This window comes from Dipteris shenzhenensis, chromosome 3 (genome assembly GCF_047967505.1).
Source record: "Dipteris shenzhenensis isolate YYH24624 ecotype China chromosome 3, Dip_SZ_1.0, whole genome shotgun sequence".
In the NCBI taxonomy this organism is placed as follows: Eukaryota; Viridiplantae; Streptophyta; class Polypodiopsida; order Gleicheniales; family Dipteridaceae; genus Dipteris; species Dipteris shenzhenensis.
The window spans coordinates 34,181,679-34,253,767 of NC_141598.1; the positions used below are offsets into that span (position 1 = coordinate 34,181,679).

The 72,089-nt window shown below is 42.0% G+C and overlaps 1 protein-coding gene across 1 annotated transcript; it reads right to left on the bottom strand.

The window, feature by feature from the left end:
* Nucleotides 1–4,034: 4,034 nt before the first annotated feature.
* On the bottom strand, nt 4,035–30,496 carry LOC147903697 (WD repeat-containing protein PCN-like). Its single transcript, XM_087400647.1, has 11 exons — nt 30,106–30,496; nt 27,851–27,988; nt 27,270–27,570; nt 26,630–26,693; nt 26,009–26,122; nt 20,566–20,728; nt 18,889–19,057; nt 17,983–18,791; nt 17,573–17,748; nt 5,606–5,866; nt 4,035–4,718 (listed from the first exon to the last, which is right to left on the bottom strand). The coding sequence occupies exons 1-11, from the start codon at nt 30,280–30,282 to the stop codon at nt 4,412–4,414; spliced, it is 2,679 nt and encodes an 892-aa protein (XP_087256773.1). The 5' UTR covers nt 30,283–30,496; the 3' UTR covers nt 4,035–4,411.
* Nucleotides 30,497–72,089: the final 41,593 nt, after the last annotated feature.

Sequence of the window (72,089 nt, forward strand, 5' to 3'; positions counted from 1 at the left end):
GGGGGAGACGGGTGGGCGGAGTGGAGCGGGTGGGTCGAGGCGGGTGGGCGGAGTGGAGCGGGGGGGTGGGTCGAGGCGGGTGGGCAGAGTGGAGCGAGGAGGTGAGCGGAGCGAAGGGGGAGGTGGGTGGGCGGAGTGGAGCGGGGGGGGTAGTGACGGCAGGAGGCGAGGCTGAGAGAGGGGGAGAGTGGCGGAGAGGGGGAGCGTAGCGGAGAGGGGGATGGCTGTCTGCACAGCAACAGCCAACGGAGGGAGAGAGAGGGCCGCGCAGATAGCGAGGGGGGGTAGACGGGGAGCGAAGGGGGAGGGAGCTCGCTGGAGCAAATCAGGGTCTTACCAAATCATCATCTTAATCTTTGATCTTCAAGCAGTCTTACACCCTAAACATCAATTGTCTCAAATTAATGTTGCATGTGCTATTCTTTTGCTGATTAGAAACTTTAACCAATTACCTTGTTCTCATTCCTTGATTGACACAAGTTGTGTCCCTAGTGGAATAAGTTGATAGTCTACATCATAGCATGTATGTTTGTACAAATGCATTAAGCATCAATGGTTTTCCTTTGTGGACGTGTTACTTCATTTTCTTTGTTCTTTTTTATTAGACCTATTTACCATCTAATTCATTCATGATATTTTATAAGCATCAAATATTCAATGAAAATAGATTCTTCCTAAAGTTAAGCACCTTCAAAATATCATCATAAATCTCCTTGTACTTGTGTCCATATTCATTGGTGCCTTCTCCTTTATTGAATTGTAGTAAAAGTTACATACTTTCATTTACATGTCTAGATATCTTGAACATTCACTATAAGATGTCATGTGGAAAGGTGGCCAAGAATCAATCAGTCATGGATTCTAGATTCGTTTTTACCATGTTCTAATTTAGTAACCTAAAAGAAACAGCTATTCTCTTTTCATGGTCATTCAATTTAGATAATGTTCATGAGGGGCATGGCCTCTTATTCACTCACATTATATGTATTTCTTGTACTAATTACATTGTACATTCGGTAACGAACTTGCCAAAATTTGAATAACCTCTCGATTCATATCCTCAGTTATCATATAGACTTGGATTGCATTAATGATTAGAAGTTTGTCAAAATCGGTTGGACGAATTGTGTCATCCACCTCTTAATTGTGTAGTTATGATGTGCTCATGATTGAGGTATAACGATTGTAGGCTTTCAAGTAACAATCTCACCTAACCCATTCAACATCACTAGGATGAACTATTGTGTTTTCAACACTCTAATTGAGCAAGGTTATTATTAATGCCTTTCACCTTGCTAACAAACACATGGCATTGTTCTTTAACTCTGACAAATTTGAGTAATGTTGTGTCAATGACCTATTAGTACCTTTTCTCATAAAGAGACAAACATGACCCAAATTCTTGAGGTACCTTTAAACCAATAAAGTGATGCATACCCCAAGTTATTTGAATGCTTTGACATCTTTTAAATGTCCTAATAGGACTCTTTAGCCTAATCAATGATATGGAAACGTCTTTTTTCCACCATGCAACTCGACATATGGGTTTTTTGACCACTAGCGACCTTTGTAATCCTTCCATTTTATACTCCCAATAATCTTGTTTGTTTTAGTTATTAATACCATTCTACTAATTTAAAAAGTCTTGCCCAAGTAGTTCAAGGAGTCCTGAACAATGATGCCTTCAACTGAACTTTTAAATCTTAATGATACAATTATTTTGACAAAAGGACTAGTTCATTTACAAAAGTTTGGGATGGAAAATATATGTTTAGTTGAAGGCAACGAGCATGCCATATCTCTAGATGAATTGAAGAACATGCCCGAACTCATCCTCTAAAAACACAACACAGTGTTCATTTTTAATCTTATGATAGTCATTCATAAGGTTGAAAACCATAAACTCTATCATGCATAGCAAGGACTAACTACTATGACATCCCCATTGACATCCTCGACGTGCAACAATGTGTGTAGACCATAGCATAAACATATGCTCTCACAAATCCAATTTCCCACCCGTACTTGAACATACATATATACAAAGGTCTTCATATTGATTATCTATTAAAGGACAAATTCAGTCATAACAAATGCTAATTTCACCTTGTGAAGTTTTCGTCCATATTGTGACTTGCTCATATTGCAATAAATTCATTCCATCCTAAGTGGTGCGTTGCCATATCAACTAGCTTGTCTAGGCACCTTTTGCTTAGATGCTTACCTAGGAGAGACTACAATGTAGTAGTATGGGCTTCACGAGCAGTTTGAATGAAGAGAATGTACACCATTATTTGATTTGCCTTCTCCTTTAATATGACAAAAGCATATATCTAGATGAAACCAAAAACATGCCCAAACTCAATCCGCTAAAAACACAACACATAATGTTCGATCTCCCTCATAATGTTTAAAACCATAAACTCCATCACGCATAGCAAGGACTACCTACTACGACATCACCACTGTCATCATCAGCACCCAACAATGGGTGTAGACCACATCATAAACCAATGCTCTCAAGCATACAAATCCACAACCCCCACCAGATACTTGAGCATCCATTTATACAAAGGTCTTTGTACTGAGTTTCTATCAAGAGGTGAAGGGCAGGCAGACTCAGCAGTGACAAAGGCTAGCACTACAGGAGAGGACTAAAGGAGAAGACAAACACGCCATGCTTGCAACAAAAGGATGAACTTTGTTATGAAGAGCATCTTTTAGGTGCAGGTACTATTTTGTTGTGTTGAATATCCAATGTTTAGTGAAAAGGCCCAACAATACATTCCAGCAGAAATGAGTGAAACAATAATGCAAACATCCAGCCCACAGCACATAAAAGAACAGTATGGGTGCACAATCACACCCTAAGTGTAGTGCACAGAAAACTTGTGTGAAGTAGCTAGCCTGTTTTATCTTACAGGCTTGGTTGAAATGAAGCAAAGTTGCATTATTATTTCCAATAGAAATAAGACCGGCTTGCATATTGCCATCTCAATCTCCAGGCTAGAAGACCCAGGCTTTCCTTGAACTGCGAAATATGAAACTTGTGTATAAGCCCAAACTTTCAAGAGCCAAAAGGTCTCATGCTTGATACTTTCATAGATCAGTAACTCATTTTTACTAGCGTCTTCAGCTACTGATAGCTTGAAAGCCATGTGATCAGAGGGCAGGAATAGTCTTCTCTTCGAACCATTCTCCATGATCATGCTATTTAAACAAACTATTTTTTAATTTACTGCCTTTGAAATGCAGGAATACAGATTCATTTGTCCTTGTCTTCAGGTACTCAACCGCTCAAAGACTGTAGATATTGAAGTATGAACTTGAACTGCACCTTGTGAGGGTTTTAATGCAGGTATGCTGCCTCAACAGCAAGATTTTAGCATTAAAGGACTAGCGACACAATCCAACTACTCTGGTGCCACCCGGATGACCAGAATAATAAGTCTCTAGATAGGATAGCACATGAAAAGGCAGATTAATTCAGATATTGTTATTATTATCTGTCAAGTCCTAGAATCATCTGGAAAACCCAAGCCCAGTTGAGCGACAGAATCACCATTTAACACAGGTTAATCAGACATTATTGTTGACATCTCTGACATCACAGAATCATCCAGCTAACCCAATCATCCAGCTAACCCATGCTCCACTTGAGAAAGAATAGTTACTCACAGACCACGCCTGGTCAAAAGAAAAGGCTTTCAAAAATCAACCTGCATAGCAGTGACTGAAAAGCACTCCCACAAAATAAGAATTGGAGAAAAACTATGTTTTAAGACCCGCACAGCACAAAAGGTATCCATCCTTCAAGTCGTAGACCTAAAGATGGTCCTTGAAGAATGAATGAACACTAACGAGAAAAAATTTCATCCCAAAACCATACACACTGGCATCATTGCTGCTTTGCAGCGTAACAAGTCCAAAATATTAACGGTGGGGATCCTTCTCAAAGTGATCAGCTGTGCTAGCTCTGCCCAATCTTAATTCCATTGCTTAATTAAGCATGCACCTTGTGTACAAGAATACAATTGGCCACTTGCAAATAATTTAAGTCCTCAAAGAGTACATCTGTCTGAATGTACCATGTAACTTTTGGAGGATCCACTTGGAAACCCATATTCACTATAGCAGACAGAAAATATAGCTGCCAGAACTTAAGGCCTTCACATGTTACATGACTCTTGTGCAGCCTTCTAGCTGCTTCACGTGGCACTTTCCCATTGCAGAAACTGAACCATCGACAGAGGAAGTACCCATTGGGAAATCTTAGCAGCCTGCTGTGACATGTCTCCAGCAATTTGAAGCCTCTCCAGCCCTTGGGATCGCTTGGCAGGATGTCTAACAGTACTCCAGCTACTAATGTGTCTTGAGCAGAACATGATGGAACTTGTCTCATAGTCTATTATCATGTTCCATATAGATGCCTGTACACAGGAGGTGGCAGCTGATGGAGGGCATCTAGCCAAGGCTTTTCTATTAACAAAATAGATCCCTCAGCTACATGTCCAAGAAACAAAACTGGATCCTTAAAAGGCACGAGAACAAAATTTTTATGAGAACCCGCAGAACCTCCATTCGGTAGACTGCCATGCTGTTTAGAAGATATGCCTCCATTAGGAACAAAGATATTATGTTCAGAGTTAACCCCCGATACCATTGATCCTGTTTCTTCTTGAGGCACAGGCTTCTTAAAATCGATCAGACACATCGCCCTACAGAAAAAAACAAATCTTCTTAGAACATGCAAGTTAAAAGTTTCCAGTTGCAAGCCAGTCCTGCAAAAACTGGAGTATAAAACTATCATTCTGTACAGTATCGCAAACTTCTTGCAAGCAAAAAAAAAAAACCTGCAAGGCAGTAAAGTTTACTTCACAAAACACGCGTGCCCACTCTGCAGCTTGTTTTGACCAGTTGAATATAAATACAAGACCAGGTTGTGTTGGAAGGAAAAAAATGCACCGACAAAATCACCAGTTACAAAACGCTCATATGCAGCTCATAAAGAGGCAAGCCAGTCCAACTTAGGGAGGGCATAGAATTAGCCAGATGCAAATGTAGACCTCAAGGCGCATTATGCCTATAGATAAGCAGTCAACCATGCACACTGCAAGGACACTTAAGCCCTTCATTCTAAGATTAGGAAGTGTTCTAGTGAGCAGGTGTTGTCGCATGTAAGCCTGGATTTGCTATTCATTCTGTGTTCTGTCTGATGATATCGTGAAGTACTTATGCCTACGTGATGCCTACCATGCCCATGACATATGAACTGCATGATATGGCAATTGCTGGACAGTTGTGCAAGCACGTCTCTTACAAAACATGGCAGATCATTGGCAAGGTTCTTTCTGCCATGTCAAGCACAACGAATTACACCTCAAAGGCAGGTGGGATGAATCTTCCAAGGTGACCAAAAAAGGACAGCTGAGGTATATCTGAGGAAACCTAACCATAGAAAATCCTGCTTAACAGATTTCTGAAAACAGACCTGTTCTGGGAGACATGCCAAAAGGATAAAAGCCATAATGAAAAAAACATTGAACATTACTAACAAGTCAGAGTAGGAGGCACAGTCTGTAGATGGAAGAGGGCAGCCACTTACAGAGGACTGTAAACAATGATTGAAGTTGTCTTTGATGAAGGAGACATAGATAATCCCTGAATTCCTCCAGGAAACTCCAAAAAAGATTGGGGAAGCCTTGAACCATTTTGCCTTGACCATTCTCCTAATCGCCTTGCCTCCACATCGAGCACATGTAACAAATTTGCAGACGTAGCAACAATCAAAATACCATTGCTTCCCGGATGGAACATTGCAGCTGTAACTGAGCTACCATCAAGAGGAGGGACACACCAGTGGTGCCTGATAGTACAAGGGAATGAATCTTCTCTCTCTCTCTCTCTCTCTCTCTCTCTCTCTATTATATATGTGTGTGTGTGTGTGTGTGTGTGTGTGTGTGTGTGAGCTATTAATGTACATTCTTCTTGATCAAAGGCTCTTTTAAATATATATACCTTTGTAATACTAGAATTAGTCCAATCATATAAATTTAGATTTTTATTTTATTTTATTTATTTTTTTTCTACACAGACAAGAAAAGAGAAAATGAAAGAGAAGAAAAAAGAGGTAATATGAAAAACAAAAGAGAGGCATACTTAGCAAGCAAAGCAGCACTTATGTCGTCATTAGTGTCCAAGCATAAGCAGCTATACTAGGTTTCTAAAGACCCACGGAGTCTCTTGGGCAAACCCAGTGCTTACTAAAATACATCAAATAAACAAAAGAGAAAGAAAACAAGAAATAAAGAAGAAAGGAAGAAGGTGGCTAAGCAAAAATAAACAAGCAAGTCAAGCAAAATCTTCCCAAAAACAGGAATACTCTCTCTCTCTCTCTCTCTCTCTCTCTCTCTCTCTCTCTCTCTCAATTAAAACATAATCCTAAAAGAGGCAAAATTACATTGCTAACTCAGAAAGCACAAGCATACTCGATCAAACTCTCTTTTGAAACTAAAACAAAAACGGGCTATTCAGCTCCTTGCTTTTTGTTTTCAGCTTATGTTCAATCATTCTAAACATACCTAAGGCCGATACACCATAGATAAAAGACTTCATATCTAAGATTGTGCTTACTTTTTTCATTATTTTCCTTGGATTATACATCTTGTGTAATACTAAAGTGATCAAATTACTACATTGAGTGATAAAAATCTATGGAATTGGAAAGAAATGACTCCATATTTCACCAAATCAGAAATGTTTGAGTCAATGTGAGGCATTTTTATAATGTGTAAAACACTATATTCAGGTTGTTCACGTTTATCGTATATATCAACCTCCAATCCTATGGTAAATTGTTCTTTTACCCCCAAAAAAGGAAGAGTGTTCCCTCTCTCTCTCTCTCTCTCTCTCTCTCTCTCTCTCTCTCTCTCTCTCTCTCTCTCGCGACAGCTATGAATGTACATTCTTCTTAATGAAAGGTCCTTTTATCCCAAAAAATGCTTGCGTGTGTGTGTGTGTGTGTGCACGTTTGCATGCAAGTGTGTGTGCTTCTAGCTTATGAGTAGCAGTCGTCTCACTTTGGGACAGCAATGAATGTACATTCTTCTTAATGAACGGTTCTTTACCCCCCCAAAAAAAAATGTGTGTGTGTGTGTGTGTGTGTGTGTGTGTGTGTGTGTGTGTGTGTGTGTGTGTGTGATTTGTTTTTTCTTTGGGTTAGATATTGGGCGCTTTAGACTCTGGTGATCCAATTTTCTCACCTTACTCTTTCTTTAGGCACTCTTTGCAGCACTCTTTTTATGATTGCCTGCAAATAGGGTCTATAGGTCAAGATGTATATTTGTCCTATATTGAGATCTTCTCTTGATGTATTTGTGCACATCAAAAGGATGCTGACTCTGTAATATAAAGGCACTAATTCTCCAAAAAAATGTGTGTGTGTGTGTGTGTGTGTGTGTGTGTGTGTGTGATGCGCACAAAGAGAGAGATTCATACTTTGGAAAGAGTTTTCATATATATATATATATATAAACTCTTTCCAAAGCAAGAATCTCTCTCTCTCTCTCTCTCTCTCTCTCTCTCCAGCTTCACACATCTCACACTTGGGGGGGGACCATGAGTTCCCCACCAAGCCCCAACTCTACTATGTCCACTGGGGCGGCCGAGACAGAGGAGCACTTTCTGTGTGTCTGCCCAGCCTACTATGAGATCCGAGGACGCTACCACTACCTTTTTTAGAAGGGATACGGCTTTGGCGCACTCTCACGACTGATCCACTTCCAGGAACAGGTCTGCATTGGGCTCTACCTGATGGAGATGCGACGACACAGGGAGATACTACTACGACATATCACAGAGCAAGAGGAAGGGACCACCGCACCACAGGGTACCGAGGTAGACCGAGCGCAGAGACAGGTCACGGATTTCTATGCATTTGACTCGGCCGCAGGGCACTCTAGGATAGAGGAGGAGGAGCTAGTCGACATGAGAGATATATGGATCAGTGGAGGTAGCCAACACAACACTGCCAGACAAGCGGCATAGAGACCGTACACGGCACGACAGGCGACCACAGCACACACGATCGAGGTTCAACCTATTTCAGCTCTCCTTAGGGGAGACCGACCGAGGCGAGGCATCACTCTTGACATATCCCATCGGATCCAAAGATCGAGGAGACCATGTCCTCCACCACCACGGGAGACATCCCGACACATGCAGATACGTGAGCTCTTTGCATCTCATCAGAGAGCCATCATGGAGCCTCGATACGTAGAGCCGATCCACGCACTTGGGACTCTAGCTCTAAGCACTTGATATCTTCATATCACTCTCATTTTGCATTTTGCTACTTCGCTATTTTGCACTAGTATAGTATTTTAGTACTCAGCAAGGGCCTTAGTGACCCTTTGCCTCGGCCCACAGTGGTCTGTATGAGTTACTTCTCTCTCTCTCTCTCTCTCTCTCTCTCTCTCTCTCTCTCTCTCTCTCTCTCTCTCTCTCTCTCTCCCCCCCCCCTCTCCTTCACGGTCTCCCGAAGACTTTAATAAACTTTCTCTCTCTCTCTCTCTCTCTCTCTCTCTCTCTCTCTCTCGTCTGCTCCTTGCTCTCCCGTCTATCTGCCCTAGCCCTCCATCGCTGCTCCTGCTCTGCTCTCTCTCCTCACGCTCCCTACACTCACACTCTCTCTCCTCACGCTCAATCTCTCCCTCTCCCTATGCCCCCTACGCTCGACCTCCCTAGCCACCCCCTCCCTACGCTCAGCTACGCTCATACCCCGCTCAGCCTACGCTCTACGCACCCCTTCGCTCGACCTACCCCTACGCCTACGCCCTATGCTCATCGTATGCCTACGCCCCCTACCTCCCTCCCTACGCTTAGCCTACCTAGCCACCCCCCTCTCTGCTCCTCCCGCTCCCGCTTTAGCCCCTCGCCACCTTCGCCAACTCCCCCCCCCCTTTTTTTTTACATTTTATTTTTTTTATTTTTTTCAAAACTCCTTGCCATCTTAGCCTCTCCTTCTCCACCTCCTAGCTGCCTCTCCACCTCAAGCTTCCACCCCGCCTTACCACCACCTCACACTAGACGTGCCTCCCATTATGGAGGGGGAGCCGGTGCTCTCGCCCCTGGTCGGACACTAAGACCTGCACCCACACCCACAAAAAAAAAAGATCCAAGAGAAATGGGAGACAAAGCCAAGAAAGACAACAACAACAAAAAAAAAAAAAAGCAAACGACACAACTGAAATTGGAGGATGTGAACACACGTTACTATCGAAGTGGACTCGGGGTAGACAGCAAGGCAAAGGCAAGACCCGCCTAAGCTTCTTCAGCCTCTGTCTCTACCTCAACCCTAGCTCCCGCTACAATTTCAGTTTCGGTTTCAGCTCCAGCCTCAGCTCCCTCTATCTCTATCTCTACTTCGACTTAAGCCCCCGCTTCAGGCTCAGCTCCAATTCCAGTCTCAACTCCCTCGACATCTACGATCAGTGGCATACTCATGCCCATGGCGCCGGTTGTCGTTCCCTTCCCCTCCTGTCCTATTACAGCTCTTGCACCGCTTATGACCCCTACTTCGGAGGTGTCATACACTGTTCCACATTAAACTTCAATCTCCCCTCTCCCTCTCAGTCAGCCCACGCTCCCACAGCCCATTGGGACTGCCTCATCCATTTAACTGTCATCTCCGTTCCTCACCCAGTTCACCCAGTTTCCGGACTCAATCCCACACTTTCATGCCACAGTCACCACAGTTTCAGCATGGACATGGGTGGGCTGATACGCCAGAGGCCCGTGAGACCTTGGTCATGGAGATACATGGTTACCGTGAGCGTGAGATGGAGCTGACTCACTTCGCACAGAGGCAAGTCCGCTTCAACCATGAGCAGAGCCGCATCATACATGAGCACGCTAGGGCCACTCGGGAGCACGCGGGTCTTATTCAGGGACTCAGACAAGATATCATGCAGCTCCAACAGGAGGTCACAGCCATACACACTGTCCCAGGGAGTACCCCAGTGATCGAGGCACAAATTGTGAGCATGCAATCTGCTATTGAGGAGACTTCTAGATGGGTTGATGTGGCCAAACGAGAACCCGCAAGGGTAACCGTTTCGGCTACCCTCATGGAGCAGCAACAGAGAGCCAGTAAGGCTCTCAACATCAGAGTACGCGAGATCCCACGCACTGAGGCTACACCGATGGTAGATGCCATTGCATTCGAGGCCACTACCCTGGATGTGACTAAGCACAGTATATAAGAAGAAGAAGAAGAAGAAGAATATATTATCGTCCTCTGAAGACCAAAAATCGGCCTATGGGACCTGAAACAATACAAAACCTTACATACATTAAGACTCCTCCCTCAAAGGGGAGGGTAATAAGAGAAACTACCTTTATGTCTAGGTGAGTTTCTGTGCTTGAAAAGCTTAGATACAAATGTTCCTAAAGCTGAGGGTGACGCCTTATGTAGCAAATCAGCCAGTCTGTTATGTCCCTCAAGAAGAGAGCTGAACTTTTTCCTAATGTGTGCGTAGTAAGGGCATATCATTACCATGTGTTCTTCTGTTTCTGGCATACCCTGGTCACATAATTGGCATATTCTGCACTCTCTTGGCATGTCTTTCCATCATCCTATTTCGATTTGCAGCTGGTGTGATCGGGTGCGAAGTGAAGCCAAAGCCCTCCACTTATGCATTTCCATAGGTGTGCAAATGTACTTCTGCGTGGCTGACTCCTCTACCGTATAAGTGGGCCAATATTGGGGGTTGATAAATGTGCAGTAGTACTCGAACTTATCTCTATTTTTAGCTGTTTGCCATTTCCTGTGTAGTGCATTCAGCAGGTCACAATGAAAAGCATCTTCATCTACCTCCTCTAGTGAGTAGTTCAAGTACTCCTCTACCTCCCACTTCCTGAACCAATTTCTCAGATCTAGTGCCCAGCCCATCCAGATGCCAAAATCTTGCTCTTGTTTGTCTTTTGGGGCTTTTGACTTTCTCCCCATGCCCTCTTTGGCAGCCTTTCAGCATCCATGCCTTTGACCTTTGTAATGTATCTAAGTACCTTCTTTAAAGCATGTAACTCTATGGGTAAGCATCCTGTCGAGGATGATACACTCCCACCCCACACCTCTACTCCATAGAGCACTGTATGTATCACATATGCCCCAAAAATCATGTTTCGTACATGCCATCTTCTTGTATTGCTATTACTGCAGTCATTTTCAAATTGGTAATACTTTCCCCATCCTGCATCAAGTCTCCGTTGCACACAGCTGCTCCATTTATTATTGGCTGGAATTTCAATGCCTAGGTATTTGAATGAGAGGGCATGGCGGGTGGGGAGAGATTCCAACCGAGAGCAACCCTTGATCATACGGTTCCATGACACTCAGGCACGACTTTGAGCTCTACGACACAAGTTAGTCCTTCGAGATCAGCCAGCGATCTATATGGATGAGAACCTCACACCTCCACACCTCTACAGGTTGAGGAGAGGCGCTCTTTGCTGCAGCAGCTAAATCAGGCCCAGAAGGAGGGGAAGTGGACAGCAGTACAAGAGGGACGACTTCTTACAGGCCCCCGTAGGGCACCTGCCCCCTCCCCTACATAGGGAAGCAGGGTCTATGAGACTCAGATATCCGAGACCCTGTCCTGCATCATTTGGAACTGTAATGGTACCTTATGGTCAAAACCAAGGAACTTCTCGAAATCCTATACAGGTCACGACATAGTCTTTTATACAAAGACACATCAGAGTCAGCGGATATACAATAGTCAGTCTTTTATTCCAATAGTCAGCGGATATACAATAGTCTGTCTTTTATTCCAATAGTCAGCGGATATACATGGAAGTCTGCCTACAGAGATGAGACGAGGGGTACAGGAGGAGTTCAAGGTTCACGTGGAGTTGCAATCCTTTTTAGATCCACACTTCGAGGAACCATTTCAGTAGAGCAGAGAGATGCACATTCCAAATTTCTTTGGATCCCGATTCGACACATGGACAGCAGGGATTTGTTTGTCGCAGTTTGATACTTCCTCCCCTGAGACCTCCTACTTTGCCAGAGATATCCGAGGTGATGATGAGACATCCCCATTTGCTGCCCTTTATCAGTCCATCGTTCACTTCTCTAGCCGCGGAGAAGTCCTCCTAGTGGGGGACTTCAACGCGAGGACAAGGGCCCGTCAGGTACCACTTATTGACTTCAGAGATGATTCCACTCTATTGCCAGATATTGACCTTGAGGAGGCAAGTATACTACGGGTTTCCGCTGACAAGCGAGGTCCATTCTCATTTTATGGGAAGGCCCTGTTAGACCTCGACAGGATACATGATCTCATTATCTATAATGGTCTTAACAAATGGCCCGCTTCAGATGGTTTCACATGCTTTCCACATGGGGGGGGCTCCAGTGTTGTTGATTACATCATGGGATCCCATGTCTTCACATCTCGCATTACTGACTTCACTGTAGCACCTCTCTCCCCAGGGGCTAATCATACATATCTTTTCTTTAGCATCTCCACCTCCCTTCACACAACACCTTCCACCCCACTCAATGCTTACTCCACCTACCACGACATACGCTTTGATCGGGATCACTCATCTTCTTACTCCAACCGTCTGTGCATACTTCTCACTTATATTGACTTCATACCCCTTTTAGAGGATCGTGCTGTCCTTGTCACCCGCTCACTACACGAGGCTACCATTCACACTTTCCCTCACACCACTCGCCCACCACCTCTTGAAACCGTACCCTGTAATAGTTGGTACGATGATGAGTGAGGCTTTACGCCATCAACTCTAATTCGAAACCAAAAACAATCTTCCGAGCGCACTAGATACGCTACGCGAATACCGTAGACTGATACGGAGAAAGAAACTAGACTTCGTTCGTCGGAACGAGAAGGAGCTACTGAACATTTTGTTAAGTAACAACTCTAAGGACTTCTGGCGGAGATTTCTAGAAGGACGGTCCCTTCCGCCACTCACTGACACTCAGATATGGTTTGATTATGCACGCACACTTTATGACATCCCAAATCAGCCAGTCCCTAACCTCTCACACATGCCTCGTCCCACATCCTGCACCCTCTTCACTAGAGGAGGGGTAAAGGATACCGTAATGAAACTTCATAATGGCCGAGCAAAGGATCATGAGGGGCTATGCATTGAGTTCATTGCATATGGGATTAACCTCCTAGCCCCGATCTTAGCAAAGGTTTTAAATGAAGCTGTTTGTTTGGGATTTCCGAACACTTGGACCATTAACACTATCTCACTCATCCACAAGGCAGGGAATCCCATGAGCCCGGAGAACTACAGGACCATTATGATTGGACATGTCATGTCCAAGATTTATGCATCAATACTTGACTCCGAGGTTAGTAGACTTGCAAAGTGCCGAGGACTTAGAGCTACACACATTTCGCACCTAGTTGAGACCGAGTGAACTCCCAATGAAGCTTAGCTTCTATAGAGATCACTTCTTATATATCACAACGGACGGTTTCATTGACCCACCAAGATACACGTAGATTCACCTACCCCACTCGCTGAGGATCTCTCTTGGGCAAATCCGGGTCTCTTCACACAGACTTCACATCGAGAGCGGCAGAGCAGAGCAACTACCCAAGGAGAGGCGCATATGCACATTGTGTGACATGCAGGAGGGTTTCATTGACCCACCAAGATACACGTAGATTCACCTACCCCACTCGCTGAGGATCTCTCTTGGACAGTTCCAAGTCTCTTCACACAGACTTCGCATCAAGAGCGGCAGAGCAGAGCGACTACCCAGAGAGAGGCGCATATGCACATTGTGTGACATGCAGGAGGCTGAGACAGAGGAGCATTTCATCTTCAAGTGTCATGTGTACTATGGGATCCAAGGGCGTTTCCACTGCCTCTTCAGGGATAGATATGGGATTTTGGCATGTTTCCTCTCCTACCCAGACCAGTGGTGTTTGGCAGGTTTCATTCATGAGACACTTAGACACCGTGAGAGGATACTCTGAGCACAGAGACAAGAGCAGACTTCTTCCTCGGCTGATCCCTCTCAGAGCTCTATCACGGAGTTCTTTCAGCTATATCACATGGACCCCCACGAGACGAGGCCTCGACATGACCGTGACCCAGAGCCTATGACCCGACACCTGAGACAGAGGGTCAACACACAGATCACACTTGGGAACATCCCCTCCTTGTTTATAGTCAGAGCCCGACCGACGGGGGTCACAGTAGTCTTGGTCAGACGCATAGCTACGACCAGAAGACGTGCCAAGACCGCACCTTTGAGTGGCCGACAGCACTCTATTGCCGACTTCATGCCTCCACTGCCTCATCCATCCTGATATCTTGCTACTGCCGATGATGATGATGATATTGATGACGATGCTGAGATTGATATATAGTCAACCATCGACATGACTATGTTGTACTTAGGACTTAGTACTGCCATTCTGCATTTTTGCATTTTGCATTGGTATGAACGCTCGTTTAGTAGCTCCACTACCGCAGCTTGTTGTATCAAGATTTTCACGGTCTCATAGACCCATCGGTCTTCCGAAGACTTTAATAAACTTTCTTTCTTTCTTTCTTTCCTCCGGCCTGTCTACCCTAACCGCCTAGCACGTAGCTCCATACAGTTGTACAGCTCAAGTCCATACAGCCACGTCCGCACAGCAGGCGTCATCCAGGTCCGTACAGCCATACAGCAAGACAGGCAGTACAGCCGTACCATACACCAGCGAGACACACCTAGCTCCAGGGTTTGGGCTGAGCCCCTAAACCAACCCTAGGGGTTAGTCACAGCAAGGGGTTGCCAAATACATGCAGGCCACCATGGATGGGGATGCCAAGATGCCCGGTTTTTCCCAAGATCGATACTTTTACCTCGACTCCGACCAAAGCTTCATACTCTTCCATCACGGCCCTCCCTTCGTGACACACCCCATACAAGTTTGCAAAGACGCCACTACTTACAGCAGGAAATCCATGAGCTCAAGCTCAAACTTGCAGCTCTAGAGAGGAAAACAAATGCTTGGGAAGGATAAGGAAAGCAGGAGATCATTCACGAAGTATTGCAAATACACAATACAGTAGCACCCACACAAAACATAGTAACTACAGTCCAGGACTTGGTTCCAACTCAGCTCAAGTCAGTGAAAAAGGAAATTACAGCAACCCCGGACACTAAGATCAACACATCGGACATGTATGTATAAGTAAAGAAACAGGAAAAAAGGGTGGAAAATACAAGAATCATACGCATAGGGGGGCTATCAGAGGGCTGGTTTGAAGTAAGTCACAAGGAAAATCAGGACAATATCATGGAAAGAATCCCACAGATAGAGTGTGAAGCTGAAGACGTACTTGATGTCGTCCAAGAGGGGACACAAGCCAAAGTATGCTTCCAAGACAAGATGAAAGAAGCAAGATTCTCAAGAAAACTAATAAATTGAGAGGTACTAAAATATGGATAGCAGAGGATCTCCGATTCAGCTCAAAATGAAGGCCATTAAATTGGCTAAAAAGAAGGATGCTCAAAAGGAAGGAAAATGGGCTGTTTATAAAGATGGAAAAGCATTAATCAGAGATTTCAAATCCAGATCTAAAGACTCAGTCTCAAACTGATGTTATTCAGGCCACCTTTAAGATAGTATTTCAATGTAATTATGATATAATAATTTGGGGCTGAGCTGCTTTTGGCACTCCCCAGAGTACACTCTATTGAGGTCCAACCTATCACAGCTTTCCTCAGGGGAGACCAACAGAGACGAGGGGTCACTCTAGACATAGCCCAGAGAGTCCAAAGGGCGAGGAGACCGCGCCCCCCACCGCAGCGCGAGACAGCTCGACAGACACAGATACAAGATATTTTCGCGGCTCACCAAAGAGCCATCACTGTACCAGGCTTCGGTTTCGTCCCAGCGCCTGGATAGATTGATTGATATGATTATGATTATGATTATGATTCTGTTAGCATAGATTAGTACTCAGCAAGGGTCCTAGTGTGCCCTTTGCTTCAGCCCACTGAGGCTTGTATGAGTGCGCTTTTCTGTGCACTTTGTCGGCTCTTAGAACTTGAGGCCACCATCTAGAAGAGCTCGAGAAGATGAACATATGAGCACTGGAAGGTACGATTTCTAGAAAGTAATTTATGAGATCAAAGATTGAAGAGCCAGGCTCCTTTAAAGCACTAAAGCAACCTCACAAAGAAGAGGGCATGCAAGTGGGACAAGAGGCTGAGCATTACCTGCCCCTCACCTCCCTGCCTCTCCTATGAAAGACCCCTAGGGCCCTCATTCCAGCAACAACAAACTCCCACGCTGAAGTCTGAGCTCCCTGCTGCAAATATGCTCCCTAGTATGCCTTGTCACCCTGCCAAGTCCTCCTCACCATCCTCTCTTGTAGATTGCGATTCTCCCATGAAGGACACAACCCTGACTTTCAGGATGCCGACTGCCCAACGATCTGCCACTCCAGCAGTCCTCATCACCTAGGCGTCTTGGCTTGTTGCCATAGCTTGCTGTACTTCTGCCTTCATTCACTTCTGCCAGACCCCCTCTCTGCTGCCCAAAGTGCCTTTTTCCAGCATTTCCCTCTGCCCTTGTGGACAATTCAAACCAGGCCATATAGGCTGATCAGACCACACTGCCAGTTCAGCTTCCCTGCTCTTCGAAGGCCATTCAGCCTCGTTCCCCACTGTGAATTGTGCACTACATCTGCAACGACCATGTGCACACAATCTGTAATGTCAAAACGAACTTCTACTCAAGCAGGCCTCCACAGCAAGTACATTCCCAATCTTACAACCTCTCCTGCAGGTTCAATTCATGAGCTCTCTAGCAACTTCCTTCTTCTGCCTGAAGTGCCCTTACACTTGCTACGTGCAATCTAATCTTCTGCTCTCATGTCCACTGAATAATCACTCCAACCTGCTGGCTACTGAAGTACCTCAGAACTGCTTCCAGTTGCAGTGATCAAAGCTATCCTCTGAAACAGATGAATGACTATTAATTGCAGTGATAAACCAAGCTACTTACATTTCGCCTAGGCCATAGCTGGGTACGGATGATCAGTCAGATGCTGTTCTCTTCTCTCAATCTAGGCCTGCAATGGGCAAGATTGGCATTCCTCAAATTTAATATACAGGACAGTGCAAAACAAAAATCTATCTTAAGTCTCTCTTGGAGTTGGTAAAGCTGGTCATATCTATATGGGCATGGCTCACCCATGTTAAGCCCAGTCAGAAGTCTTGTGCACTCACTCTGTCAGACTGTGCCCTGCAGGTGAGTTGAGATGAATAAAATTAGCCTACCGGCGGGGGTTCCCCACTGCCATGCTTGGCACCTTCATTTGTGCCTCTTCTTTGTGTGGCAATCAAATACTGAAAAAGGGACTAGAAATCGTGACACTCAACCCACATCACCAGCACCAGGCATTCACACAAATGCTGATACATCAAACCTGCCCCTCACAGGAACAAATCATTTGAGCATGGAACGATGTGCAATAAGGAATAAAACATTCAACATAATATTAACTTGCTTGACCTCACCGAAGAGTTTCCAGATTGAAAACAGTGATATCTCCTATGCTATTCGCAGTTGCTAGCCACTGGCCATCTGAGCTTGTACACATTGTTGTTATAGGATGAACCCTTGGAAATTGTTGAGGCATATCCCTTTCAACCTCAAACCGGTGTAAAACTTCCGATGTATCTACATCTACTACCTGAAAGATGTCAAAAACCTCAAAGTAAATTTTCAAAATCATCTCAACCAATAGTATCGTACAAACAAACTGACTTCTAAGTACCAAACCTGTCGGTTAGCATAAAATATTTGAATATGTTAACAAGTACTGGTTTTCATACAAAATAGAACCTTGAAATCACTCCTATAAGATATCATAACAGAATGTCTTATAATGTCGGAATCAAAATCACAAAAAAGGTGAAAAGCTTACAAAAACAGTATTATTGGGACAGGCAAGAAGTAGGTGGCTGGAACCACTGAAAACCATACTGTGTGCAGGTGGAAGATCTTTTGGAAGCCTTCTCTTCCTTATTCCCCATGTTCCCATCTCAGATGCGTCCGTTCCAGGTTGCTGTTCTAACTCAAAGAGCCGAGGTTTCAGCTGATCTGATATTGCAACTAGTTGTCCTGTAGCTGATAATGCACTACATGATATGTGCTCAGCAGACTTGCACTTTATTCTAGCAAGTAATGCTGGTGGGTACCCCTTTATCTTGCCTGCTTGCTTTATATCCTTTGTGAGAAGAGGCTTACCATTGCTGTGCCCATTTGGTAGATCTGAAACCCCCATCAATCTAGAATCCTTCTTCAGCTCTCCATTGGGACACTTTTGGCCAGCCTGTTCCAACTGAAATTTTGATTTTCTCTTCCGAACAGGAAAAGAAACATTCTGGGTCAGACCTGACATCCCACTTTCTGATGCCACCTTCCCAGCAGAAGCTTGATTGATATTAATTTTCCATACATCCACCTCGTGTTGATGCTGTGCCATCATGATTAGTCCATTATGCAGTCTTGATTGCAGAGCCACCCATACAGGTGTTCGTTGAGGGGCACAGCAGACATCATGAGGGTGAAATGCAAGAAATGCATTTGCAGGGTAAGTAAAGATCTTTGCATCATTGCCTCCAGATACAAGCATAGGAATTCCTGACTGTTCCGACTTAAACTGATTTTGCTCCATCCACGATCTCTTAAGTTTTTTCCTTTCCCTTTTCAAGGATTTGTCAGCCATCTCACCTGCATTACGTGATTATTTGAAAATTCATTCTCAGACAGAGTAAAAAACAATACGAAAGAAGCAGCAGACAACTGTGCCATATTAAACAACACATGCCTTGAAGCGTAGGGGAAGCCACTGCCAATGCTCTAACATCATGAGTATGTGTTCTCTTGCTACCCACATACACCCATCTATCGCCTAGCCCAATTCCCAAAGCTACTTCAGAAGTTCCATCGTTATCAGCCAACGTGCTACTTTCTGGGACCAGCTGGTACTGCACAACCTGCAAGTAGCAGAACTGCTAACAAATTAGGGACAATATACAATCCTACTGCTCCAGCATGAACAACAGTAACAGGGTCCAGCCCAGATGTCACCAAAATAGTCCAATCACGAGATCATCCATACCAAATACCATCAAGACCACATGACATACAAGCAGTCCTTCAGACATCATTTCTCACGAAGACACCCATTCATCAGACTACTCTGTTGCCAACAAAAAGATATCACAAAAATTGGCCCAAAAAGGTACATTGAAGAGCTCCCCCGCCCAAAAAAAGATATCATTAACACACCACAAATCAGCCTCTAGCTGCAACTTATCATCTTTTGCATAATGGATGGAGTTGTTTTTAGGCGTTGCGCAAAATGCCTAGTTTTACTGATTGTCTTCCATGAATAGTTAAGCTGGTGCTTGTTGAGGATTATCTGGCCTCCTGTAGGGTTACTAGTTTACTAACAGAGAGGTCTGGACACTATTCAGTTTCAACTCTTCACAGGGCAGCTACATATGCAGGGTTTTGTGACCTCTGAAAACAGAAGTGAAATTTCTGTGCAATAAATCATTCCATTCTGTCAAAATGGCAACTACTACTCTAGACCACTCCATGATCAAACAACTGGATTTGAATGGGTCACACAACAGTAAGATCACATCCCTTGATCAGAAAGTCTGCACAAACTGTTCTACACATCAGTACATCGACGCCAGACACATTCAAGCATCTGAAACATGTTAGGGCATTCCGAAAAAACTCTAATGTGACTTGTACAATGGAACATTGTGAAACAAAAAAATTACATCCCGTGATCAGAAAATCTGTTCTACACATCAGTACATTAACGCCAGACATGTCAAATATTGCAATGTGATCCATAAAATGAAACAATTTGAAACAGATTGCATACATGAATAAAAGATACGTACACATAAATATCTCACATATACACACACACATGCAGATATGTACCCCTAGGCGTGTGACATTTTTAAAAACGGTAGAATGTAGGCATGTATGTATGTATATATGTATGGGAGAAGAAGAGGCGTAAAAAATCTTACCATTCCTGCGTAGAAAAAGTGATTTGAGCTTTCCAATTAAAGTAAGATTAACAAAGTGCCATGTTACCTAATTAATACCTCATAAGATATGATATAGCATATCAACGTATAGAACAGATCAGTTTTATTACTAAATTTACATAGAGATGATACCAAGCTGTTCATTGAGTCTTGATATTAGTACATTACAATATTTATATCATATACACATTGCTTCCCAAACATCGCAGTATCTCTTTTCAAGAAACAGAATTCCACAAACTTGCATTCCAGGCGGAAATTATGCAAACAGGGTATTGTCAAGTTACAGGGTAACCCTTAAAATCAACCTTTGGAAGTGTTTGGGCATATTCTTGATTCACACACAGACACACAATAAACAGCATCAGCAATTATAATGCTTTGACTCCATACGGAGCCAAACAACTGACTACAGCAAAGCTTACCTGTCCATCAGCCCCAGCTGCAAATACAGATCGATGGTTTGGTGAAGCTGCAAGGGCTAAGACGTCTGCCATATGAGCAGTGTGTGCTTGCAACAATGTACCCTGATTCCCATCCCAAAACTGAGTGCTTCCCTTACTGTCTCCACTAACCACAGTTCCATCCCTGAAATCACAAGAAAATTATATCACAACGGGTGATTCTCTGTGAGTTAGACAACAAAACCTGCAATGAAAGGTCTTTAACATATGACACATGTGAACAAAGGTCTCTCTCTCTCTCTCTCTCTCTCTCTCTCTCTAGCCCACCCGCCCTCTACATAGGTGGATGGGGTCTATGAGACTCACAATACCGAGACCCTATCATGCACCATTTGGAACTGTAATGCTACACAGGAAAAGACATAGTTTTCTACACAAAGACACTTGAGAGTCAAAGCGCCCACTGCCAATTGTTAGCAGGTGCACATGGGAGTCAGCCTTCAGAGACGAGACGAGGGAGACAGGTGGAGTCCAAGGGTCTGAAGGAGTGGTAGTGCCTTACAGATCATCTCTCTTGGGCCCATCTCAATTGAGAGAAGGGATATACACTCCCGATTCTTGTGGGTCCGAATACGACGCGTAGATAATCGGGATCTCTTCATATAAGTGTGCTACTTTTCACCTGAGACTAGACTTCACCCTGCAAGGTCCTTCTAGTTGGGGACTTCAACACTGGGATGAGCACCCGACAAGCACTACTCTTGGACTTTCATGATGATGCCATACTACTACCGGATATTGATCTCGATGAGGCAGGGATGACACGCATATCTACTGACAGACATGGACCAGTCACATCATACGGACAAGCGCTTTTAGATATGGGTAGGATGCATGACCTCATCATTTACAATGGTCTTAAGCTATGGCCCTCCTCAAGTGGTTTCACTTGTTTTCCACATTGGGGGGCTCTAGCGTAGTTGACTACATCATTGGATCCCTTGCCTTCACGTCACACATCACTGACTTCTAAGTCTCACCAGCACCCCTGGGGGCAGATCACACCTACCTCTTCTTCAACATTTCCACCCTTTGCAACACCTTCCCCTGCACCGATCTCACACACCACCTATCACGACATACACTTCAATCATGACCTTGCTCCCCGCCTACTTTGCACGGCTTTACACACTACTCACCTGCATCGATGAGATACCCCTATTAGAAGACCCTGCTGCCTTGATTAGTCGCTCACTACACGAGGCTGCTCTCCACGCTTTTCCTTAAACCACACGCAGCACGCTCCACTAGACCACCACCTCTCTACTTCACGCCTTGCCATAGTTGGTACAACAAGGAGTGTAAGGTCATACGCCGACAACTCCAACTCGAGGCCAAATATAGCCTTCTGAGTGAACTAGACATGGTACGCTTACCGCCATCTAGTACACCAAAAGAAGCAAGCGTTTCTCCGCCGAAATGAGGAGGAGCTACTAAACACACTGTTTAGTAACAACTGCAAGGACTTTTTATTGAAGTTCCTTGAGCAGAAGCCCCCTTCACCCCTAACTGTAACACAGGTTTAACACACACATGCCCATATAATGTTCCCAACCAACCCGCCCCTGATCTCTCGCGCACACCCCCTGCCCCACCACTTCATAGTTACCAAAAACGGCCATTTCTGGCCTAGAAACGAAAACACAGAAACAAAAACGGTGTTTCTTCTAGAAACATTGTTTCGTAATCACTCGTTTTTTTGTGGTTGTTGTTGTGTGGCCCTCTTTTGATTAAACTTCTTTCTGCACTCTTTTGATTAAACTATTTTTTACCGATTTGTCACCTCCTGTCATCGTTTCCGTTGCCTCTCGTGCTACTGCTCTCCAACCTCTCCATCTTTGATTCCTGGTCTTTGGCACCCGCAGCTTGCTCTCCTCTTCATCCCCCCATCCTGCAGGCTGCAGCATGCTCTCCATCCAACAGGCTGGCAGCTGCTCTCCATCCTCAGCTTGCTCTCAGCTCTCCATCCCCCCACTACCTCTCCTATCTTACCTCTCCATCCTCCTCCTACCTCTCATCCTCCTCCGACTCCTTCTACCTCTCCATCCAATTTCACCTCCCCATCTGGCATCCTCCTTCTACCTCTCAATCTTTCCTCACCTCTCCATCCTCCCTCTCAAACTTCATATTGTTGTAACTCCAAACTTGTTAGAACTTAGAACTTAGAACTTAGTTCATGACACATGTTGATTGTTGAAGCATCATTCATGGATAACAGATGATACTACATAGATCAATCATCATAGGAATTTAGAATCATAGAAGCATACATGATGCTTCAAGAATAGATAATTTGCACTCTATTGATAATTGTATTATGCAAGTTTCCGTCGAGACCACGGGACCATGGATCAAGTACTCACACTCCGGAGTGTTATATAGGAGGCAGGGCACGTAAGTAGAGAGTATGACGTTGCTTTATGGATTTTTGCAAAGCCTTCAACATAGTCTCAAGGGCCCGTTTCATCAAGCGTCTTCAAGAAATGGGATATGACCTGGAGATCATCTGGGCAGTTATGGCACTTATGAGTGAGTCTCAGGCAGAGTTTGGACACGCGCCAAATGGACTGAGGAGATCATGAGCACCGTTGGGGTCAAACAAGCCTTCAACACAGTCTCACAGGCCCGTTTCATCAAGCGTCTTCAAGAAGTGGGATATGACCGAGAGATCATCTGGGCGGTTATGGCACTTACGAGTGAGTCTCATGCAGAGTTTGGACATGTGCCGAATGGACTGAGAAGATCATGAGCACCATTGGGGTCAAACAAGGTTGACCGCTATCACCAACCTTCTTAGGGGTCTACATTGATGAACTTGAGACTTTCACGGAGGCACTTGGTGGCGCAGGTTGCTCTCGCCAGTACCCTACTTTGGATTCTCTTATACGAAGATGATGTAGTGCAGATGTATTCCTCTCCCGAGGGTCTCCAGAGACACTTAGACATGCTACTGGCTTTCTGCGAGTCACATGACTTGAAGGTCGACCTTGACAAGGCATGTCTACCCACCACTTACAGCCATATCAATATTCAATAGACACTCCCTTCACGCGCTTGACACAGCAAGTAATTCATTGACGATCTATGGATATATCCTCGAAGGACATGGGTATCTCCCCTACAACCACATGCAACAAAAATGGACTTCTAGAAATAGCATTTTCTCCATCTCAATGAGGACAGCTTCATCCGCAAACTAGGACACCTATAGATTCCCCTGTCCCATGCAGTTTGCATCATCATGGGCATCGTCATGGGTCAACTCACGAATTCATCGCATAGATCCTAAATTGAGGTGGGACTTGAGATTGCTTCCACGGGAAAACGCAAAGATCTGAGACTCTCTACTCTATGGTACACACAAGAAGTGGAGATAGAAGTGCATGTTCTAATGCAATGCGCCAACATACTACAAGATCCAGGGAGATATCAATGTCTTTTCACCCATTAATGCGTTGGACTATTCATACACAACGAGCTTATCTCACTCAACTCTAAGGCTGCCAATTAGACTTCCAAAACCTGCCAGCACGACATGGGACAAAAGCCCAACAAGCACTCACCCCATTCAAGGTATAGCCCTTGTGACATCTCGTCTATGGCACCCTAGAGTACATACGAAGTCATAGACGGCAACAACAAATCTTGAATGTGTATCAGAGACACCGTGACTCGCAATGGGACCCTAGTCGAGCCCACATAGAGCTCAAGCTACTCATGACCATAGTTAACAAATCTCAAAAGTGTACCAGAGACACCGGGACTCGCAATGGGAACTTGGTCGAGCCCACATAGAGCTCAAACTACTCATGACCATAGTTACCAAGGAACAGGAACATTCCACAAACATCAGATGTTGAAACAGGAACGTTTCGGGATGGGGGTACATGGAAGGGAAATTGGGAGCGCCACGTCATATGACACATCATCAAGTCACATGGAAATATACCAAAATATGAAAACAAAATCACTTGTAACAGCTTTACATTTTCCATTTCAGCTTTAAACTTTTAAGAACACACAAAAATCCATAGAAAACAAAGATGTAAATAAATGAATATTTTTGCAATATGCATAGTATAGAAGTGCAAATGCCAGAATACGCAAATCATTGAGCATGTAAATATGAGATATACAAGAAAAGGAGAGCTTGTGGCAGTCCTGAGAGAAGGGGGCTATGATGGGCTGAAAGGGTAGTAGAGGATAAGGTGCCCGGTGAGGGCTGACAGGGTGTGAGAGTGAAGTGAGGGCTGAGGGTAGTAGAGAGTCGAGTGAGGGCTGAGAGCAAAGAATGGGCCAAGACGTGCATATTCGGGAAATTTTACAGGTCGCTTGCCGCGCCAAATATCAAATCACCACAACTAGCATGAGAACACGTTTGGGATTGGGGGAATGTGCCCTCAGCGTTCCACACCCGATCTACCCTCCAGGAGCAATCAGGTTCCCTTCGTTTACGGAAGGGCATTCCCCTTCCCCATCCCTTGATCCCAAAAGGGGGAAATGGCGTTTCCTAGTAACTATGCTCTTGCAGTAGCTGATTAAGAGTGATAGACACCTCCAGTTCCTGGTTGTTCCAAGACTCATGTGTATCCCAAGGGATTAGGTACCCCCAATTGCTCCAAGAAAGAAACTATGAACTAATTGAGGATATAAGAATGAAAGAGAATGAGACATTCAATATTGTCACTCTTTGGCAGTTTGGTCTTTCATTTCTATGGGTGGGCAATTCACGAGTTACTAGTACTACTTGGCAAAGGTTGAATCCCATACGGATCCAAATTACGAAGTCTTACATGATTTGTACGTAGAAGAAACACAAGATAAATAGAAGTTATTTCCGTATCAAGAAATGTACAATATATTTCATGATCACCAGCCTTGGACATAAACTGAAAATCGATTTCTGATGGCAGGGAGCAAGGCTACACTTAACATTCAGTAGGACTATTATGGCCAACTTATTTTTACCAGACAGACCCCACTTCCTCATAAGTTTAGTTGCCTACTGAAGATTGCTACTTGAGATACGATGTAATTATTAGAAGAAATCAGCTTATATAGGTCTAAATCCACAAAAGCATACAAATTTGTATATTGTCTTCTCTATTTCCAACTTGGTCCAAAATCTAATAACATAACATGTTGCCTAAAGTCAGATTGTCTTTTATATTTCTAAATCCTTTGCAAGCTGTTTCCTTAGTGACGACACGGCTGAAGAATGGGTATGTGTTCAAACATCAGGCGATGCTGCCATCAAATCCTCCAATTAAAGTCACAGCTATCGTCCTGAAAGGATAGACCTTTCTCACAAAGAACCTAAGCTTCACTATGTTTGAAAATATGTAAGAGAGAATTCATATGGCATCAACATATTCATCAAGCTCTATATTACAACTTGACTTACCGAAGGGTTAATAGGGACCATATGCATAAAGTGGAGCCACTTCCAGCACCTCCAAGCCCTGCTGTAATTCTATATATTTCCTGAAACCGTTTAGAATCCCAGCACCTTATGCAACTGTAAAAACAGCCGAAATAGTACATTATCCAACATGCACAAGATTAGCAATAAATACAATAACGAATCCCAGTACTATCTCGTGCATTTGAAATCATCAAAGGACTATAAACTACATCTATAACACAGGACAGAAGGGGGAGGAAAAACAGACACCTAGATATGAACCTGCTGGTCAAGAAAGTATCAACTTTCACAGCAACTCACACTACTTATTTCAGCCCGAGCACAAAAAAAACAACGCACTATGCAATCCTGTAAGAACCACAACCCTGATACAAGATCCAAAGAACGTGAAAAAAAAAGTCCACGATCTGCAAAGTAATCATCAAAAAAGCCAACAAATGCACATGCACAGTGTAGCGCACTTAGATAGAAGAAATGCCAAAAACACTCCCGCAAAGTGCAAAACTAGGCTTGAGTACGACCCAAATACACTTTCTTACAAAAAAGTTTCAAAAAACTTCACTGCCCTTAAAAATCAACACATGATAAGTTCGATCATACCCATCAGAGCCCCCAGAGAAAACTTTTGTTGCATCAAGACTCCATGCAACGCTCAATATTCGACCTGTACATTGAAACAAAAGATAGAATATCTGATAAAATTATCCGTTCTTCCTTAGCAACAGATCATATAGCCTCATTAACTAACCCCGCATTTACAAGCAGCAATCAGAATAAAATTTCATCTCGCAGCAGAATCGCAGTAAAATGCCGTTATCAGCTGCAACGAAAACAACAAATCGGTCCTCATCCACACAATCCAAAGCTGCTCTGGAGATTTCCAAAAGCAATCCACGGTCAGAGCAGCTTCATGTTCCAAGTACACGCCTTCCCAATTTCTCCTGTCCCCTTTCCACATACATAACCTTGCTAACCATAATTATCCCTTGCTTGAAGAAACGTGTCACATGAAACCCACACTTGCATGCACAGTTTCAGACTCCCATTACCAATGTATGTTTAGAAATCAATTTTGTTCTTCCATCCAAGTAAATCAATAAATTTCTGTACTTTCAATGCACAGATACAGGAAGACAAGCGCATGGTATAATAAAGGGTATAGGGCTTTTGAAATAATTGAAGGGACGCCCACTAGAGACGCATATACACTGACAAGCATTCAAGCTTATCTAACACTGACCTTGTACTCTTGGAAATGCATGCCTGTAAACCATACTTTCGCCATCTTTGACAGTAAACAATCGCACACATCCATCATCACAACCTACAGCAACTCTTGGCTCTCCCAAGATTTCATCTTTCTGCTCGCTATCATGTTCAATGTTTTCGTCATCATCACTATCACTATCCTCACCAATCGAACTAGGCTGTCTGATGCTTGCAGGAATACTTTTTCTTTTAAATGCTCTATTTTCAACCAGGGAATGCTGAGGCTCAAGGGCCATGTTCCAGACAGACCCTCCATAAGATCTCACGATTTCCTGCAAATATATGAAAGATTAAGTCAAAGCAAATGAAAGTGTGCAAGCAAGTTTCTATCATTTGATGGAAACTTGCAGTCAGTGAAATCTTAATTATGACCCTATTTCATTTTTCTTGTCACCTCCATTGAGTATCCCTCACTTTCACACAACACAAGTATAAATCCTCCTTCATGCGTGTCAGACTACAGAAAATATAGTTGAAGCATAAATTTGTTTTGAACAAGGAAAGAGCCCATGCGAGCATTACTGCAAAAAAAGATGATCAAAACAAGCCTACCTTAAGCTGTAATGTCGACAAATCCCATTCTGAAATAGAACCATCAAGGCCAGCAGAAAATAAGCGTCCCCTAGCAGAGAAAGTTGAATGACACCACAAAAGGCAGGAGATAGCTGCATCTCGCTTTCCCGGAATAGTCTGTCAAAAGAGAAAGTCTTAGCATCTCTCTCTCTCTCTCTCTCTCTCTCTCTCTCTCTCTCTCTCTCTCTGTATTTTCAGAAACTACATGGCAATCAACCTCAAGAGGAAAGCAACATGGGAAGACATGATACACTTCGTCAAAGACCTCTACAGAAGGGAGGGGGAAGATCTAGTAAATCACGACTTTTCCATCAAAGCAGCGAACACAGTCACCATCCCAAGCACGGTTCCAGCCCAAGCACTCAACGGTAGGCCATTTGGTCGCCATAACGGCTGCATCAGAAGGATGCCAAGCATAAAAAAGAAGCTGTATTTTGTTGTTTTGCATATTTCAAGAAAGTCTTTGACACAGTCCCACACAAGAAATTATGGGAACGACTGGAAAAGCTTCAAGTCCCAACATGAACTTAGGCTACTTACCGTCTATATAAGAAGGTATTAGCTCAAGCTAGCACAGCCACTTGTGGATGGGTAATGCTCCAAAGGGAAAGTTGTTATAAGCAGTGGCATAGGTTTCAATTAGGGCTGTCCTCTCTCGCCAACTCTTTTTTGTCTTTTTATCAATGACCTTGAAGATTGGATGAGAATACATACACCAACGTGTCCTTAAGTTAACATATAATTGCCGCTTAAGTGAAATGGATGTGCACCCCTCGACATTACCTCTTATCCTTTCCAAACTTGTGAGTCTTTGTCCTCCATTATGTCAAGTCTCCCATAGTTACAAGGGAGCAGGAACATTCTGGGAACATCGGCGGAGGCTAGAACAAGGACGTTTTAGGAAGCGGAACATGGTCCCAAAACGAAATGCCACATCATATAACATGTCATCATATGCCAATGTGTACCAAAATAATCGCTTTTACCGCTTGAACTTGTCTGAGGCCCAAGGATTGGCACAAAAATAATCTTACATGAGCTTTTTGCCTAGACTTCATATTTGGCAGTCAAATGTCCTAGAAAACCATCAACGTGGTTTCCTTGGGTACACCTTTAAAGATAGTTTTTCTGATATACTGATTACAGCAAGTATTACTCACTTCATTTGGAAACACACGAGAACTAGGCCTATGTCACCAGTCAATATTCGGTAATTAAATTCAGTCACTCCAAGCAGCGTATGTGTACATAAGACCAATCAGGGTGCAAATCGATGAGTCAGCATCCAAACCTTATCACACACACATTATTACAGTTGTCTCCCCACATTCGCTCATGATGGCATTTTACAAGAAGGCAGTAAGTCTATATTGTCTTCATTCAAGCTACAGAATTTGCTTCCGAGGGCAAGACATGCGGTATTCCTTTTGATCCCATTTTAGGCGAAATTATGGTGTCTTTACCTCGTAGGCATAAAGGTACGTCAACTTTCAAATAGGCATATTTACACACATACCAACATGCTGAGCTACTATTTCACTCAACCACTCCAATTTTAAGGAGAGCTTTCAGAGCTTTTAAGTATACAATAACATCCATGCCAAGAGACCACTTTAAAAAAGGGATGCATCTCTCTGATACGAAGAAATGTTACAATGATAAAACACTTCACATCTACATGTATCCAAATCATCCACGAATAATGTCTTACACCCAGTTCTATTTTCCTTGGATGTTATGGTAAAATCGTTGATTACCACCTCCCAAACAAAAAGGTGTTTAGTATAAAATGCACTTATCAACGCCTAAATCAAGGAATCTAGTGCTCTTTGGGGCTTGTACTGTTGCACGTTAATTATCTTGTAGAGGCTCTTCGTTGTTCTCACTTCCACGACTTGACGATTGGGATGCCGAGGGTACAAACAGCAAATTACAGCAGGATCAGAGAAGGTGAGAGTGCCCTCAAAGGTTACTCTAGGAGGTGGCAACAAGCGCTCAAAGTGAACAAAAATTCGCACTGATGAGGCTGTGGTGTACTTCCCCCCGCCTTCCCATCTCCAAAAGTACTCACAGGAACAGAGCACACAAGACTTCCCTCAAAGGTCACGTTTGGCAAAAGGCGCTGCCTTAATGGAGGAGTAAGAAAGCTTGCAGCATAGCTGGCTTCAAAGAACATGGTGAGTCCCCCCGCCGTCTCCCCGCTCCCCCCGTTCCCCTCTCCAAATGATACTCACCAGTTCACAATGCCAACCGACTGAGCCAGGCGACACGACCCAAATTTCAATAGCGCCATTGTCACGGGCAGCAGCGATGACAGCTCCGTCGACACTGGGGGCGAGGGCGACGACAGGGGAGGGAGTCCAATCTACATGTTTGTATCTGTGGAGCTCCAGCATTTCAGAAGAAGGCATGGGGGCAAGGGGGGGGGAGGGGGGGAAGGAAGGACATAAGGCGGGGGGGGGCAAGGAAACCCTAATGGGAAGGGATGAAGGAATGATGAAAAGAGGAGGAACATAAAAGAGCTTGAAGCAATGTTTTAACAGATTCAAAGTTAACGAAGAAGAAACAGAGTTGTTGTAGAAGAAGAAGACGAAGTATAAGAGTGGCGGCTAGGTCTCTCTAGAGGCCTTGTTTGTTTGTTTGTTTGTTTACTAAACCCCCAAAACCCCATTAAAAGTTGAGTATGGGCTTGTTTTACCCTAAGAGAGCATATTGAAGGTAAAAGTGTGCTTATCCCAACCGCGTTTACACCTAGCGGCTCAATCATGTGGGTGTTTATGTGCCAATCCTCAGTTCAAGCCCCACAGGCAGCTTAGGATTCTATCTTGGTCACCTCGTATGCGGGCGTTGTTGGCACTTTCAATTTCAGTACAACGCACACAACCAAAAAAAAAACTTTTAATTCATAATCATGCCTTCTTCTTTTTTGAGTAGGTGTCTAGGAGCCTATGGATTCATGCTAGGGGACTAGAGAACTCTCGATTCAACTTTTCGTCACATTTCTCTTGAATTCATCAGCTTTCTCGCTAATCGTGCCTTTTTTATGAGTATTAGGTCAAGCTCACCCTATTGACAGTGTTACAGACTACCTTAATTTCATATTTAATGCTCATTTTGTATTTAATGTTGTTGTTAGCAGTAGAGGTTCAGGTCAATAAATGTATGAGAGTGGGTTCCATTCCATGGTCCCCCTACATTTATTGAGCCTTCCCCTCTCTGCTTCTCCCTTTTCATTCATCTCCCTGCGTGTATGATTTTTTATCTCCCAATTTTCTCATGTGGTTGTTCCCTTTTACATGTTATTGGAAGATTTTACTTTATTGTTAATTTGTGTTACTTTACAATTTTTTAATACGAGGACTTAGAGCTTGTGTAAATCAGTAGGCTCCCATGTGATGAAGTGCCTATGGCGATATCGATTCACTACTTCGACAAGGGTATCGTATATTGATTTATAGACATGCGAAGGCTTTTAAAATCAAAGGTACACCAATATTAACTCCAACAACATGAAAGTGGGTCGTGTGCATGTTATGTTTGAACATGAAGGAGAGAAGAACACATATGTGCCATTATTAGGGCACTTCTAAGCAAATGAGAGCCTGCTATTCTAATGAACATAAGAAAGCGGGGGGACCTATTTTTGCACCAGCAACCATCCATTTATTAGACATTTCACCCTAGTCTAACCATGGCTTCACTTGGACCCTTAGAATGGTGAGACTCAAACATTGCTCAACAGTGAACATGCATGCCTAACCATGACAGACCTCGTCTCTCACCCATCATTTCCTTGTGCTTAGCCTTTTATATTGACCTCATTACCTATATGGTCTAGCAAGGCAAATTTCACAAAAATGCTGAGGTTTGTTATCTTTGGCCCATTCCAATGCTTGCAACGTAAGCAACCTCATCAGTGCATTCGTGATAAATGAGATAACAGAGAGAGTACATTAATCCTTATGCTTTTGGGTTGAAGCATAAGCAAGCTTATTGTCCTTGATCATGTAGCATGCAATTTCACCAAACATGAGGAAGCTGACCCAACCTCATGCTTGGAACATAAGCAAGCTCATGATCTAAGGCATGGTGCATTTGTGATAAATGGTACAAATAATGGAGAAACTACATCAATCCTTGTGCTTTTTGGTCAAGCTTGTTGTTCTTAATCACATAGCATGCAATTACACCAAACATGAGGATGCTCATTATGTGTGACACCCTCATGCTTGCAACACAAGCAACCTTGTCATCCAAAGCATGGTGTATTCATGATAAATGAGATAAATAATGGAGAGATTGAATCAATTCTTATGCTTTTTGGGTTGTTGTCCCTAACCACAAAGCATGCAATTTATGGCCTAGGACAAAGTTCATCGAGATTGGTGTAATTAGTTAATTCTTTAATCTCATTGGCAAAGGCCTATTTATCTAAACAGAGACATGGTGATAAAGGTATGTTCTAGACCTATTTATCTAACCACAGACATGGTAACTATTTTTGACCTATTTATCTAACCAGAGACATGATAACTAATTTTTTACTTTTAGCAAATTGTTTGTTTGCCATAGTTTCATTTTGTATACATGTGTCATGATTGGGATGAATTGAAAGAATTTTGGATACTAGCTTGAAGTGCACATTTTGGACCCTCCTTAGTAAAGTATAGTTTTTTGTTAAAGGACTTTAGAAAAAGGATTGGGGGACATCGACTAATGTTTTAGTATCTTGCATTGCAAACAAAATCCCAACTAAGATGTTAGGTATACTTTTGGACCCTATCTTTCCTCTTCTTCCATGACTGTCATCACTTTGCTTTACCCATTCCTACAAATTAAAAAGAAACTACCAAACAAGGTTATGACAACCTATCTCATGCAAAGGTTTCGGTTCATGGTTCTTAGACTATTACAAGTCTGCCTCCTCTCTACCATCATGTTGTCTCACCCCATTGGCCATCTTGTTGTTGCCAACCCTCTTCAACCATCTTGTGATAAGTACTAGTTTTCTCTTATATCTGTTTGTAGCCATAGGCTATCTTGGCTTCAAGGAAATTGTGCCACTTCTCTCTTGTTTACTTTGAACACCATGCTCAGCGAGTCTTAATGCAATCAAACATGTCGGTCAGCTCTCCCCTAGGACCGACCTTGGTGGCCCCTCTCCTCCTTTTGCAAGGGAGAGCCTTAATGAGGAAGGATGAGAGCCAAGGTCTATTAAAAAATTGAACTTGGTAGCATCCTTCATCTCCAAGGATCTCTCTTGCTTTGCCACCAAGGTTCAACCTTGGGTAACATCATCCATCACCAAGGCTCCCCCTTGCAAAAAGAAGAGGTTCCACCAAAGGTCAATTTTTAAACTAGCCTTGAGAATCCTCCATCTTTCTTGGTGCCTTGGGCTCCCAAAAGGAGAGGAGCTAAGGTTACTTTTTAAACTAACCTTGGGAACCCTTTAGCTAAGGCCATCCCCCAACAAAAGATGTGCCACCAAGGTCAGCTTTAAAACCAACCTTGGGTATCCTCCACCATTAGCAAGACTCTTCTTTGTTTGCAAAAGGAAGAGAGGTGCCACCAAGGTCAATTTTAAAACCCACCTTGTTAGCATCCTCCATCACCAAGTCTCTCCCTTGATTTGCCACCAAGATTGGTTTTAAAATTGACCTTGGGTATCATCCGTCATCACCAAGGCTCTCCCTTGCAAGAAGGAGAGGTACCACCAAGGTTGGTTTTGGAACTACCTTCGCAAGCCTATCCAATTCAAAATGTCCATATGCTAATGTGTGTGTGTAGTAGACATTTACAACATTTCCATAGTGAAGAGTAGACAAATTTGGAGAAGGAAAGAGAAATGTTTAATAGATAAACATTGCAATAAAGATCCAAAAAAAGGAGTAGCATCATTAAAGGATGAACAATTTTCTTAAAAAGGAAATGTGAGCAGTAGAGCTTTGATAAGTCATTGGCAACATCACTTTTATTAAAGAGGGGAGTCTGCCTACCTGCCACCATCCAGCAAGAAAAACATGGTGAGAACCAGTTTAAACTTTGGTTGGGAAGATAGGTGACCTCCCTTGTTATCGGAGTCACAATAAAAATCAAATACTTGTTGACAACAAACTTATAAAGCTTAATGAAAATTAATGTGTTATAAGGAGAGAGTCGAGAAGAAAGGGATCATACTAGGAAACATTAGAAAAAAGGTCAAAAGTTTGAAGAGGGTAAAAAATGTTATTTAAGAGAGAGCAAATAACAACATTTTGGACAAGGAGGTTGGAGGTTACAACTAAAAATAGCTAAAATAAGTAACACTTTTAGGGGGAGTTTTAAAGATAAGCAAGAAATGTTAAAGATGGGAGAGTATAAAAAATAGCTTAAAGGAAAAAATTAAAGGGTTAGTTAGTCAAAAAATTAGTTTAAAGGACAAATTAAAGGGCAAGTTTATCAAAACATTTATGGTTAAAAGAATAGTAAGCAAAAGAGAGGAAAATAGTTGGAAAATAAAGATATGTGGGCAAGGGGGAAATCAAGGTAAAGTTTAGTTAAAAAAGGGGGACACGTGCTTTTATGAAGGGGGGGAGTGGAAAAAGGAGCCAGAGGCGACAATATTGAATGGACCTGTAAGTCCATTGTTGTAGAAGTAGAGAGAACCACAGAGGAGAAGTGCAAGGAACGGGAACTGAGTCGAGGTGCGCAAAAGTCAAAGTTGGGGGCACGAGGGTTGGCTAGAAGCTGGGTCATTGAGGTGTGGGGAGGCGGCAATATAGAGAGGTCAAGAATGCGGCAAGACAGGGTACTAAGGAGATAAAGGGAGCGTGGTCACCAAGGAGGAAGAGAAGAGGGTGGAGAAAAGGGGTAAGTAAGAGGGCTTTACATATAGGTATGGAGTAAGGGGAGAAGTCGAGTGGATTGCATGAGGTGAAGGTGAGTCATCCATTGGTGGGGAAATCAAGGCGTTAGGTAAATTAGCAAGCACGGAAGATGAGGCACAGGATTGGGAGCCGCGAGATCCGAGCCACGTGGAGGGGAGGGGTTTTAGTTATGTGAGTAGAGATGTGGAGGATAAGGTCAAAGGTGTGGTTGGGAAGGTAAAGAGAGAGAGAGAGACAGAGAGATAGAGAGAGACAGAGAGAGAGAGAGAGAGAGAGAGAGAGAGAGAGAGAGAGAGAGAGAGAGAGAGAGAGAGAATAAGAGAGAGGGTGAGAGAGGGAGAGAGAGAGAGAGAGGAATAGAGATTAAGAGAGAGAGAGAGAGAGAGAGAGAGAGAGAGAGAGAGAGGGAGGGAGAGTAGGGGGGTTTGGGGGGGGGAAGAGACAGGAAGTTTGGTTATTTAGTTTAGTTAGTGTAGTTAGGTAGAAGTGTAGTCAGTTTGGCGAGGGAAGTTAGGGAAGCAAGGGTGGTTCGGAGGTTTGGTTAGGTAGTTAGTGTAGTTAGGAAAAAAGTTGTAAATAGTTTAGGAAAAAGGTGGGCGAAAAAGAGGAAGCTATTAGGGAATAAGTAGTAAAAAAGGTTTTATAAAATACGTAGAAGGGCGAGGAGATTTAAGAAAGGAAAATTTTATTAAAAGAACCAAAGAGTTTAGAACTTTAGGAAGATTTAAAAAAAAGGGGGGGGGGAAGAAGAGAAGGGGGGTTGTTTTGGGTTTAAGGGCTTGAAGGAGATAAATTAAGGGAAAACTTGACGAGTTTAATTTAACTTTAGATTTAAATATTAGAACAGTGGAACTAATAGAAAAAAAAGGGGGGAAATGGGAGAGTAAGTGTAAATGAAAAAATAATTAATAAAAAGAAAAATTAGGGAGAATGGATACAATAAAATTAGGAGAAAAAAGAGGTAATTTTTAATTAATAATTTTTGAAAAGGGGGGTGAGGGGAGTAGAAAAGGCAAAAAAATTAAGGGAAATAAAGGATAGGATTTAAAAGAAAATGTTAAGGGGAACATTAATGATAAAAAAGGGGGAGGAAATAAAGTAAATGTAAAGGAAACATAAATAGGAAGTGTGTGTGTGTGTGTGTGTGTGTAGAGAGAGAGAGTACGTTGAATTAGATAAGAGAAACATTTCGAAAACATGAACATTTTGTAGGTGATGTGCTCAACAATATTGTTATGGCGGAAGTTAGTATTAAAGCAATTGTTGTTGCACATGGTACAATATTCAACAATGATGTAGGTGGTTTATGTAAAGGTTTTCAAATTGGGTCTTCTTGTCTATTTTTGTCAATTTATGTGTGTTTTAATACGAATATTTAAGTTTTGTTTCCAACAATGGATACATGCAAACTTGGTGATGAAGTGGGAAGCACTATTAAATGGGAAAGAAAAGATTTGCAGCTTTATCATACAAGTAGTCTCTAAGTAGCACTAGAGGGGAGGAGGGAGTGGATAATGATATCACTACAAAGGAGGAGAAAGTACATCTAATACATCCACTTCAAAGAGCTTCCCTCACACCTCATGTTGCAACTTGAAAAATGTGGCTTGGAGAACAAAAAAGATATGTTTTTGCATACCTATCGCTACTTGTGGCAAGGCATTGATGCATTCTTTAGTCATTTTTCAAAGGAGTTGAGGACAAGTCACACACTCACTCTAGCTCATCTTATGAAAGCCTTCAATGAGTGCACAAGCTCAAGCCCTACCCCTTTTCTAATGATAGAAGTTATAGAGTTCGAAGGGTTTATTAATGGCTACTTATGTGAAGGCCAAGATAGCAACTACATATCGTAATTTCATGTAAGATGATATACCAATAATGTGGTACAAAATGAATCGTATGCAAGGTCATTGGATGCCAACGGGTGTCGGCATAGAGTTGCAGAAAAGGATGCTCTCCAAAAACCTTTGTTTGTGTTGGGGAATCGATGGTGCTTCTAATGTGTGTATATATAAAAGATAGTGTAGACGTGTTTAATGGTATAAAGGGCTTCCTTGTGCTTAGCCTTATATACTAACTTCTAGCTTGCAAAATGCATGTTAATTAAAACTACACTATATCTAGCAAGATTGATTTCATGTAAACATCAAAAGGCTCGTTATCTTTGGCCCATCCTCATGCTTGCAATGCAAGCAACCTCCTCAGCGCATTCATGATACATGGGATAATGGAGAGACTCCATGAATCCTTGTGCTTTTTGGTCTTAATCACATACCATGCAATTTAACCAAGCATGAGGAGGATCATTATCTTTGACTCACCCCCATGCTTGCAACACAAGCAACCTTTGACTCACCCCCATGCTTGAAAGGTTTTTACTAGTCTCCATGTCTTTGCTTCAATAAATAGGTCTAGAAGGGGGCTTTTCATGACATTAAAGAGCTAACAAATAAATCAAATGAAAGTAAGATGCCATGGAATTTTTAGTAATCAATAGCAAGAATAATATCCTAGGACTCTTCTCTAAGGTGCAGCCTCCACTTACTATCCTTGAGCCTCCTTAAGAGTATGGGGCCTTACATATTATGAAAAATATGTACAAATCTTTAAATCTTGCATATTTTTCAACGTATATACCTTATATTTTGTGGGAGGGGGGACATGAAATTTGCATATTTTTCCCTTGCATATTTGAAAATTTTTAAGGAAATCCATGGATATTTTATATGGACCTTGTCACCCCATAGCCTAGATTTTAGACGAGGGTAGTAACATATTACATATTGAGTTGGCACCCTAGGGACTCCACCCTTGTGCTTTTCGGTCTATACACAAGCCAACTCTTGTCCGTAATCACATAGCAAGCTATTGTCCTTAATCACAAGCAAGATTTTGTCCTTAATCTGTTGTCCTTAATCACAAGCAAGCTGTTGTCATCGTTAATGCAATTTCACTAAACATGAGGAGGCATGTTATGCTTAACCCACCATCATGCTTGCAATGCAAGTAGCCTTAGCATCCAAGGCATGGTGCATTCATGATAAATGGGATAAGTAATGGAGAGACTACATCAATCCTTATGCTTTTTAGTCTAGGAAAAAGCAAGCTCATTGTCCTCCTATTGTCCTTAATCACATACCATGCAATTTATGGCCTAGCAACGTTGATATTGTTAGACACAAGGTAGCTTGTATTTCTCCACCTACCATCATGCTTGCAATGTCGGCACCAGGCACGTGAGCAAGACATAGAAGCATTTGGTTTAGAGAGATGGGTAATGGAGAGATAGATGGATAACATAGAAGGAAGTTGTCCTGAAGCACATAGCATGCAATTAATGGCCTAACAATGTTGATATAGGCACATTGAGTCTTGTATTTCTTCACTTGCCATCATGCTTGCAATGTAGGTGCCAAGCACACTATGCAAGGCATATAAGAATTTAGGAGAGATGTGGGTACTGGAGAGGTAGGTAATTAATAGAGTGATAGGTAGGTGATGGAGAATGGAGACACGTAAAAATTGTCCTTGGCAAAAGCCTCCTCAAGGATAGTTCATGAAGGTAGGGGAGAGGAGGAAGCAATGTGACCAAGATCTAAGAAGATTGACGAACCGATAGAGAAATAATTATCTTTTATGTGAGAACCACATGTGAGCTATGCCAATACTCACTCAAGCTTGAAGATTCTGGAGAAAGGCAATGAGTGTTTTTCCTTTGATGTAATATTCTTTATACCAAAACATACACAAGGCTAGCTAAGATTATAGTTGATCAAGTTGACGTGTCCTTGCAAGGAGTAACTCCTCATGTTGGGAGTTTTAATAACAAGGAGTCTCTTTATTTAAAAATGAGAAGAAGAATTATAGGAGTGTTATGTATACATAATCGATAAGTAAGTACCAAAGAAGGTCTTATCACTTTCTCAAACATCCATAGAAGAGACGACACATTAAGAAACCTTTTTATTAAAAAACTTAGGAGAGTTTAATGGGATTATTTTTAAAAATGTTTTATTGCCTTAGAAAAATCAAATCTCAGTATGTTATTACAAAAAAAACTTTTTAAAGGCCATACTAGCACCAAAGCCTACCTTAGCAATGGTACTATGCTTCCAAAATAGGCTATAATTAACAATAGAGGATTATATAGGAGACAACATAACTAGCAAAGCTATGTACATGTTGTTGAGAGTTGTGGCGCCATGAGCACTTGTAGAGCAAAGGTATGAGTAAAGGAAAAGCTGCCACATGGCATGGAGGAGATATCCCACATGTGAGCAAGCATATGGATGTAAGTACCCTCACCTATAAAAGGGAGGTTCATTTGAAGTAATATCAATCAAGCACTTTGCACTATCTCAAGATTCTCTTTATGAGTCCAAGCTAATCTATCTTGGAACCTAATTGACTTGAGGTACATGTCATGAGCACTCTCTTCATCATGTTTCCACATAGGTTCCATCCACCTGCTCCATAGATCCTGAGGCATACATGTTTTGTCATGGTATCAGAGCTTAGGTCTAGTCTCCTAGATTAGTTGTAGGCATGTCTTAGGAGCTCATGTTTTTCTCCTAGGTTAGTTTTAGTTTTAGATCGAGAACAAATTTCCATCCCTTGAGAGAGAAATTTTCCGTCCATCCATTTCATGAGAGATTCATTGTGAGCTTGAGTGTTCATTGAGAGCTTTGAGATTTTGTGAGAATCCTTTGTGAGAGAGAGTGTGTTTATTTTGGGAGAAATATAGGGAGAGATTTTTGAGAGGAAATTCCCTCTTTGAGAGAACCTTAGAGATCAAACATCCTCTCCAACAGCCAACCTTCTGCTTCATCAACAAGCAGTCAACAAAGGCGCATCTCCAACTAAGGCTTCTCTTCAATAGCCGCTCCAAGCCTCTCCATCGTGCCAAGCACTGCAGTGCTCGACCCACACTACAAGCAAGCCCAAGATGCCAAGATGCCTCGAGTGACTACCACAGTCTAGATCTTCAACCTTGGTCTTCAACGATAACCCTGCTACTAGGATGGCCTAAATCTAGTCACGACGGGCTCTATAGCGCTCAACAGCTGCCCATCTCTGCTATGCGCTCTGCCAGCCCTAAGCCTACCTTCAACAGCCCGTAACGCAAGGTGCACCCAGAAGTGCCTGCTCCTACACGACCAACGCAGTCGCTACCATAGCCAAAGCGAGCTTCATCGACTCAAATAAGCAGGCTTCCGGCCAAAGAGCTCCACGAGCTCTAGTGAACTTGACCAGCTTCATCAATGATAGCTGCGACTCCTCATAGCACATGATGCAAGCAGACACGATGGCTCCAGACCTTTCCATCAAGCAACAGACAGTCGCGGGCCTCCACGAACTATGATGCTATAGCTCTTTGTCTACGTCAAATTCCTCCTCCAAGCGGGTAGCTCACAATGCTCCAACTGGACTGCTCCAAAGCCTTCACAGCCCGCTTGCAGATGAATTCGTCTAGTTGAGCATCGCAACGCACACGCAGCCCATTCACGATAGCAGCTCGAGAGCATACGCCACCGCATCGCCATCGTCAACACCTCTAGTTGATAAGTGTCATTGTCGTCGCCGCGCCTCTGCAAAGAAGCTACAAATCTTTTCTTTCTCCAAGGTTCCCTTGATTGACACGTGGCAGATAATAACTAACCATGGGTTAGTTAGACACCCCTAGTTGAGATGGTGGTCACACTAGGGTTAGTTCACCTTTGGTTAAATGGGTAACCATGGTTAGGGTTAGGATTAGTTAAGTGCCACCTAAGCACAAAGTCCCTTGTAAGCACAGTTTGAATTCTGCATGTGAATCCCTGTGCCACATCATCAAGAACCCCCTCTTCTTCACAAAGCTTCAACAAGCTGTAACGTGCAATCCAGGAGGAATTTGAACACGCTCCAAAAAGGAAAAGTGATCGTCTTTTCAAAGCTCTACGTGCCTGTCAAGTCAGAATCATTGTATGCAATTAGACACTACCAATATTGAAAGAAATCAATTGGTAAGACCTTTGCAACAAATGGAAAAGCAAAGCATGAATGCACATAAGTATGCCAAAAGCACAAGTGCTGAGATGACCATAGCACGAAGCATGGCATCCACACATAAAGCATCAAGGAACATGGAAGCATCATGCATGAAGCTTGCAGATTGAAGAACCAGTAGGTTAACTACGTGGAGTCATCATCAAGCCATGAGCAGAATGATAGGAAGAACATGTATTGAGAAACAAAAACCTTGCCAACCTTGCCTATATTTTGTAAAACAAACCTGACTACCTGAGAGTAGCTATGTAAGCACCCAGGGGAGGATTTGATCTTGTAACTCACATCTGACCACCTTGCAGTAGCCAAAGGATCATGGCACCAAGGGGAGGTGTTGTCCAAGCTAATCTATCTTGGAACCTAATTGACTTAAGGTACATGTCATGAGCACTCTCTTCATCATGTTTCCACATAGGTTCCATCCACCATAGAGTGCTCCATAGATCCTAAGGCACACATGTTTTCTCACATGTGCCCATCACTAAAAAAGGAGTGCTAGAGGCAAAAGTATAGCATTGCACATACTAAAGCAATGTTATAAAAAGTTTCCATAAGAACACTATGCCAAGATGGCTTGAATGATTGCGAACTAGCAAAGAGTTCTCTCATAATGATTAAAGTATGTAGAACATTGACTAACTCATAAGGTTAAAAATCTTAAGCATACTCTTAAGGAGGCTCAAGGATAGTAAATGGAGCCTACACCTTAGAGAAGGCTCCTAGGATATTGTTCTTGCTATTGATTACTAAAAAATCCATGGTCCCTTACTTTCATTTGATTTATTTGTTAGCTCTTTAATGTCATGAAAAGCCCCCTTCTAGACCTATTTATTGAAGCAAAGACATGAAGGCTAGTAAAAACCTTCTAGCAAATTGCTTTTTGGCCTTAGTTTGGTTTCTTATACATGTGTCATGATCTCATCATGATTGGTATGAGTAAAAGACTTTTTGGATACTAGCTTGGAGTGCACAGTTGGTATAGCACGGTTACTTATTAAAGTACTATCGTATCTTACACATTTAGAAACCCTATTGGTAAAATACAGTTAATTCTTAAAGGACTTTAGAAAACAATTGGGGCACATTAAGTAATGCTCTATTATGTTCAACTGAAAAACACAATTTCAACAAAATGTTTGGCTATATATTTGGACCCTCTCATCCCCCTTCTTCCATAATTGGTCATCACTTTGCCTTATGCATTCCTATGAGTTGAAAAGAAACCACCAACTCAGCCAAACAAGGCTCTGATAACCTATGATTTTGTTACTTCTCAAACTATTATTACTCTGAGCTACCTTGCCATCATGTCGTCTCACCACAATGGCCACTTTTGCCAAGCCTCTTCAAAGGTCCATCATCTTGTGATTTACTAGTATTAGTTCCTCTTATATCCATTCATAGCCCATGGGCTATCTTGGCTCCAAGTAAATTGAGAACTTCTCTCTTATTTACTCGAAACGCCGTTTTAGATGAATCTTAGCTTAGTTAGATGTGTCAGCTAGGTCTCCCTTGGGTTATTCATGTGTCATTGTGATGCGCTCTTGATTCCCTCATTATGTTATGCTCACCCTCATAAGCAAAAACCTCCATTTTTTCCCATGACCTTTGTTTTATAAACATGCCCTTATTTTTATATGCATAAATGTTGCCTAAGGTTGCCAATATTAGTGCTATCACCTTTGGTTTCACATTGAGCAACTCATTCTTATCCTTGAACAAGTCTTTGGGCTGTACTTTAGAACGTTTGCTAAGATTTCCAACAATGTCCTATAGGGACCCACAACTCATTAGATTAAGAAATAACAACCAAAAATTAGGAGGATCTCAAAGTGGACTCCTACCTAAAAACCTAAAGTGAACCCCTAAGTAATCACATAGAAGATTGCCCATTTGGAGGTTAAATCCCACTAAAAATGCATCAATCATTATCAATATGGATAATTATATCGGGAATTAAAATATAGTTTGAAAAGTCTCCTATGGCCTATTAAAAATGCTTGATTGGAGAAAAGCACCCTTATCTAGTAACATATACTAAAAAACAAAGGACAATTGTTTTTAGATTTACATAAATAAATCACACCTTTAAGAAGCAAGGAAGGCTTTATTAATCAATATTTTAGAGGGTCTTTTCATCCCACTAAATGTACAGAAATTAAGTGTAATTTTTGTTGATTGAAAAATTAAAAAAATTAAGAGGGAACCCCATACATCATCCCAAAAGAAGATCATTAAAAAATATTATGTTTAATTTAAATCATAATAATGACAAAAATGAAATTAATAACCAAATATTCAACAATGGGGCCAAGGTTTAAAATCACTATCTATCTACATACATATGTACACAAACACAGGCATAGGCATAGGCACAGGCACAAACATAGACTCAGACATAGACACACACACACACACATGCATGTGCATGCGTGCATGCACGTGCGTACACATAGACATGCACACGCTTATATATTGCAAGTCATGTTGTTGTAAAATATATCAGAAATTGTTACAAGTTTTATTGACAAGAAGAATTAGGAAAAGAAAGTGGTCAAGTAGCAAACTATAATTCCAAAAAGTGAAGACTAGCCCATTAAATGTCCAGCAACACCAAAACCTAACAATGAATCACTTTAAGTAGTGAATCAAATGTGCATACACTGCTATATAAAAAATAATTCCAAAAAATGGAGATTGGGCCATTAAGTATGTGCAATAGGATCAAAACCTAGCAATCAAGCATGCCAAGTAGTGAATCAAATGTGCATATACCCCCATATCTAAATCTATAAAAATATTGAAAGTTTTGGGAAAATGCCAAAATAAGGTAGAATTGTCAAAAATATTTTCCTCTTTCATTTCCAAAGATCCACTGTAGAAGGCGAAATGAGTTAAAACCATCTTATGATAACAAGCATGTGTGCATTTGTCTGTGTGCATGTGCATGTGCATGTGTGTGTACATGTGTGTGCATCTTCACACATGTGTGTGTTTTGCAAGTCTATCAACATACCCCATTGTGTGTGTGTGTGTGGGTGTGTGTTTGCAAGACTATTGACATACCCCACTTTTAACCTCCAAAGAAATAAACAATGATGCTAAATGAATCATAGACAAGACAAACTTTAAGTATGGTATGGTTCATACACAACCTAACAGTACAATCTTGCATTGCTAAGGCAAGCACTATAAAATGCAAATGATAACTAAGGAGCTCCACTCACCTCCATCCATCCACAAGGATCACCTTTTGATTGGGGACTACATGCTTCAATGCAAAGCTCCACTTCTTATTAATATCACAATTTCATTTGCCATTATAAATCAAATCAAATCTTGTAGGCCTAGAAAGAGGTACTTAACGGGGCTACTTAATGTGAGAATAACCAACATCTTGATGTTCCATAAGAAGCTTATACACCTAGCTTACACACCTTGAAGTCATTTATTGTATTTCAAAAGTCCCATATGACCATCCACACATATGCAGTTGTATGACCACTAGGGAAATACCACGAGCACCCCATAGGTCAATAGATACAATATATATCTCATCAATGAGCTCTGCACACAATCATTTAATTTAATGTGCCCATTAGGTGCCAAAAGAAACAATTTTGATAAATCTTAATTGTTCTAAGTAATTTATCAAAACAAGATGGTCTTTTAGTGCTATGTAAAATCATTTAAGTCCTTTAAATCTAATCAAGCTCCTCCAATTATGTCATGCCAACTATTTTAGGGTTGCAATGATCTACAAAAGGTGACTAAGTCTTATGTATAAACTTTAGAGCACCCTCCCATACTTTGTGCACTCAAAGTTGGAAGGTAATTGCAATATCGATATTGGGACACCTACTTTTGTAGCACTGGAGAACAAGAAAAATGTATTTGCATACAAAGAACAAACTATGGATGGTTCAAGCGAGTTCATCCTAGGAATTCAATTAGCATGGCAGTTACAAAAGATGAACTTGTTTGGCCATGAGAGCCTAGTTTCAATGGATTCAACATTTGGCACCGATATTTATAAGGTACAAAAATTGAGAGTCACATTCTAGTACTTTATATAGTGTATCTTCTATGCATATTCTCTAATAGTAGTGCTTTCTACTTTTTATAGTTACATATGTTGATGATGCCCATATATTGCTACAAGTAACCTGACCTATTTATGACAAGCTAGCGACCCACTCCGCTAGGTCTCAAGGTTGGTATCCTAGGCTCCCTTTCATTTCAAGGAATTAAATTTAAGATTTTATTTATAAATCTCAATATCTAAATGCTTCTTAGGAATTTTAAACATTTTTAGAGACTATTATTTATAATCTGGGACTCGTGGTTGCCTGCAGCCCGCTTATTCATCCTACGATCATCAATTAGCTGTGCAAGTCTCTAAGTGTGCCAACTTCCTTAAAGTAGTAATACACACACACACACACACACACACACACACATTTGCTAGTTTGTTTTATATATTATATAATTATTTAATTTTATTTATTATTTGAGAAATTATTTATGAATTAATATAAAAAATATACTCTCTCTCTCTCTCTCTCTCTCTCTCTCTCTCTCTCTCTCTCTTGCACTTCTCTCTACTCTCTTCACTCTCTCCCTCCCCCCCCTCTCTCTCTCTATTGTCTCTCTCGCACTTCTCTCTAGTCTCTTCGCTCTCTCTCCCGCTCTTACCCACTCTCCGCCCCCCTCTGTCTCTCTCTCTTCTCTTCTCTCTTGCACTTCTCTCGGCTCTCTTCTCTCTCTCTCTCTCTCTCTCTCTCTCTCTCTTCCCCACTCCTCCGCCTCCCTCCCTCCCTCTCCCTCCCTCCCTCCCTCTCTCTCTCTCTCTCTCTCTCTCTCTCTCTCTCTATATATATATATATATATATATATTACTACTACCTTAAGGAAGTATCTCTCTCTCTCTCTCTCTCTCTCTCTCTCTCTCTCTCTTTGTATTAATGATTACAAGCAATGTGCACATGGAAGGAGTATAGCTCAAACTCAGGGAGTTTGATCCCCAAATACCCAAAGCCCGCTCCAAAGTCCAAAGATTCCAAGCAACATGCACTGCTGTATGTTCCATCTGCCCCCTCCCGGAACAAGGAGTTAGGAACAAGGAGATGCACACTTTTGGGGAAGTGTGCCACGAAGAGTGCATGCACCTTGCACTGTTCAGCTCCACATCCATAAGAAATAGCGACACCAACTAAAATAGCCCTAGAAGAAATACAGCTCAAACTCAGGAGCTTGTTCTCCAAATATTTCGAAGAAAAGTCTTCCCAGCAACATTCAGGATTACCTTTGAGTGTCTCACGGAAGCCTAGCCTCGTCACTCCAGGTTTTGAGCCGCGTTCATGAGGTTCAAACCCCAAACAAGTGAAGGTGTGAGGGTGCTCAAGGAGTTTGAGCCCCAAATCACCCAAGCCTAAGAATGGCGAGGCTAACACAAGTGCTATTTGGGAACCCGTTAGGACCACCTCCTAATATCAGGTTTGTCCCAAGCGCTTTAATATGGTTAACACAAGCGCTATTTCTGCTAGTAGGGAGAGTCACTCGCTGAGACCCACCACATTTTTGGCACCGCTACTGGGGAGAAAAGGTATGCTTTTGCATTTGCACTTGTCACGCTTCGATATATTCCCATGCACAAATTTTCAAGCTTACCTTTGAACTTATTAGTGGAGTTGTAGGAGGGAAGAGAGGTGGAGAGAGAGAGAGAGAGAGAGAGAGAGAGAGAGAGAGAGAGAGAGAGAGGACAAAAATCTATTTTTTTCATGTAGGAATGCCATTTTTGAGCTTGGGAAGCTTGTTTTGGATGCTTTTTAGTGTTTCAAGTTAATAGGAACCTAGTAGGCTTGATTGCTAAGGTGTGTGTGTGGTCTAATCACCTCAAAAAACAATAAAACTAAGGATTTTTGTCAAGTTTTGAAGTAGTGTCACATTCTAGAATGCCCTTTTCCGAGTTTTTGCATTTTGACTTTCAAAAAGTGTTTATTTTCAAGGTTTTTTTTCAAGGAGTAGGTAGAATAGGTAGTGTAGCACCCCCCATCACAAAAAATTAGGAACAAAAACTACCAAATCCTTAGAAATCACCAAATCTTAGTCAGTAAAACTGTGTTTGACTATCCCGCCGAGTTGACGCTGTAGCCATATCGCATTGACCAGTTTCCTTGCCAATCGGTGCGTTAGCCGAATCCCGTCGGTCAAACTTTGCTGTAGCACTTCCCTGCCAACCTAACCTCTGACTATGATTTACCCTGCCGCTCGGAGTTAATGCTTGTCAGAGTTACTTCCGCACTGATATGACAAGTCGTTGACCGGTGCTGTAGTGGTTCCCCACCATCTGTTGCTATTTTACTATCCCACCATCGGCATGGTGAACCTACCCCTCCGTCCGTGGTCATAATCGTTCCCCTCCGTCATCGCGTTACTCCATCGCACCACCCGTCATTGTGAAATCTCACCATCCAATGTTGTTCGCTTACCCCACCATTGCTATACTATCCCGTCGACCGGTGTCATACCGTATCCCTATGCCCATGGGGATATCCTATCCGACCGATCGCATCGACCACGTGGCAATTAATTTCCTACCAATCGTTGCAATACATCCATCACATCAATCGGTGCTATTTCCTTATTCCACTTATCGTCACTGAAAGGTTACACCATCGCCTATCGCCCAAACCGTACTACACCGCCCATTGCTGTACCCATAGCCCACCGACTGGTGCTATAGAGTTATCCCACTGACTGGCGCGATACTCCTGGGGTAGCTAAGGAATTAATAAAAAATTCAAGAACCTCAGTTCAACTTGGGTGTCCCTAGCTAGAGGCATCCCACATGCACTTGTCCGGAAGGATTTTGCCAAAGGGTCTAGTGCCACAAGAAAGCGCTTCGAGCTATGCTCAGCCCACCCTCCATCCTAGTTGGGAGTCCAAAATCTCAATCTCGAGCCTCCACTCGGTCATAGGATCTCGTCCAGACACTCCGTCGAGTTCAAACAAAACAGAGAGCCTTGAAGGAGTAATGTAAGGCCCCTCAGGTCTAAGGGCATCGGAAGCCCCCCTGCACGAGTGTGGCCTCGCCCAACTCTCTTGTACCTTTGATTGCATCTAGGCTTAGAGGTATATTCTCTAACATGTTCAGCCGCTTAGGAAGAATAGAGTCGAGTCGGCAAACATGGAGAACCCCTTTGCCGATGTGTCCGCAGGAAGGGAAGGCTAGCAACATACAGTTCCCGACCGGGACAAAAACTACTTTTGCCAATCCAGGTTCCTCCGCCTACGCCAGACCCCCCCAGTGGGAGAACATGGATGATGAAGATCCATGGATGAGGGAACTCTGTAGACAAGACCCGAGTCAAGGGGATACTAGGAACTTCCAAGGTGGAATGCCTTACGACCCTCTAGTCGCCTCGACCACACCAACCTTCACCAAATTTGGGGCACCGCAATTTCCACCCTACCATCTGCTGCATGGAACCAATGTCACCATGCCCCAAGACCCCCCACCTACGGGAGTCTGTCCCTTCCCATCTATACTAGTTGCACAATGAACGCAGGCATGGGTACTTTTGTCCCAATGCCGACACCAGCAACTACATGGACACCACCACCTGGACAAGGCCTAAGGCCAGCCCTGTGACTCGTCAGGCCTTCATCAATACCACCACCACTAGCTACTCAAACAGTGTTGACTGACGAGGCAATGCATATTTTAGTGAATGCCCTAGGAAGGGGGGAAACACCACCACCACCCACCCCAGTGTTCCCTGCAGGGATGGCAAATGCCTTGAGAAGCCATCCCATAGCCATTTCCAAGTTGATGTGACCAAGTTCCTCGGAGAAGGAGACTTGGTCTCTCACGTGGAAAGGTTCGAGCAGATATGTGAAGCCTTTGGTGCACCAGGTGACCTTGAAATGGCCAATGCATTTGCCCTTAGTTTAGATGGCAAAGCAGGTCAATGGTATAGGGCTCTCACCCTAGAGGAAAAGATCAACTAGGAGACATTGAGAAAGGCTTTTATTGTGGGATTCACTCCCAGCGGCCATAAATGGAGCTCGATCAACCAGTTGTATGGGGTAAAACAAAATGACAGAATCCCTGAGGTACTACATTGCAAGGATTAAGCACCTCAATGCTCGCTCTGAACCCTATGAGTCAATGAGCGACGAACGACTGCTACCACGCTTCCTTATCCGGTTAGCAGACCCAAAATTGTACGACCATCTCATGGTGATGAACCCCACCCCCTTGATCTATGTAGTAAAGTGGCCATCCGTATATGTGACAATATGATGGACAAAGTGGATTCGGACAAGGCCTCAGCCCCCTCCGAAGTAGGCCCCATAGTTAGGTCCTCGAGTGTAGAGTCAAGCAAGAAGGAGGCTATCAAGCCTAAAAGCTTGGATGCGAGTGAGCTAGCCTCCAATTTATTGGAGCAACTAGGTCAGTAATGGAGAGTAGGAACCTCCAAAGAGGTGCCGAGCCCCCACTTGTTTCCACGAAGAGACACTGTCTGGTGTGGGGTATGCAATGGCAACCACCCCTCCAATGAGTGCCCATGCCTAAGGGCAAGGCCAACACTCTACTGTGCACATTGCCATAGGTGGGGAAACCATGATACCTCCCAATGTCATTTTTTGAGGTCCCTTCCCCAACCCATGTATTAAATGCAAACCCCATTGGCCCTAGCTACCCCACCCAACCCCCAGATCCTGTAGGGTGGCCCTGTAGCTAGCTCTAGCTAGTATCGTGTGTAGCCAGCTCCGCTGCCTCCACCCATACTAGGCCCACAACCCTTGCTACCTCACATTGCCTCAATCAATCAAGTGTTGGTTGAAGAGTTGCCCAACGACTGGGAGGAAACATATCCTGATCATGGACCTCATGATTATTACCCTTACGATGAGGAGGGGAGTGGAGCCCTAGATCACTACCTCTCACCAGAGGATCAACAAGTCCCTGTATTCCAGACTACCCCCGTAAATGGAAGGGCGAGAGATCTACACTCAATTGCTCGGAGGCCCCCGCTCCAATGTTATACTTGCCAAGGTCCCCATAGAGCAAGTGAATGCCCCTATCAAGACACTTCAAACCCACTGATGTCCTATTTCAAATGCCAGGGCCCACACTTCTTGAAGGACTGTCCATACAAGGATCGTATGCCCATCGCCCCAACCGCAACCAACCCCACTCCTTTGTGCATGGGATGTGGCATGGAGCATTTATTTCAGGACTGTCCCACGAGAAGGCCAACCACTCCACTCACCCCGCCAAAGAGCACTACCCTCAATCTGCTTAGCATTGAACAAGGCCATGTGGCCACAGTGCCACTACAAGTCATTACAAGGATGCAGGCCAAAGCACTAGGCAAAGCCATGAAGAAGCTCACCAAGAAGGGTAAGGTATCCCTATTGCCTGGTCCCGAGATTCCTCTATAGCCTCTAACTCATTCCAAGAAGGCCATTCGACTAGATGACAGTTTTGATCAGGTGCTCATCCAGGATGGTTCCGATGAGGAGAAAGCTACCCTGACAGTGCTCTCAATAGAAGCAAGAATGGAAGAGGGAGAGAGAGAAATAGAGAGCCACACAAGTTTTTGATGGGTACAGAGCACCCTAATCTTCTTTTTCATTCATTTATATATGTGTTTGAGTATTGTACATAACCAAGGTAAAGGCACAGTGACCTTTAACCCCCACAACCTCCCACTTAAAGGACAATGTGCCTTTTAGGGAGAACAACCAGGGAGCATACTATCCAATGCCCATCAATACACGACAATACTCAAACCACTGACTAGGTAGACTCTTCGTCAGCATATCTGCAGGATTATCATCTGTATGAACCTTGACAAGCTCTATGCGCTTGTCCTCAAGTACCTCCTTGATGAAATGGTACCTAATCTCAATGTGTTTGGTCTTTGCATGAAAGATCGGATTCCATGCTAGCTAAATAGCACTCATGGAATTGCTATAGTTGCGGATGCACTAGGATGGCTAGTTAAGGATGAGAAAAGTGTAATGTAAAAGGAATACAGGTGGAAGGGGAGAGACATTTATGTGCCAATAGTTTGCAGACAACACAAATCTAATGACACACAATGATGAAGAGTTAGTAAGAGTTACTTTGGAGTGACTAAATACGTTTTGTATGGCCTCGGCATCCAAAGTTAATCATTGATAAGACATGGATTTTTGGCACCTTGAGCCTCCCTCCCTTTTTCTCTATAACAAGGATTGTAAAGAGATAAAAAAAGGAGAGGTTTTTAGACTTCTAGGAATCCCTATGGGATTCGGGTGCACCATGTAGGACAGATGGGACTGGGTCCTAGACATGGTCAAATGCAAGGTGAACAGATGGAAAATGTTGCAACCAACTCTAGCAAGAAGAAAGTTTGTCCTCAACCACTACATCTAACCCTCCATCATCTATTTCATTTCATTTGGGAACCCAAACAAGAAATTCCTTAGACAAATTAACAGCTTATTTAGATCCTTTCTTTGGGGATGAGATGCTATACAAGGTTCCTAAAGTCAAATGGCAAACTTGCACAATGCCAAAGGGAGCAGGAGGCCTAGGAATTGTAGAGGTGGAGAAATCTGTGGCCAGATTCATGGTTCAATGGATCCTCAAGGCAGAGCAGAATCTGGAAAAGGTTTGGGCCTACTTAATCCTAAAAAATATTAGCAAGGTCAAGGTAGAGAAGTGCAAGCATTGGAAACACCTTCTGATAGGTTTAGCCCTCTATGGTAAGGAAGTCTGCATAGCAAAGGGGTTAGACTTAAGGAAAAGTATGTGGTCAGCTTGGGAGTCTTTGAGACCTTATGTAATTTGGAAAGGATTCTCTAGGAAAATGGATACCTTTTCGTTCGAGGACTAAATTTAGTTCTCAACCATTTGGACAAATGCCCCTCTACATGATGGTGAAGTTAAGAATGCTTTGCACTTCAATAAAAAAGGGATTCAAGTCTGGGGAGATATGTGCGAAGGAAGTGGATAGAGAATGATAATTTAAGAATTAGATTTAAACTGAACAGATTTGACTTAGAGCTGCTCTCTGAGAGACAAACTCTATGGGACAGAGAAGCCATCTCATGGATGGGGGGAAGGTCTCCTCCATCTAGTAAAGAATTTAGATGGGTAGGTCAGACAGAACTCTCTCCTGTCCCCATCTTTGTGGAAGGACAAGAAGAGATGATAGCTCAACTGAATCGAAAATGGCATGGAAAAGACTCGAAAAGGACTTGGACAAAGAGATTTGAAATCTCCTAGAGAAGGAGGCCTGTCTTTTATGGCTCATCATGCACAAAGGAGTATGGACTGCTAAATAAGCACTATCAATTGGGCAAGGAGATGGACTATGCCAAAGGTGTAATAGAGATAAGAAAGACATCCCCCACTTGTTTCTAAACTACAGGTTCTCGAGAGAACTGGGACAATGTGCACAAACTATTTGGTTTTTTCTCGGTTAACTATAGGTTTCTTTTGTTGGGAGATGTACCAACCAAACCACCAGACATTTGGAACACCATGCATAGCTCCCTTCTTTGGTCTCTATGGGTGCAAAGATGCTTTAAGGCCTTTAGTAATGTACTTGTTGATACTAATTATATCGTGATGAATTTATGGTTGATCAAAGGAAAGATGTGCAAATCTTGAGAAGATCTCCCAGCTACAGCAACAAATTCAAGAATGCTGCAACCAAGAAGTATGAACAGTTCGTGAAGAAAGAGACGGCTCTATTGGCATAGATGCAACAATAGGTAGGAAAATAAGATTTGCCTTCAGGTTCCACCCCTCAGTTGGTACTGTCACCCAGCCAGAAAGCGTTGTGATGACCAAGAATGTTGAGCCTTCTTTTTACTTCCTAGTGCTTCCGGGTCAAGCTTCTTCACCCTCTTTGGCCCCCCCTTTGGTACCATCTGCCCTTACTACTTCGATAGCCCCTCAAGGCTCTTTGGCCCCCCCTTTGGTACCATCTGCCCTTACTACTTCGATAGCCCCTCAAGGCTCTTTGGCTTACGCTACACCTTCTTCTATGGTCCCCCCTCCCATGGTTGTTTATAAGAGACCTATTTCAAGAAGCGATCCTGCCGGTGTCATTGTTAAAGCTCGGAACAACGAAGTCATGCCACCCGACTTCAAGCCCCCTGCTCCCAGACCAAAAACCAGAGTCAAAAAGCTGTGCCCCCACTCTCGAATCCCATGCACAATTGTACTTCGGGTGGTGGCACACTTGGCCCCCAAAGAAGAGCCACAAGACAAGACCGGATAGTTTTCTGTTATTGTTTCTGATGCTTTAGCTGAACAGACTTTTATTGCTACCATCACTGTACTATTAAGGTTAAGGATAATGTATCAGACCAGAGCATGATTTTGAAGTCCTAAGGACTTTTTTGAAGTTATATATACTTGACTCTCTCATTTTAATATAAACTTGCATTTTAAAAAAAAGAAAGAAAAGAAATTGAAGTATGCACACACACACACACACACACACACACACACCCACATATGCACGCACACAAACACACACACAATATATAAAGGAAGCTATTAAATAATTAGACCACATTATTGACCACATTACAATTAGTAAAGGGGGTTAAAGTTCACTTCGGAGTGTGCTAGAGTGCTAATAAGATGGAACACATAAAATTATTAAGAAAAGTGACAAATTAAAGAAACTTACACACACACACTTAAAAGATTGCCCAATGAAAGAAATATTAAGATGTTATATGATGTTTAAAGGTGTGGAGAGTGGAAATAACTAAAGAAAAAAGGGGGGGAATGTGGAAGCCAATGATGCTTAATAAATATTAAATTAAAAAAAGAAATTAAAAAAATGGAAAAAAGTAAATTGTGTGTGTATGGAGAGGGGTTAGGGGATATGTGTGTGTATAAATAAGTGTAAAAGTGAATGAAATGTGTGTGTGTGTGGCCCACCCCCAACCCAGAGGAAAGACCACATGGTAGGGAGTCAGCTCACCATGTCGAACTTACTCCCCATCTAATAGTAAATGCCATAGAAAAGGAGCTCTATGATAAGTGTCACAAGTTATATAAAAGTGATGCCATTAGTAGATTAGTAGATGCATAGTCCAGTTTTTGGAACCAATGTTTCTACACATAAAAAGTATCATTAGTAAACAAAGGAAAGGGACTCAAAATATTTCCATTGACAAACATTTAAACATGCTTAAAAACTATCCTATGATTATGAATTAATTATATGGTACTAGCTTGACCAAAGGCTAGTTGGGAGATCAGTGTATGTTTTTAGATTTAATAATCCCATCAATAAATGAACCATACAATTAATTCACTCATTTAGATAATTATAAAAACCAATGGATTGAATTTTAAAAAAAAACTTAAATTGAAGTAATTTTTGACTATATTGCAATCCAAAAATTTGGTAAGGAAAGCAAGAGGATTGGCAATATAATTTTCTTTATATTGAGTTTGCAAAATTTAAGCAAAGAATTAGTACAAAAGTGTCGAATCTGTCAGGTAGTCTAGGCTTCGAGGTCAGGGTCCACTTACCTGCTACCACCATCCAAACCAACCAATTGTTAGAACAATGACGTTGAATTTGGGTAGATAGGTAATGCCTGTATTCCCTGGCTTGTTGTCGCTTTACCAAAGAACTTGAACAACCCTTTTGGAATTCTAAAATAAAAAGGAGCTTTAAAGGAAATTAAGCAAAAAAAAGGGGGGGCTTTACATTTGAAAGCCAAAAAGAAGTTCTAGAGGCTAAAAAGTGAAGGTGGTCAAGGGAGTTTGGTAAAAAATTATAGTACACTCCAAGGTGGTTCAACCAATTAAGGAAAAAATGGAGGGAGGTAAACCACTCCCTTGTGTAAAAAGCATGCCTTATCAAGCAATTACCTAAATAGATGGAGGGAAAAAATTGTGAAAAAATATTTGTATTATTATTATTTTTAAATTAAAATTCAATGAGCTTGAATATAGCAATTAACTTGAGAGGCAAAGGTCATTTATTTAAATAACACAATACCATTCAAGGGGGGAGTCCATAACCTTTAAATAAAGGATCAAAGTTACTTAAGGCAATTAATTAAACAAAACAACTCAAGAAAATCAAAGGAAAATTATGGGAGAATTTTTTTAAAGAGGGGTTATTCCACACTCTTACATCAATTAAGGTAATCAATTAAACAAAATAATTAAGATAAAATAAACTAGAAGGAAAAATGAAAAGTTATTGAAATTAGGAAGCAAAGACTATTGAAAATGAATGAGATGCTATAATTAAATAAAGTAGATGAAAAATTGTCTACTTAAGAAAGAAGGAAGAGAACTCGAGGTAAAAGTTTAAAAGACTAAAAGACTAAAGAAGTGTAAAATTTTAACTAAAGAAGAAAACAAAAAAAGTTTACTAACAAGAAGTTTGCTAGATTAAAAAAACATACTAAATTCATATCTAATGTCTAATTGTACAAAAGAAAGAAAGTTTGAATCTATATAAGAAATTGTGTGTGTATGGAGAGGGGTTAGGGGGTATGTGTTTGTGTGTGTGTGTATATAAATAAGAGTAAAAGTGAATGAAATGTGTGTGTGTGGCCCACCCCCAACCCAAAGGTAAGACCACATGGTAGGGATTAAGCCCACTATGTGGAACTTACTCCCCACCTAATAGTAAATGCCATAAAAAAGGATCTCTATGATAAGTGTCATAAGTTATATAAAAGTGATGGCATTAGTCGATGCATAATCGAACCAATGTTTATGCACATAAAAAGTAATCATTAGTAACCAAAGGAAAGGGACTCAAAATATTTCCAAGGACAAACATTTAACCATGCTTAAAAACTATCCTATGATTATGAATTAATTATATGGTACTAGCTCGACCAAAGGCTAGTGGGGAGATCAGCGTGTGTGTTTAGATTTAATAATCCCATCAATACATGAACCATACAATTAATTCACTCATGATTTGGATAATTATAAAAACCAATGGATTGAATTAAAAAAAAAAACTAAATTGAAGTAACCTTTGTCTATTGCAATCCAAAGATTTGGTAAGGAAAGCAAGAGGATTGGCAATAGAATTTTTTTTAATATTTAGTTTGCAAACTTTAAGCAAAGAATTAGTACAAAAGTGTTGAATCCATCAGGTAGTTGAGGCTCTGAGGTCAAGGTCCACTTACCTACCACCATCCAAACCAACCAGTTGTTAGAACAATGAAGTTGAATTTGAGTAGTAATGCCTGTATTCCCTGGCTTTTTATCGCTTTACCAACAAAGAACTTGACCAACCCTTTTGGAATTCTAAAATTAAAAAAAGCTTTAAAAAAAATTAAGCAAAAAAAGGGGGGGTTTACATTTTAAAGCCAAAAAGAAGTTCTAGAGGTTAAAAAGTGAAGGTAACCAAGGGGGTTTGGTAAAAAATTATTGTACACCCCAAGGTGTTTCAACCAATCAAGAAAAAAATGAAGGGAGGTAAACCACTCCCTTGTATAAAAAGCATGCCTTATTAAGCAATTACCTAAATAGATGGAGGAAAAAAAATTTGAAAAAAAAAGTATTATTATTATATTGAAATTCAATGAGTTTGAATACAGCAATTAAGTTGAGAGGCAAAGGTCATTTCATTAAATAACACAATATCATTCAAGGGGGGTAGTCCACACCCTTTAAATAAAGGATTAAAATTAATTAAGGCAATTAATTAGACAAAACAACTCAAGAAAATCAAAGGAAAGTTATGGGAGAATTTTTTTAAAAAGGGGGATTATTCCACACTCTTACATCAATTAAGGTAATCAATTAAACAAAATAATTGAGATAAAATAAACTAAAAGGAAAAATGAAAAGTAAATGAATGAGATGCCGTAATTAAATAAAGTAGATAAAAAATTATCTACTTAAGAAAGAAGGAAGAGAATTGGGGGTGAAAATTTAAAAGACTAGAAGACTAAAGAAGTGTAAAATTTTAACTGAGGAAACCATTTCAAAGGGGATACTTGCATTACACAAAGCTCTACAACAAAGCAGATACTTGCTTTAGAATAGACCCTCATCTGACCTCACTATTGTGTGTGTGTGAGAGAAAGAGAGAGATAGAGAGAGAGAGTGATGGATCCATAATGTCGATTGAGGAGGCAAATTAAAGAAAGAAGGGGTATTTTTTGTATTGCATGTGAGAGGTGTCCTTTGTGACTATTTAGAGGGCTAAATCCACAAGTATGTGTGTGGGTATGTAGGACTATGTTACTAATTTAAAGTATGGGGGGCTTATAAATCTAAAATAAAAGGAGGGTTTAGGTAAGGGTTTAGCTAAGGGGGGTTAGGTAGGATAGTGAGTGTAGAGAGATATAAGAGTGTTGTAAAATAGGAGTGAAGAAAGGAATTAAAAAAAGTTTAAATAAATCTAATATTAAAAACAAAAAAGGGGGGGGGGGGTTTTGGGGAAACATGAAAGTAAAGAAGGTCTATAAAACTAATTACCAAGATTAAAGGGAAAGAGAGGGGGATAGTACTTATTCATAAAGGGGAGGGGGGGGAAAGGGGAGCGGGGGAGGAAATATATTCAAGATAAGGGATTTAAATTTTGAGTGTGAGTGTTTGTGAGGGGCCTAATTTTTTATAAATCATAATAAAGGTCAATATAACAAGGGGGTGGGGAAGGGGGGGGAACGAATAATTCAAATTAAAGGAATTATATATTCTAAATGAAACGAGAGGGGTAAAGTTTAATTAAATTCACATAATTATAAACAGTCTAAGAAAATATTAATGGGTAGTAGTATTAATAAGAAGCTTTCAAGTGGGGAGTTTATTTTATGTCATTCAAAGGTGGGACGTGAGGGTGGGGGTGGGGCGAAAAACAACAAAGGGTGCATATTCTCCAGAGAAAGGGAGTTTGTGTGTGTGGGTGCATGTATGTGTGTGTGCGTGTGTGTATGTTTGTAAAGTTAAAGAAAAAGTGTGTGTGTGTGTGTGTGTGTTACCTACTATTTCAATGAATCTAACTCTCCACTAATCCACATCCTTAGTCAAAGATTATAAAAGCCCCTGGTAACCATTGCTTTCCCAAGACCATGTTCACATTAAAGTTAAGTCTTAAGGGTGTAGCAAAGAGAAATCCAATTGACTACTCTAGCTGTATTTCAAATCGAGAATCCAAGAGAGCAATTTCTTGTAAATTATTCCAATGGTAGAAACCATAAGAAAATGTCTAATTAAGTAAGGTCCAAGATAGTTTCATTTTCTTGCACTTAATGCAAATGGATACATCTATGTAGGTGTACATAACAGGATCGAGAGTACTGTATCCTTTCATCACAAGTCCTCCAAGTGTATTCTTCAAGGTTGCCAATGAGTTTCCAACATAGTTTTCCACAATATCATGCCCAAGACTCTACTTTGCAAATCTGACAGAGAGGTGTGCCAACTCACTTGGCACCATCACAACCCGAAGAAAGTTAGAACAATCCATTTCAGTTGTGGAAGCCAGGCTTCATTGCCGGCACATAGTTGTTATCCATGTCACTCTATCTAAATCAGCATTAATAAAATCTTGGCATTAGTTAACAGATTTAGTGAATTGCATGAAATAAAAAGAGATTCCCTTAATAGTACAATTTATATCATGAGACTCTCTTTTACTAGTCCCCTATATTCTGTTACATCCTACCAAGGAAAATGAAGAGAAATTTCTGTGTATAGAGAATTCCAAGGTCCCTAAGGTATATATATGGTCATAAAAAATTGCCATATATAGAATAGAAATTTAAGCAAGCTATACTAGTTAAGGAGAATCCCTTAGCCATACCCGTGTTAATTTTTTGATCCTTCAAGGGAACAACTCCATGGAATCTATGCTACCAATTTCCCACAAGAAGCTCTATTCCATGATAAAGTCTATCCAAGATTGTCCAACATAATCGAGGTTTATAATTTTCTAAAATAATCCAAGGTCTATGGAAATAGAGAAGAAATATAGAAACTTTTAAAGGCTCAAATATAATCTATAAAAGGCCCTTACTGCCCTATCTTAAAAAATTAGAGTGGCTAATTTGATCAATCCTCAAGGAAAAGACATATATTTACGAGGTCATAATAAAATTCCAAAGGACACTCCTTCATGTAATATGAGGTGATATCATGTCCATCCTTGGGGTCCATCCTGTCCAACCAAGGTTAGTGAAACCATATTCACAATTCTTCTTAGAAGAAGATTATATATTTCCATCACAACAACACAAAGCAACTATAGACGTGCTTGATAGATGCACAAATAGCGGGCACGTCTATAGGCGTTGCTTGAATAGAGAAATTACAGGCGCATCTAATAGCGTGTCTAATAGGACGGTTATTTGCACATGTATTGACATGTCTATTAGCGCATCTACACTGAGAAAATATGGGCCTGTCTAATATTGCATTCTGTCAGAGCATCTATTTGCGCATGTATTAGCGCGTCTACACTGAGAATTAGATGCATATTTAGATGCAAAACAAAGAATACAAAAAGTGAGATTTTGGTGTACATCACTGCTTTCCAAACATTGCCCATGATTACCAAAGCACATAATTTTAACAAAAACATCAATGCTTTTTTGCAAGCCCACATATACAAGAATTAAGTGAGGTGAGGAGAATGAGACAATATGTAAAATAGTTTTGCCAATATCAATGATGGGCTACGGTTCACAATCTCATCCTCAATGAGATCAACCCTTGCCAAACTATCTACTTCAAAATCCAAACAAGTGTTTAGATCTACAAATACATTCAACCCACTACTACTTGTGCTACTCATGTGCTCATTGAAATCGGCATCACCAATGGTAGGCTCGTCCTCATGGGTAAAGGCCTCAATATCTGTATCTCCTATCTCATGGTCATCCTCTTCTCTCGTATCGCGGTCATCATCACCTCCATGGCCATGATCATCCTCCATACACTCCATATTAGTAAATGTACTATACATCACTTTGGAACATGGCATAATAGGTATGACATGCCACCATCTATTATTATCCACCATTGGTTGATAGACAACCTAATTCAAACACAAATACAATCATGTTATTTTCCTTGCATCAAAGGTATCATATATTTAAAAGTGAGTATTTTTATATGTGTGCATAGTACCTATTCACATTGTTGCGATAGTAATAGTGTGTCCTTCCTACTTTGCCAAAACTTTGTGGAGTCAATAGTTACAAAGCCACTTGCATGGCGTTTGATTGTTGCATTAGGGCCTCTTTCCACCACGTCCTTAAACCACTTTACATCCAAAACATACACAAAGAAGCGTCAAAAGTCAAGCTTAATAATATCTTGGATTATGCCAGAATAATCATCCATGGCTCCATTGGCTCCCTCAAAGCTAGCAATGATGCCCCAATCTTGTGTGTTTCTCTTATCATCAATCCGTTGTGTTCGAAAATGCTTGCCCTCACACGATATAGCATTGAACATAGTGCACTACACCAAGAAAAAATCAATTAAATAAGCAATCTAAATTATTGAAAGCTCCTAACTTATGCATAACATTCTATATACCGACCTTGCTCATGCATCCCCTAGCATACTCCCATTCTTCCATTGTGATATGCATCCCCTTGTCTTTCTTTGCTTTCTCCATTTTGTTAAGTAGCCAATCCACATGAATATCCTTTGGAAGTGCTCTTAGATACTGAGGGTATGGCACACGAGATCCGTGGTGTGTATGAAAGAGGGCCCTTTCTTCTTGTCTTCTTGCCTTTGCATCCTCATATCTTGTCACCCATCTTTTCATCACATCACTATTAAGCACGCAATAGAGGTTGATATTATTAAGCAACTCCGTGTCTATTACTTTGTTGCATCCTTTCCCTTGAGGCACAATAGAGGTCTCATCCTTAGGTCTTCATCATCTCTCCATAGTCATGGGAGAGAGCTATCCACATCAACAAGAAACTCAGAAATATATACAAGTGACTCTTGTACCAACCAACCCTCGGCCATGCTACCTTTGGGTCTTGCATGTTGTCTCGCGAAGCCCTTCAAGGTCTTCATGAAGTGCTCGACGAAGAACAACCATCGTGCATCTATAGTACCGCATATATCAATCTCATCAACCAAATGCACTATAAGATGTAGTTGGCTTGTGAGAATAGAAATCTATTTCCTTTGAGCTCACATACCTAGAAATGAAAAAGTACACCATATTAGCAATATGAACACCTTGCATGGAGCATTGATACACATCATATTTTGTATCATGTAAAGGACCTCACAAGCTTCCCCATCTTGTAAATACAATCCTTCACGTCCTTCGATGCACTATGAGAAATGCTAGTAGGTAGTATGAATTGAACCCACGAGGAGGTGGTTGATTAGTTGCTTATAATTATTCACTCACAAATTTGAAAGGAAAAAGATATTATGCACATAAAATACTTACTTGGAGCATCTTGTGCCAATCATGAGATTTCAAGCCATATAATTGCTCTACACCTCTTTTCTTGCTCTTTGTAAAGGCCCCTTTCAAACACCTCATGCATCCAGTGGGAGTATGAATTGTAGTAATAACGTGCTTCACCACCGCCATCTCTAGCTTTAATACCCTCCACGGTGCATGATGTAAAAAAGCATGCCCATTTGGTCTCTCTTGTGGCCAAGCTTCACGCATCCTCCCTATGGTACATAGATCCTCCCTTATGCCTACGGAATCTGTGCCCCATTCAAATGCTCCCAAATGGTAGATGCCACATTCTTGAAGATATGCATGGGATCAAGCAGGTGATTGATCTTGAGGTGGGACCAATATGGTAAACGATAAAAGATGGAGTATCTAAACAAAAGCTGGTGTTAGCAATTAATCTTTATTTCTAGCCAATATAGCACACAATAGTTACAAACCCTTATCGGCTCATGCCAAGCGGTGGAGGAGTCGTGGAACCATCCCAAATTCTCATCCAATCTCCCATAGTGAGTGATTGTGGGAGGACTTCATTCCAAGGGGCAACATATCTAAGATGATCAGGTGGGAGAAATCGATGGTGATTCTCATAGATGACCTTATTCAATGTGTTTGCCCATGAGGCAACTAGCGAAGAACCACAAATAGGACATGCATGGTAACCCAATGTAGTGAGACCTGAACAATAGACACAATTAAGAGTTGAAGGTGGGTTCAAGGTGCCACATTGGTTGCCTACTCATAATTAAAAGTGCAATGCTTACCTGAACACTCGCCATAGCTTGGGAAGTCATGCATCGTCCACATCAAGACTACTTTGTAGTTGAAGTCTCGTGATGAGGGAGGCCTGCTCACATCATGCACCTCGATACCTCTCCAAAGTATCTCTAGCTTGTCAATCAAAGGCTCCAAATAAACATCAAGATTTTTGACTTTATGTTTCCCTGGAATTAGAAGGGACAACATAACATGTCCTTTCTTAATAGCCATAGAGGGTGGAAGATTATAATTCACCAATATCACTGGCCATACACTATAAGAGGTGCTTTTGAGACCAAATGGGTTCACACCATCCATACCCAATCCAAGTCTCAAGCTCCTAGATTCTTCCTTGAAGCTTGGCCATGTGTCTTCAATATGCTTCCACGTAGGAGTGCCTGTGGGAGTTCTCCACTTGCCATCGGTTGATCGATGGGAGGAATGCCATGACATGAGCTCTGCAATGGATTTGCACTTGAACATATGTTGGATGCAAGGGATTATGGAAAAATGTCACAGAACCTTACAAGGCATGTCCAAAGTTTTGAGATCTGCTCTATATCTTGCCTCTCCACAAGTAGGACACTCTCTTGCATCCTTATGTAGTCCACGATACAAAACGCAATCATTGATGCATGCATGGATGTGCTTGTAATCTAATCCTCCAAGAGAGGTCACATGTTGCCTTGCCATATCTCTTGAGGTCGGTAATTTATTCTCCCTTGGAAGCATTTTACACAATAGCCTGCACATGAAGACCATAAATGAGGAAAAGCATTCGAGTAATTGACCCACTAGCATAATTCACCATGTTTGCAAAATAGACTTTAAAGCTTGCTTGAGTAATGCATTCAAACTTGCATTGCTCCATCCATAGATGGTTTGCAAGTTTAGTAACTCAAGGGAGGCACGTAGAACAGAGAATGTGCACCCCTCAAACAGTGGAGTCGATGCTGCGGTAAAAATATCGTCCTGCTCTATGCTATCATCCCTCCCTTCGGATTGATGGACATATAAATCCCGCACCATATCATCAAACACCTCCTCCTCCATGGCTTCATGAGGTAATGGCGGAGGGCTACTATCACCATCACTCCATGCATCTGTAATGGTCCCTCTTGAAGATCCCACCTAATATCGCCAACGCTTCGCCTCCTCACGATGAGCATAGGGCAACATATGCGGGTGTGGCACTACATCCTGTATCAAATTAAAATGGGATCATAACTCAAACATATGAACACCCATAGGTATCTCAATCAACCTTAACTCTTTAATACTTACCATGTTTACAGTCGCATCCCATTCTCCATACTTTAAGATGTGATTGAGTGTAATCCTGCGTGCATGATACATGTTTCCTCGACATCGATCACACATACATTTGATTTTTTGCTCCAACCACATTTCACGATGGTGGATACGGAGGGATTCATCCTCACTGGAGCTACTTGTTGAAGGTGAAGACATCCTACAAACAAACAACCCAAAAAAATTTGCTTTTCTTCAAATATTTAATGTTAAAACTCTGTGGCACGTCTAAAGGTGCATTTAAAACTGCGTCTGTCTATTCTATGGTGTGCATCTATAGATGCATCTAAAACCACATCTACTCTATGTATTTAGACGTGCAATTACATGCGTATTTAAACGCATGTATAGACGTGCCATTAGATGTGCTTATAGATGCGGTTTTAAAATCTACTTTTAGCATGCTTGCTTTGCTTTTCTTCACATAAGCTTTGTGTGGCTTGCTTGCTTTGCTATTAATAGATCCACAGTCCGACACTTATATCCAGGCACCTACACTTACTTCCAGGCTTACACAATCATCTCCAAGCACACAGGAGAAGAGGGTGAACAAGGAAGAGAAGCAAATTTGAAGAAGGACAAGAAGCTTCCATACCTCTATCCAAGGTAAGTCTCTTTACAGTTGATCTTCTTTGAAAGTTGCTCTCTTTGGATTCGTCCTTTGTTGTATCTAAGAAACGAATGATATTGGGTTCAGTGTTATGCTTTTGTGTTGGGCACATGTCCTTTTTGACTTTTTAGAATAGTCCATCTGTCGAAGCGTGTCTAAAACCGCCTCTACAAGTGCATCTATAGGCGCATCTACTCTATTTTTAGAAATACATAGCCGTGCCTATAGACACGCTGTTATATGCAAAAATAGACGTGTTTCCCAGACGCATCTATAGACGTGCTTCGACAGTTTTAGACCCTTCCCTTCCCTTCCCTTCTCTTCCCTTCCCTTCCCTTCTCTTCTCTTCCCTTCCCTTTCCTTTCCTTTCTCTTTCCTCTTCCATTTCCCTTTCCCTTTCCACTTCCACTTCCAAGAAAAGGATTTGCCTCTCTTTTCTTCTCTCTTTTCCTATATTTGCCTCTCTTTCCTTCTCTCTTTTATCCTCTCTTTCCCTCTCTTTTCATGGTAATTTTTCTCTCTCTTTTTCTCTTCTTTTTCTCTTCTCAGCTCATCATTAATCTTTTTTTTTTATTTTTTCCAGTTCATCATGTGGCCAGGAAGCTCTTCAGGCTCACCTGATCTTCGGGAGACCATCTTTTAAGAGTTATAGCCGAGGGCCTTCAGTTGGGGGAGAGATCACATATCAGGTGGGACGGCTGGATGAGGGGGCCAACCCGGTCCCTTCGAGTTTGGAGGGATACGTACAGACATCTGGAGATGGGAGGCGGCTCCGTCTCAGTCTCATTCAGTCCCAGCCCAGCTGTCAGAAGGAGATCGAACCCGGCACCAGCTGAGGTTACCCAAGCAGAGTCAGCACAGCCCAGCTGGCTACACAGCCAAGCCCCTTCCCCCATGCCATCTTATGCCCCTTCCCCCACGCCGTCAAGAGGTTCTTTTGTCTCACAGAGCCATCAACGTACTCCTGTGCAGTTGAAACTCAATTCTCCAACTATGAGTGGTCCACGTAGTCCCGTGCAGTCTCCAACTATGAGTGGCCAGTGTACTAGCTCGACACAACACAGTAGCAGGCGTAGTAGCAGGGAGAGCGGTGGGGGATGCATGGCATAGTGCTTTGGGAGGGGTGGTGGTGGGGACAAGGATGATTCAGATGATTTAGACGTGCCTGCGTGTGATGGTATGATCTTCTATGACATCACTCAGACAGGAGGCATCTTGATGGATGCATGGGGGAAGGACATCATGGCCTTCATGCACTCTGTAATTGCTAAGCACTCTGTAATTGCCAACAATTATAGAGATTGCTTTATCCACTACAAAGACTAGCCAAAGAGGTTGGCTGATGAGACCCTCGCTGCTGTTCGCTCTAGGTATCCTAACCCCCCCAATCTTCAGTTCACAGATAAATGGGCCAAGTCAAAGATTATTACAATACTTGGCAATAAAAGATCTTCGCTTAAGAGGCAAGCACTAGTGGAGCTTGCCAGGCTCGAGGAAGGTCAACCACCAAGGGGCCCGCCCCACACCGCTCACAAGCATGAGTGGAAGAAAGCGATGATGTCAGCGAGGAGGAACCCAATATGCAGCACGTGGAGGCACGAAGGATCCAAATGGAGCAATATGGAAGCGTGCATTTTGGAGCAGGGGGTGTTGAATCATGGGAGGCCCGATTTATAAGTATCAATCTCAAATTATATTGTTTATGTAGTTTATTAGGAGGTTGTCTCTTTGTACTAACCCCTCCGCAAATTGTGTCATCTTGCAGCTTGATATCATGGGCAGGTACCCTACTCTTGTCGAGACAGCCTACCACCACCACCATCGCAGAGGAGATACATGGAGGCACTTTTATAATGACGGGTTGATTACTGAGGAGTAGTATATCCGGGCTACTAGAGCGTCCCCCAAGGTATTTGAAAGTAATTAAATAATGTCAATATTATAAGTAAAGATTTGATTTTTCATACATTGATATATGTTGTTCCTTGTTTACAGGCCCTTGCACAAGAAGACGAGGAAGGAGACGAATAAGGGAGTGTAGAAGGGAGCGTAGAAGGGAGCGAGGATGTGGAAAACTTAGATTAGTTGTAGAAGTAGTGCTAGCTACTCTTTTTTGTACTTCTGAGCCACTGGCTTGGCTTCGTGCCTCTTGTATATACTCCTCTTATTTTTGGTACTTGAAGCCACAGGACGTGGCTTAGCTTTGTGCTATATGTACATACAAGCACTTTTTGAGCTTTCAATTTTCTTGTGCAATGTTCTATCAATTAATGCCTTGTGAACTAAACGTTTTGGAGTTGTAATGTTTTATTTGGAATTATAATTGTCAGCTATAGACGTGCTTGCAAGAGTGCTAATTAAAAAGCGGTTGGCTATAAGAATTGATTTACACAATGTGGAAATGGGATTCCTGTAACTACATAGCATACACAACATACGCAGCATTCTGTAAATTTAAAAAATATTACATAGTGCATCTATCAGGGCATCTATAAATGTGTCTGTCTATTCGAGGACCGTCTATTTGTGCATCTATAAAAGTGTCTATAAGAAAATTTATAAATGCATCTATACACGCATTTAACGATGCGTCTCTCTGTTTTTTAAAATTTCTAGTAGAGCGTCTATTTATGCGTCTTTATGTGCGTCTATACACGTGTCCGTCTGCTATATAGATGCACCGTTAGATGCAGGTCTCTAGACACACAAATAGACGTGCAAATAGACACGCCCAAGTTCAGTAAACGTGTCTGTGTGCGCATTTATAGGTGCTTTGTCTTGTTATGCATAACGAGCATTAAGGCATGTCCCTTATTCTTCGTATGGTCTTAGGATCTAACAGTAGTCAAAATCAGAGGAACCGGCCCTTTATGTTCTACAAAAGGATAGTATCATCATTCCCATCGAGCCTAGCAAGGAAACGTTTAGGAACGTTGGTTGCTGAAGGGGTGATATAGGAGCATCAACTACGCTTTTATGTTGTTGGCATACATTGTGAGTGGAAGTGGGTGAGTGCCTATATTGTTTACTGCTTAGAAGGCACATTGGTCAGCAATCATCTTATGATCCATACGAGAAAGAAGGACTCGTAGTTGTGCGTGATGTAAGTATCCCTATGCCAGTTCAAGTTTAGAGCTATGTAAAAATTTCATCCTGAGTGCACAAATGTACCACACACACCTCCAGTCGGCCATAAAGATTCAAACCGGGGCACAGCAAAAAGTGGGACATTGGACTCTACATGGTTTTTCTTGCTTTAGGGTGCTCGAGAATATGAGCCAGAGCTTGACCATGTTGGTGAGCTAGAATGGCTCAGAATAGACTGGCCAATCAAGGGGGATACCAGACCAGTTGATCAGTGAGGCAGATACACAGGCTTGTAAAAGCCGCTTACTACAAACTCAAAAGAATAGATGTTTGTCTTCCCGACTGCCCTACCATACCATGAGCATCTCATCTATGTTTGCCATTCTAGTGGTTGGACCTCAGCACATCGGCGGGTCCTGGCTAAACAAAATGATGGTCGTAGTTCTGCATACCATTGGATGTTTTCAACGAGGAGCCAATGCAAGAAGCATCTCATAAAGCAAAGCAAGTCTGCATGGCCCAAATCAAGCAGAGGAAGACAAGTGCAGATAGAGTAAAAACCTACTTCAGTGGAGTAGGTGGCTCCCCACAAATGATTCCATAGCAACCAGGTAGGAAAAGGTCAATGGAGACGGTTGGTCTGCATCCTCTACTCAGCTTGTTACAAGCATACTTTTGAGCTCAAAACATTAGATATACTTTCCTTGAATTGTCACTTATCGCCTTAAGAGTAGGTTTAGAGCATATCCTGCAACATGTGTAGATAACATATTGTTTTCTTAGTTGCATTACCTTCCATGCATTTCATGCCTCCAAGTACATGTCAACCCAAATCTAGGACAGATATTATGTAATAAATGTTCCAATTGTTGTCCAACACTGAGCAGTACAAAGCAGCCTTCACATTCGTAAAATCCTTACACTTTGGTGTACCTCCTTGAGCCATGTGAGCGTTCAGACCAAAGCTGTAAAAGAGGGGGAAATGTACTTCCTAAGGTGTTCCAACCCCTAGTGGAGCATGTAATGAACCTTAAGTTTAGGTTTAGGCTCTATGGAATATTGGGATATGTTCCATTTAATCCTGAGCATGATTATTTGGATGGACCTAGTGGTCCAAGGCCACCAATAGTGTTCCTCCTATACACCTTGGTCACATGCAAAGGATCCCATCATACCACAATGGGATTCCAATAAGTATCCTTGTAACCATGGCTCTCTAACCTTTTCTTTACATATATCTATACCAAGTCTAAAGAACTCCCCAGTCAACTATCCATAGGCTCCCAACTCTAATGATCATAAGGGCTATATAATTCAACCAACTAAGAAATCCAAGGCTTCTTTGGGTATGCCAAGACCTCAATTCATGGGATATATATTATATCAATGCTCATAGATCATAAGCACGAGGAGTAGATAAAAAATATTCCATATCATCTATTACTATTCTATTTCATGCCTCATAAATATCTAATGGCATGTGGACATATTGGTCCAATACCAAGATGCACTCCTTTTCATAATATCCCCCATAATTTAAGCGAGCCTAGTGATCTATGTATAGCTCCATGACTCCAAGTAATCAATCATGGGATAAATTCTTATAGGGGGGAATAAAGAGAATGAAGTATATCACATTAAATTTGTCTCGGTCATGCCAAGGCACCCCTAAAAGCAAAAAGCCCCAAGGGGAGGGGAACATGCACTAAAACCTTTTAGTGGCCATCACATTCAATGTGCACTCTCTATAGTATGTGGACATCTCTTTTAATAAAAAATAAAATTATCAATGGATAGAGGTCCATGGCCTCATATTCCATTCTAGATTTTCATATATCCATGATGGTCCAATATCAATATGCATCCCCTTGCATAACCCAAAACATTATATGAATCTATTGGTCCATGTATAGTCCCTTGACTCTTGGTAGCCCACTATATGAACCTAGTGGTCCTTGCACACCCTAGGATCATAGGGGTCCCTAGGGGGAGGTGCATGCATGCATGCATGCACGCACACACACACATGCATGCATGCATGCATGTGTGTGTGTGTGTGTGTGTGTGTGTGTGTTTTAGACATTTACAACACCCCTTTTCATAGTGAAGAGTAAACAAATTTGGAGTAGGAAAGAGAAATGTTTAATTAATAAACTTTGAAATAAACACCCACAAAAAATGAAATAGAAGCATTAAAGGATGAACATTTTTTTCTAAAAGAGGAAATGTGAGCAGTAGAGCATTGATAAAGTCGTTGGCAGCATCACATTTATTGAAGAGGGGAGTCTGCCTACCTGCTACCATCCAACAAGAAAACATGGTAAGAACCAGATTAGTTTAGGTTGGGAAGATAGGTGTCATCAACACCCCTCCCTTGTTATCTGAGTCACAATAAATTAGAGATATATATATCCATAGAGATATATAGAGAAGGGGAAGAATCTATATAGTTATATTTACAGAGAGGGGGAAGAGGGGGGAACCATATAGAGAGTACTATAGAGATGGAGGACAAAAGGTACTTATGTATAGCAAGAAATTTAATATAGTAAATATAAAAAAGCCATATATGTAATTAGAAAGTAATAAAGTAAAAAACCCTTTAGAACTAATAGAGAGGGAGGAAGGGGAGGGGGGCGGGGGGGGGGAGATGGGGGGCGGTGGTTTAAGTAAATACGTTTTGATTGAAAAGACTAAGTATAAAAGGAACCTAAGAATATAGTTCTTTGATGCTTCGAAGGTGATAAAGAGGTACTATGGGGAGGAGTAGGCACAGTCGAGATCGAGTTCTTCGGGCATTATAGGGTCACAGGGCATTGGGTGAATGGCTCAGTGGTTACAAGCACTAGCATAGCTGTGACTGAGTGGAGAGTAGAAAGGCCACCGTACGTAGCCGCTTCTCTAATCCTAAATGTTAGCAGCTAGTTTATAGCTTTAGGAGTAAATAGGCATGGGCAGGAATCACATTGTAGGCATAAACAGAGATCCAAAGAGGGGTATTTAAGGATGATACAGGGTAGTCAGGAGAGTAGGGACACGGGTATTTTTTGGAAAGTGGGAGCATCGTTATGCGGGCAGTTAGTGTAGTTTAGAGTAGAGGGGTTTGAAAGGAAAGGTACTTATTAGCAAGGGGGTTTGCCTAGGGACTAGAATGCAGTTAATGATTGATTAGGTAGGGAAAGGAATTAGCATAGTTAGGGTTAGTGTATCTAGAAAGTGTGGGTTAGTCTAGGAATTTGAGAAGTTAGGGTTAGTGCAGGTCAGCCAAGACTTCGAGAAGTTTGTAGAAAGGCGACGGAATAAAAGAAGGGGATGGGGGGTTAGTTAAGGTGGTTAGGGGTTAGTTAGGGGGTCAGGTTAGTTAGTGAGTGTAGTTAGGGAAAAAAGGGGAGAGAGAGAGAGAGAGAGAGAGAGAGAGAGAGAGAGAGAGAGAGAGAGAGAGAGAGAGAGAGAGAGAGAGAAGGGGGTCAGGTTAGTTAGTGAGTGTAGTTAGGGAAAAAAGGGGGAGAGAGAGAGAGAGAGAGAGAGAGAGAGAGAGAGAGAGAAAAGGGGGTCAGGTTAGTTAGTGAATGTAGTTTGAGAGAGAGAGAGAGAGAGAGAGAGAGAGAGAAGGGGGGTGGTTGAGAGAGAGAAAAATGAAAGAAATTGGGAAAGTTTAGGGGGAATTTAGTGGGGGTAGAAGTAGGGGAATTGGGAGAAGAACTAGGTAAAAATTAAGGGGAATAAAAGGAGGGGGGCGGGGTGAAGGGGGGGTTAGGAAAATTAGAAAAAATATATAGGAAAAAGGAAAAGTTAAGCAAAAATTAGGAGAATAAAGGAGAAAACTAGGGAAAATTTAAGGGGGGTTGGGTTAGGAAAATTAAAAAATTTTATAGGAAAAACTAAGAAAAATTAGGGGGAATAAAGGAGAAAACTAGGGAAGAATTAGAGAGGGGGTGGGGGGAAGGAAGAAAAAAAGAAGGGGGGGAATAAATAGGGGGAAGGGATAAAAAGTAATCTGAATGTAAAGTGGGAAAGGGATAGTAAGTGTCTATGTGTGTGTGTGTGTGTGGATGGGTTTACAATTGGGGGAATCCATGGATTCTTAGATTTTGGAGATGATTTCAACAACCTAGAGTTTGGAGAGGATAGGTAGTAGTAGAAACTCTTTCTTGCAAGTGCTAGCACCCAAGAGGAGCACATGGGATCAGTATATCTTCATGATCTATAGCAGGATCCTTGCTTGGAGGTGGAGTTCTCTGGATTCCCTAGTGGCCTCCAGTTCTCCTTTGGACATCGCTAGCATGATGGACTTCTAGAGAGCCTAGACAATTCTATGTGCATGATTAGGTGATGCATGGGGGGAAGCCACTCGCATATTCCCACGTACCACAATGTCTAACCACTTCCTGATTGTTCTACACCTCGAGAAGCTCTAGAACTCCCCCAAAAAGGGTTTTTCATTCTAGATGGCTTGTTCCAAGAGGGTGAGGTTGTTGTCTCTGTGCCAACATGGACTTAGGTAGTACAAAATGTGTGTAGAGTAGCGGCAAAGTTTCGCTTGTACTTGCATAAGGCTAGGAATAATCTCTCTTAGGAATCCTCAACTTGCAACTCCTACATGCAAGTCCTACATGTGATTCCTACATGCATGTTCTACATGCGAGTTCTACATGCAATTCCTACATGCATGTTCTACTTGCAACTTCTACTTGCAACTCCTACATGGAAGTCCTACATGCGATTCCTACATGCATGTTCTACATGTGATTCCTACATGCATGTTCTACATGTGACTTCTACATGCAACATGCAATGTGTGAGTTCTACATGCAACTCCTACATGCAACTTCTATATGCAAGTTCTACATGTAGAGAAAGAATGTCTTACAATTCCTACATGTAGAGAGAGAAGCTCTCCAACTTGTATAAATACCCCATAATGGAATGAAGCCTACACTCTTTGGGGCATTGTGTTGAGTTCTACTTTGGTATTCCAAGCAATTGTCTCAAGTGTCCATGCTTCCTTGCACTCCACGTCCAAAATCATGTCCTAACCTTGCAACTCCTCCTCCCCTCTCCTCCAACCTTGCAAC

Excerpts from the sequence above, each read along its gene's own strand:
- LOC147903697 (XM_087400647.1), bottom strand. The coding sequence starts at position 30,282 with ATGCCTTCTTCTGAAATGCTGGAGCTCCACAGATACAAACATGTAGAT. Across the intron at positions 26,694-27,269 it reads TGCATTTCCAAGAGTACAAG|GTCGAATATTGAGCGTTGCA; the intron begins GTCAGTGTTAGA and ends TTCAATGTACAG. Across the intron at positions 19,058-20,565 it reads CAGCTGGGGCTGATGGACAG|GTTGTGCAGTACCAGCTGGT; the intron begins GTAAGCTTTGCT and ends TGCTACTTGCAG.